Genomic DNA, 71,710 nt, shown 5'->3' with positions numbered 1-71,710 from the left:
TTCATGATAAGGCCATCACAGGCAGTGTTCAGTTTACACACACGCACACAGCAACTTCACACACACCCAAGCAGCAGAGGTGAGCGACAGCAATGGCGAGTGTGGAGGAAAAGTTGGCCTTTTCAAAGTGGAAGTACCGGCATTATTTCAATATCCTTGAGGTAAAAGGGCTGACAGACTCTATCGTTGTAGAAGCTTCAGCTTCAGGTTCTGGTCTACTCCCGTGAAGACTGATCTCTGAAGGGCAGAGGTTTTAGTTCATTTTTTCAATCTAACAAATCAAATCTGTTGTTACACGATCGTTAATGGAAGCGCATAGGTGAACGGCTGTGTTTATATCCAGTTTGTATAGTGATATCTCCCACACTTTAACGATCATGGCAGCGCTCTGCATCCGAGAAAAGGGGGGAGGCGGCAGGTCATCAGCAACTGTAACTTCATCTGCAATGTACTCGATGACGTATGAGGGAGGAAAAAACACGTAGCTCTCACAGCGGGAGGTCCGACCCGCGACTTTGTCGATGTGAAAGCGGTGTATGTCTACCAGTTGGGGTCTGAGGGGCAATAAATAAATGAATATTAAATAAAATAATAATAAAATAAATGAAAGTTCTGTGTAAGTACGTGTCTATACAATTCTACTCCATGCAACTGGCTTGTGAAACCCGCTAAGAAAAAAATCTAATTATTAGACATATTTAAACTTACACACAAAAAAAATAAATAAACAAAAATGTGTAACGCAATAGTTACTTTCCCTGGTAACTAGTTACTTTTATAGTGGAGTAATTCAGTTACTAACTCAGTTACTCTTTGGGAGAAGGGACTATAACTAATTACTTTTTAAAAGTAACCTGCCCAACACTGACTGGCTCAGTAGGTTGAGAGGTTAGTGGTTCCATCCCTGGAATGTGCAACAAACCGAAGTGTCCTTGAGCAAGACACTGAACCTCCTGTTGTTCCCAATGTGATGCACTGGTGTGTGAATGTGTGTGTGCTGCTGTGAGCGAATGGGTAGATGTGTCTGACTGGAAAGCATTTGAGAAGAAGTAGGTAGAAAGGTGCCATTTACCATTACCAGTAGACAGTAGTCTGAATTACCGAGCTAACAGACGAATGGTAACATGAAAGAACCTGACTGCAGAGTCTCAATACTAATGTAACAGAAAGGAATAATCTTCCAGTCAAACTCAGCTTCCCAAAAGTGCTGCCTCTGCAACCCAGGGAGAAAAAAGTCTGTTGGACAAAAATAGTGATGCAGTTAAATCATGTTTGGTCCAGTCAGAGCCTCCTCTGTTGCAGAGTCGAGACTTTTCACTCTGACTCCTGAACATCACTCAGTCCAGACGGACGGCATGTTCATTGGAGTCACATGATTAAAGGCAGCTTTTAGATAGGATGTTTGTCCTGTTCTCGAATACAAATAATTTTAAAACTATTCATTTGAAATAATATTTGTAAAAAAAACAAAAAACAAAAAAAACAACAAAAACAAACACGTTATTTGGGTTCAGCTCCACCCCTAGTATTAACCATCACCTCAGCCACCATGTTGTTCTGCCCAAGGCAAGGTTAGCTGTCACTGTATGCTTCAAGACACGGTCTTGCTGGAAAACAATTCTTCTCCATAGTCACATTTCAGACTGAATCAGATTGTCTGCCAGGATTTTCCTGTATTGTTATGCATTTATTTTACAAGCTGTCTAAAGCCTTCTGACGAGAAGCATCCCGACAGCATGATGCTGCCATCACCATGCTTCACAATGGGGATGTGCAGCGTTTGTTGCCAGTCAAACATATCATCTCTCTCCCGTTTTGCTGTTATCACACTACAGAACCCTTGATTCTCTGACATGTCTTTGGGTGAACTCTAGTCAAGATTTACTATGATCTTGGCAACTGTCCCATTTGACTGGTCAAGAACCTGCGCAGAGATATTGTAGAGTCCATCCAATCTGAACTGCTGAAGGTTTTAACCTTATCAGAATAGTTATAGGTGTCTTAGTGGCCTCATTGACTAGTTCCCTTATTGCACGGTCTTTGAGTTTGTGAGGAAGTCCTGCTCTTGCCACACAATTACAGGAACATGGTTCCTTCCCTTTATTATTGGTGAACATACCTGAATTTCAGACTCACAGAGACATCCAGTAGAGTAACATAGACACAATTTAAATCACACTGGTGTTTAATTGTTAAATATCACAATAACACAAGAAATCTTTAGAATAACACAATAATCAAAACAATTGCTATGGCCATCACCTCACTAATTTGACAGAAGGTCCCATAGTCCATAGAAAAAGATCAGACACTCATGTTTAAATCTACCAAACCTGACTACTTCCCACAATTTTCTATCTGTATAAAATAATATGTATTATTATGAAGCGGGTCATTCTGCGTAATACTTTAGCGTTTTGCACTTTAGTACAAATATGAGTCATCGACTATTAATATGCACCAAACATTAAGTTGCTGCCCTGTTCTATTTCCTGTCTATTAATTGTTTCACCGTTTTGCACCCCCTGGTCCACTGGAGTTGTTCCAGACAGCCCCCATGGCTTTCTTCACGGCTTCCAGTGGAGACTTCGCACCTTCAGCTGCTTGATATCCTATATGACCTCCCTGTACTCCCCCACTTCCCAACGCCTCTACAAGTGTTCGTCCTGTGGCTGTTGATGCTAAAGCTCCAACATTTAAAAGCCCTTGAAAATGGTCTAATTTAATGATCTTTGCCGCATCCAGGAAGGCTCCTAAGAGCGTACCTGCTGCAGCGCCCGCTAATCTGGTGAGTAACTCTTTAAACACAGAGGTTTTCGCTGTATTTCTAATATCTTCCTGTGACATGTTTCCTGCTGCTTCTTTAATGTGCTCTTCTTCTGTGTCTATTTGTCTCTTCACATCTTTTAGCATGTCATTGGTGTAGTACCCTCCATTGTTTGTCTCACCTATCTTGTCTATTGTTTTGAGTAGCTCTGCCACTTGGTAGCGGTTGTTCCTGTAGTCACCCTCTTTGTTATCTTTCCAGTATTTATTATCAACGACATGACATCGACCACCGCATTTCTTCACCAACTCGTCCAGATCCTTATTCTGACTCACAAATTTATCAATTGTCATTCCCTCTGGGAGCTGGTCACCATGAGTGAAGACGACCACAGCATATTTTAGAGCATCTTCAGAGAAATATTCACATATCTTTTCGATGACCTCTTTCTCCTGTTTTGTGTATTTCTCCACTTTAAGCACAATGAGAAATGCATGGGGCCCAGGAGCGCACTCTGTGATACACCTCACTATATCAGCCTTGAGTAACTCATCAGACCTGCATGTGTCTAGAACACTGCACATGTCAATTAAAGTGGTCCTCTTTCCGTTGACTTGTTTGGTTTCTGCGCATGGCTGACTTGCTTCAGACATGGAAGAGTGGCTTATGTTGAACACATCCTCTCCAAATATGGTATTACCCAGGCTACTTTTTCCAGCTCCCGTTTTTCCCAGCAGGACGATCCTCGTTGAAGTCAGCACTAGAAGAGAAGAATGGCTTGGTATAAATGAACTACATTTCACTTGTCATTTTGCTTCTTGACGTGTTTTTCATAGAGCTCAATCAGTTTAATCCACTGACTGAAACATTATTAAGTATTTAGCAGGTGTTCGCAAATCAAGGACATGATGATAACCCTGGTAAAAAAGAATGGAATAACCAAAGCACAAATTATCACGTAAATTGTATCCATCTTAGCTCTCTATCGAATATTTTTGATGCTATTTCAATCAACGCTGTGACCCAATCGCTCAACCACGTCTCAAAACAAACTGCTATTCCTAAATCCATGCCACCCATCACACTCATATGAGTTTAGATCAACCGACCATCCATGTTGTCAATTGTCACGTGAGCCCCTTCTGTTTTTCCTCCAGCTCTGTCAACACACTCTGACTGTGCTTTCGTTTTCTACCTGTTTGACTGGTTTTGTTTGGCATTAGACATATCTGCACAACACAGACCTTGACAAATATGACAAATCCTACTTTAGACGCACTTGAAACGTTAACTTTAATTACCAGTGAAATAGACTTATCTTTCTCGTGTCTCAAAATGTAAAAGGTCAAAATCAACCTCATAGTTGCATGTCTCAACCTATGAAGTACATATGTACTGGTACTATCAAGTTTTATAGTATAAAGTTAACCACACCACATAAACACAATCGCAGTTTGGAAATCAGGAAGTGATGCAGCAGTAGATGAAAGGCACGAACAAGCCTCTACAAGCAGGAACTGTCAAACAAAACCATGTTTTGAATGGCAAACTCAAAGTAGCCTTGTCCTGCCCTGCCCTGATGATTCTAATCACTGTTGATGCGAGTTGTGTTCCACCAGACTACATAGTGGAAAAAACCACTTGTTGGCGAAGCACACAGCTGATGCAGAGAGCCCTGCTCCCCTTCGCCAAACTCAGACCACCCTAGTTTACAGTACATATCTGTTTTGAGCATGCATTACCTTTGCAGTTATTCTGGAGACTACAGTAAGCGTTTATTTGTGAGGCATGAGATACCAAGAGAATGGAACAGCAGTAATATTAGCTACACACTTTAGAAAGTCTTAAGACCATTTTAACTTTAACTGACAACAGGATGCTAAAGGTTGAGGTTTACTCATTCTTCAGTTACGAAACATCTATAATTTCAAACAAGCTTCAAACTATCTATTTTGGTGCCAGGAAATAGGGTGTGAAGGATGGCACATAAAACTTAACCATGATGGTTCCGCATGCCACGTTGATATAGGAGCCAGCAAAGAAAGGTTGAGATGACTTGTTTTCTTCTTCTTTGTGTGAAACTGGGTGTGTGCTAGTTTCACATTCTCTGATAACTTGTTAGGGTGCTTTGACTTAATTAGGGAGGCATTTAACTTTTGTTTTTACTGGCTATGGAAAAGCTGACATTGATGTTTGCCATTTAACCTCATTGTGTCTTGTAAGCGTAAGCGTCTTTCAGAGGAAACATCGTTATCTGTTTTCACTGTCACTGCAGTAGTTGTCTGTTATTCTAAATAAAGGCAGAGTAGTTCTACTTTTAATATGGCAGACAGAACACAGCTCCATTGTGAAGCATGGTGGTGGGAGCATCATGCTGTGAGGATGCTTCTTGTCAGCAGATCCTGGAAGAAAAAAACTTAAGACTATAAGAACAGCCTGGAGGACAATGTGATTCAGTCTAAAAGAGAATAGACTTTAGAGAAGTCAATTGAATCCATCTGAAGTTTTGGTAAAACTTTCAAACTAAGTGAACAGGATGTTGAAGAAGTAGAAATAATGCGCTTCATATGAATATATGAATATAGCTAAAATGATCTTAGCTTGGAAATGAGAGTTGATATGACCGGATCATTTTTTTCTTCAGTAGATAATGTAAAATAATAAACAGTTTTAACTCTCAGGCTTGCTGAAAAAAGAAATACTCAGTAGTTATAACTTCTATTTTTGAGTTGAGTTTGAGTGTGTTCAGAAAAGAGATTTAAAAAAGAGGGAGATAGATGTAGCCAAAAAGCAGTTTTATTGTTGCATAACACATTTACAGTCAAGCAAAAAACATGATCAAATGATATTTAAGAGTTCCTCTGGAGCAACAGGAGAGAAAAAGTTAAGTAGTGTTTCTCATTACATGTACTATTGCTGAAGAATCCCTATAATGTTGAAAAGCACTGTTCAAGTAACTGTTCAGCAATGTTCAAATTTCAGAAACACTTTCTTATCCCCATGTTGCATATTTTCATTCGACAGGTAACATTTTTAACAAAAAAGAAACCACAGTGGGCCAGTTAATTCAGCCTGCGCAGTTTTACAGTTTACTTATTCATACGAGAGATTTATTCAAATGAATTCCAAGGATTGTATATTTTCTCATACAAATCCCAAAGCCGATCCATGATCAACACAAATGTGTTTTGTACTGCCTTCACTGGTGCTGCTGCTGGTTGTGCTATTATTTCTTTTTCAGGAATCTGAACTTTGACTCTTGCTTTTGAATTGATCCACATAGCGACTACTGCCATTAATCCTGTTGCAAGTGCCAAACCCAAAATGCCTTTACGCCATGACCACCCTCCATTTTCTAGCAGCTTCTTTAAGACAGCACTTTTAGCCAGCCTTCTAACTGTTTCAGGTGAGCTGTCTCCTGATGACAGCTTATTGAGCTCTATCTCTTTTTTTATTTCACTCTCCACCCTTTGAAGCATTTCATTGGTGTAGTAGCCTCCATTGTTGTCCATCACTATCTGCTCTATGCTGTTGAGCAGACCGTCCACCTGGAACTGGTTGCTTCTGTATTCATCCTGCTGGTTGTTCTTCCAGTATTTGCTATCGAAGACGTGGCATCTACCACCACACTTCTTCACAAGGTTGTTCAGACCCTCACTTTGCTGCACATACTTGTCAATTTTCTCCCCGTCATTGAGCTGGTCTCCATGAGTGAAGACCACGACAGCGTGTTTCAGAGCATCCTCAGTGAAATGCTCACGTATTCGTGTGACGATAGCCTTCTCTTGCTCTGTGAATTTCTCCACTTTGAGCACGATGAGAAAAGCATGAGGCCCAGGAGCACACTCTGTGATGCACCTCATCATCTCAGGCCTCATGTCTTTGTCAGACTTGCCCGGGTCAAAGAGGCCGGGAGTGTCGATCAAAGTCATGCTTCTTCCGTTGACAGATTTGGTTTTGCCTTCAGAAATACACGCCTTCAAGTCATTAAAATGGTTAATTCTGAAAACGTCCTCTCCAAATATGATATTAGCCAAGCTGCTCTTCCCGGTTCCAGTTTTTCCAAGTAGGACAACCCTCCTTGTGTCTGGCTCTAGAAGAGAACAACGATAGTAAATCTGTGTTGTTGTTTGTTTGTTTTTTTTTGTTGTTGTTTCTTTTGTACTGTACTTTTACCCCCTCGGAGCTTTGGAATGTATCTGTTGCATTTCATAAGTCTGTAAAGGTGAACAAAAACAGTTTCTGTTTCTGTTGAGTTTGGTGCGTGAGGCGCTGTGCAGTAATTCAACTAACGTCATTTCTACACAGCTTCAAACAAAGAAGACGCTTGTTGTTGCCTGTAAAGAGGGCAGGAATGATTGTTTCCCACTAAGCTGGTTGAACAGTGACTTTCACTGCTGTAGAAACTTCCTCCTCTTGCCATAGATTACCACTGGTCCTTTGGCATATTTCAGTGTGTCTGATAATCTCTTAAATAGTGCAGATCATATTAGAACACTCTATGCAAAGCAATCTGAACGGGTGGGGTTTCACTATCATGTTAACGTATGATCTGCAGAACAGAAAGTTTAATGGTTTAAATCCAACACATATATATTTGATGTGAGTTATGTAATGTATAATAACTTCCAACTGCTTTTGTTCATTTATTCATATATAATTAATAATGAAGTAGATACATACTAACGTGCTCCCAAATAGCATAGCAACACATAACACTATTGTTCAATGCAATGTCTCACTTTATCTCATCTCATCTTCTACTACCGCTTATCCACACTCGGACCACGGTGGTTGCTGGAACCTATCCCAGCTATGCAATGTGTCATTACATGATACATACAAAAATCTGAGTATACCACACAGTCCTTTTCTAGATTTGTGCCGTCATAATTTCCAAACTTTTAGACCTGAGCTGCCGAGGACCTTTGCCTGTGACTGAAGGAAATAATAAAAGATAAAAACTGCAGATTTCACCATGAAGTATTGAAAGGAAAAAGCTGTGTGGCATGCAGGGAAGCCACAGCGATTAAGGAAGTTGCAGCTTTCAAAGACTCTTTTAGATCAATGAAAATATTCAAATATTTACACATGTACGTACAGGAGCGCTGTAGAAAATAACACTGACTTACTGTCCATGTTGTCACAGTTTCAATTCACGTTCCACCGAGACGTCTCAACTCTGAGTGTGTCTTCGTTGCTCTCTGGATAGGGATTGCTTTGGTTATGGCAAGGGACTTGTCGGACTTGTTCCGTGGGAGTGATCAGCATTAAACAGTCATACGCAGCACTGCCACAAAGACACATACACACGACAACGGTTGTTATACTATCATGTACTTTCTTAGAAGAGTGATAGAGAAATATAGCTTTTGTTGCATAACACTATGCTGGTTTTACACAAAACTTATTTCATTTTTAAAATTCATACCTGTCAGATACTCTAATCTATATTTTCTTTTCACCCTTCTCACTCAGTCATGCTGTTTGATTTCTCAAATCAAACAACCACACCAGTTCAGTGGCATAATAAAGAATGATGATGATCCCCCCCACTCTCTTTTTTTTTTTTTTTTTTTTTTTGATGTTGGCTTCTAGGTGGAGTTGGGAGGATCTGCTACATGTACCTGCACATGTGGGCTGTGTCTCTAACAGGGCATAAAGGACTCTCTCAGCCAGGCTAACTGTCACACCGTGGTGAGGGCGTCTTGTCTTGGGGTTGTTTTGTCCTGTCATTTCCTGTTTTATTTTGAAAAGTAACGCTCCTCTCGTTTCAGGTCACTTGCCCTTCCTCATGTGTCACCAGTCTGATTGTCTTCCCTGATTCCTGATTATGTCCACCTGTCCCCTATTTCCCTCCATGTGTTTAAGTAGTCTGTGTTCCCCTTGTCTCGTGCCAGAGTGTTATCGTCGTCATCCTGTTCTCGTGCTTTGCTTCATGTTTTCAACCAAAGTATTTACAAGTAAGCCTGTGAATCCTCTCGGAGAGAAAGTTTTGGTTTGTTTAGTCTTTTCTTAGTTATATCCTCAGTTCTGAGGTTTTCCTCCATTCGGAGTGTTTTGTGTTAATTTTGTGATTTGTTTCTTCGTTTTGAATTTCCTCCTTTTTTTGTTTTCACTGATTAGATTAACGTCTAGGTATTTTTGTGGCCATTTGTTTGTCCCTCTGTGAGGGATCTCTGAGCAATCCAATTAAAGCCCCTTTTGTCATCTCTGCATCCTGAGTTCTGCTTTGAGTCTCGGCCTGACACTAACTGCATCCTCCTCCCGTCCGGTCACGGCTGACATCACCGTCTCTTCTGATTCACACTAATTTTCTCAGTTTCATCATTTTGATTTAAATAAACTATTCTGATGGTTATCTCTGTGTGTGGCCTCCTTCTTCGTTGCCGGCCTTGAGCTTAGTGGTAACACTCTGTAGTCTTACCCAGTTAATACAAAATGAGAACAAGAAACAAACAAATGCTCACATGTAAAACATCTTCATTGTTTCTTCATCAAGTCAGCTGGGCTTAAAATGAACTGAAATGCAGTCACAGTTGTTGCTAAATATGTCTGTGAAGGTTCTCAGTCATCCAGGTCATGGTAATCCAAATCCTCTATTCAACACCCTTTGGATCTGTGGTGCTTTATTTATGTTGGGCCATTCAGCTGAATGAATGTGATTTAGTGAAGAAGACGCTTGGATGCACGCAAAACACTTTGCTGATTCATTGTTATTTATTGTTTATTGTTATCAACAACTTAACCAAAAGACACCAAAACTTGACAAGGTACAGATTTATTGTTTTCATACATATACCCAGTATGACAGGTTCTTTAATTATATATGCACTGTAACAAATGGCTGTAAAATCAAACACAGTAAAGTTACTGTGTTTGATTTTTGCAGTTGAATGCTGTAAATTTTACAGTAAAACTTTGACCACATATTGGTATTTGGTTTACAGTTAAACACTTATTTTACAGCAACTACACAATACCTTAAATCTGTAATATGCTAGATTATTGCTGCCAGTTAGTTACTGTAAACTTAAAACAATTTTACAGTGTGAGACAAAGATCAGAGGATCAAAAAATTAAAATCATATACTTAAGCCTGATCATGAGGACCTAACTTAATTGTTAATTCTCATTTTCCAGTTACATTAGTTAATATGAAACCAAATTTTATTGCAGCATTCATAAATAATCAGTGTTCTTTAGCAATGTAGACTGTTTTCTTTACTTATGGTCAGTTGTGTCCAGTCCAGTTTACCCTCCTCTCACCTCTCATGTACCTTAGTGGTTGACTCAACAGATTGTGCTGATGCCGATGCTGCATCTGCTCCAGCTGCTATCCCTGCTGTTCCTATTGCTGCTCCTAGTGCTAGCCCTAGTACTAATGACTGGGAATCCACCAAGGAATGCTAATAACAGTTTCTCCATCCTCCACCAGCTCACTGGTGTAGCTACCGCCGTTGTTTGCCTCAATGATTTTGTCAGTGGTGTCAAGGAACTTTGCCACCTGGTTCTGGTTGCTTCTGTATTCATCCTGCAGGTTCTTCAATAGTGATACTATTCCAGGCTTTACCGCAGCTTCTTTCAGTTCTTGTTTTTTTCGGGGGGTTTCTCCCTTCAGTCTCCTCTTCACGAGGTGAACTGCATGCTCAATTGGGTTAAGGTCAGGTGACTGACTTGGCCAGTCTAAAACCTTCCACTTTTTCCCCCTGACGAAGTCATTTGTTTTGTTGGCAGTGTGATTTGGGCCATTGTCCTGTTGCATGATAAAATTCCTCCCGATTAGTTTGGATGCATTTCTCTGTAAATTGGCAGGCAAAATGTTTCACTTTGGAATTCATTCTGCTGTTACAATCATCAGTTACATCATCAGTAAATATTAATGAGCCTGTTCCAGACTGGCCATGCACGCCTAAGCCATGACATTACCTCCACCATGCTTCGCAGATGAGCTTGTACACTTCGGATCATAAGCAGTTCCTTTCTTTCTACACACTTTGGCCTTTCCATCACTTTGGTAGAGATTAATCTTGGTGTCATCAGTCCATAAGATTGTGTTCCAGAACTTTTATGGCTCATCTCTGTACTTCTTTGTTCTTAAATCTGGCCCTCTGATTGTTACTACTGATGAGTGCTTTGCATCTTTTGGTATGGCCTCTAGATTTCTGCTCTCTGGGTCTTTTTTGAACAGTGGATTGTGATACCTTCACCCCTGCACTGTGGAGTTTAAATATGTCTAATAATTTGTATTTTGTTCTTAGCAGGTTTCACAAGCCAGTTGCATATAGAATTGTATAGACACGTACTTACACAGAACTTTTAATTTTAATTTAATTTATTGCCCCTCAGACCCCAACTGGTAGACATATACCGCTTTCACATCGGCAAAGTCCCGGGTCGGAACTCCCGCTGTGAGAGCTGTGTGTCTGTTTTTCCTCCCTCATACGTCATTGCGTACATGGCAGTTAAAGTTGGAGTTTGACGATGACCTGAAGAATGGACCCGTCAAACCCGTCGTTTGTTTGATTGAAAAAAAGCAGCAACAATCTCTGCCCTTCAGAGATCAGTCTTTATGGGAGAAGATCAAAACTTGTTTTTGAGCTTCTGCAATGATACAGTCTGTCGGGCCTCTAGTCAGAATGTAACAGGCAGATATGAGTCAGAGAGAAAAACCCAGGTCGACTCGGTCGTTTTTTCCTTGTACCTCAAGGATATTGAAGTAATGCCTGAGCTTCCACTTTGAAAAGGCCAACTTTTCCTCCACATTCAGCATTTCTGCTGCTTACCTCTGCTAGTTGGATGTGGGTGTGAAGCTGTTGTGTGTGTGTGTGTGTGTGTGTGTGTGTGTGTGTGTGTGTGTGTGTGTGTGTGTGTGTGTGTGTGTGTGTGTGGTTTGTGTGTAAACTGAACACTGCCTCTGGCTTATCATGAAAGCTTACTCCACCTTAGCCAATCAAAAAAGAAAAAAAAACAAATAAACAAAAAAAAACAAATAACAGCCTTGTGGCTCCGTGGCTGAGAGACAAGTCAGATGCCGATAGACAGCTTTAGTTTGCAACCCGCCCCATTTTATTTTCAATAACAACGATGGAAATAGTAATTAGTTAAATTATCCATTACTGATAAAAATAACTCTGTTAGTAACGCTGTTTATTTTAACGCTGTTGTCCCATCATTGCTCATACTGGAAGTGATGTTCTGTAGCGGCGTCTTAATGCTCGTTAGCTCAGCTGCGGTATCCAACCATGTGCTCCTCTGAGCCCTCGTGGGTCTGTCGAGTTAAACTTCTCAAACCGTACTGCGTGAGGGTTTTCTGGATTTTCTGCACACATATTTTCTATGTCTATGATTTATCTATCGTTATATAAAGGAGGGGGTAAGGTGAGGTAACATCTTTAATTCCTTTTTAACTCATTTTTAACTCATTTAATTCATTTTTACCTCATAGTTGTCTGATGTCTTGGAGCTTGTGAGTTTTTTCAATGGTAATTTCTTTTGTTTTAGCTCAGGCTGCTCACAGCTCTTTATTACTCTCAAGCACATGACCTGGATGAAAAAAACAACCATAACAAAAAGCAGCAAGTTTTTTTCCTGCAACTTTTTTGACAGAGAGAGCGTCAGATGACACCTAGAATTAGTTTGCACAGTTTTTGGAAGACAACGAGTAATGGACTATACCATTATAGCCGGTATTGTTTCAATATTCATTCTGTCCACTGTGTAGGCCCTGACATTTCTAATATCAATATTTTATGCAGTGCAAAAAAGTTGTGATACGAATGGAACTAAACAGTCAGTTTATCTTACACCTTACAAACTTTATTGATTGATCAATGAGAGGCATGACAACTGTATTTAACGCTCTGGTACCCTTAGGGACATATATGTGTTCCCTTTAAGGGGACCTAATATGCTCATTTCAGGGACTTCTACTATGATGTTGTATATTAATGGAGAACTATAGAAAGTTTATTCTTCAACAAAAAACTCTATTGCATACGTACCCCTTTGTTCTTGAACTCATGAACTGTGCTTTGTATGCTCCATTCAGAATCTTATGAAATCTGTTTTTAGGAAATGTCGAAAATTCTCGAAGCAGACGGTGACAAGAGCATCTGAGAAATGGTGAAGTGTGATGAAATGTGTGCGTTCTTCTTAATGGCTTGTATGATGACACTGTAGTTGTCAGGGGTGAGTTCCTGGAGTGCTTAGCCAATGCTCATTAGTCGCTGAGTAAACTGGCTACATACTTTTCTAACGTTGGGGTCCACTTCAGTCCATTTGAAGTTATTGGCAAAAATGGATTGAAGAAAATGGCTTAGACCTGCTGGTTCCTTCTCCTTCTAATAAGGAGCCAGCGTAGCCATAGACCAGCAACCTACCGGCCTCCAGGTCAGCAGACAGCAGCTGATAATGGATGGTTTCTTAGTGGGTTTCTGGAGGTGCACAAACTGTTGAAAGGTGGATAAACTACAGCCTCTGCTTTGGTTCAAACTTTACTTCACCCCTTTATGTCTTTCACAATTGTCTTTGTGTGCTTTCTTTTTTTTTTTACATATTGGGTTGCGGGGGCAGCATACAACTCTTGATAAGTGGTATTTGAGATTGTTCGGTTACGTTACGTAGAATATGATCCTCTTCCTATTTCCTGGTTTATTGAGTATGTTCACTGCTCAAAGGTCTATAACAATGTTACGACTGATAATAATCGCTCTGTATGATCAAATATCCTCCACTGTCGTGGCTCCCAGGACATGTGGACCTGTTTGGTAAATGCACCCAGTGACATCAATGCATACCTTCTATTACCAAGTAATGTGTCCTACCTTCACGTGTCCATAACATCTGTCGACCTTAAAATGTATGATGTAAGGGGTCGAGGACTCTTTTGATAAATTTGTTAATAATAATAATAATAATAATAATATAATATGTGAGTCTCTACAGGGCGAGGACACCACCATTTTAAACATGTGGGACAAGGTGTGTGTCTTCCTGTGGAGCAGGGCCTGTGCACAGGGACATTTCACCTGCTTTCCTCTGGTGTATCACTTCCTCTCTAGTGAGGATGTGGACAGAGCTCCTGTCAAGTCTGTCACAGTGGAACATTTGACAAACTCGATTAAAGATTTTTATTCCTACTTTCCCGGCACGGAGGAGAAATCTGCACAGCTGGACTGGGTGAGACGCCCATTTCTTTTGTCTGAAGCAAGCAGAAGCAGGCTGCCTGTCGCTTATCAGGAGAGACTCTCGGATCTGCCATCAGGCCGCAGCCTTCAGGTGGAGTTTGCCGCATCCACTCTCACACAGTTTTGGACGCATGTGAAGCAGGAGCACCGTGACCTGGGTCAGAAGGCTTTGGGGCAGCTGCTACCCTTTGCCTGCGATCAAAACAAGAAGAAAGAAAGAGACTGTGCCTGGAGAAGAGCTCGAGCACAGCCGTTTCCTCCCTGCAACCAAGACTGATGAAGACTGTCAGTGATGCACAAGCCCAAGGGTCTCACTTAAATGTTAGTGCAAAAGCAACTAGCTGGACGCAACAGCTTTCAATGTTTCAACAGTGTTGACAGTACATCTTTAAGATGCCAATCTAATACTGAGTCTATCCCAGCTGTCATCGGGCGAGAGGCTGAGTACATCCTGAACAGGTCACCATCACAGGTCTTACACAGAGAGACAGACAACCACTCACACTTAGAATCACCAATCAAAAAAAAAAAAAAAAAATCACAGAAGGTGCATCACTGTAAACAGGTTGAGAACCACTGTGTGGTAATGTTTCACCCTGTATTTCCATATTCAGGCTTTATGTAAACTACTTGGAGAGTGTTCAGCGAGTGTTCGGTATTTGACAGTTGTTTTTGTCCACACATCGATGAGAACCATCCCAGGGAAGGGAGAAGGAATCGGAGGATGTAAGTTACTATTCTCTGTTGTTATTTATAATCATGTGATGTACGATCATGTATATTTATTGCATGTATGATGGAGCAGATAGAGCATGATCTCAGTTTTTCCCAGACTTTCTTAACAGATGTATCTGGAACGGCCTGTGTTTTGTTTTTGAAATATTAACATTATCACTTGTGGCCTCACAGCTTCTTGTTGTAGTCGGCTACACAGGGCAGAAAAATGAGCCGGTTTATTTGTTAGTTTTTGTGGAGCCGGTCGTCTGATCTGAGTTGTCCAGTATGAATTTTTCTATGCACTTCGTAATTAAATTAATCTCAGTTACTTTGTTTGATTTCACAGATATAGTAAGTAGTGCAAATCTGTGTTTTTATTATCCAGTGAATGTGTTTCTTTAAAACTAAATAGCGTGTGACCTGTGAATGGCCTTTATCAGTATGAAGCAGCATTCGTGCTAGTGGCATTAGAATTTGCATACATACACAGGATATTTGTTGATGGAAACTTGGGCGCATGGAACAGGTGTCTGTGTGTGTGTGTGTGTGTGTGTGTGTGTGTGTGTGTGTGGATGGGGAGTTGGGGGGTGATTATAATTTGTATACTTAGGACATTTGTTGATGGAAACTTGGGTGCATGGAACAGGTTTTTTTTGTGTGTGTGTGTGGGGGGGGGTTAATGTGTGTGTTAATGTGTGATTTTAATGTGTTTCTTTCAGCCACACACAGTTTATTGAGCCGTTGTCATTGGGTAACTTCAGACTGAGAATATCAGTTTCATCTAAGCAGCAATGATGCGGGGGAATCTGTTTCTGCTCATTCTGATGGGTAAGTGGATCAGGTCGTCACCTCTGGTTTGTATAATAACTCACATGACTGAATTCAGAGCCTTTGCAGACGATGACTGAATGAAGTCTGAAATCCATGCAGGTCACCAGAGAATTGATTCCTGTGTTGCTCTTTTAGACTTCGACTGTAATGAGCCACAAGGAAAAACGCCTGGTAACAGTAGCAGTAGAAAAGACAGTTTTGAAAACCACTAGTACCAAGAAAAATATGTGTTAGATAATAATAAAATGAAATGAAAGTACAGATTGCATATGTACAAATCTGCAAGAAAAAGACAATGCCCTCTATATATAGGAAGGAGAAATGATAAGGTGTAAAAATATGAAGGGAGGAGCATTCACACGAATAAGCCTTTCGGATCAGTTTGTCGATTCCACTGATTGCTGGTACTGCTCCCCCAACAAACCTCAGTAAACCACAAGGTTCTGGCAGCAGACTGGTACACAGACTCCAACAACGTGCTGAATACCTTATAAGACCTGAGCTTCCTCAGGAAGTAGAGTCTACTCAGGCCCTCCTGACCACAGCATCACTGTTGTCCCTCCAGTCCAGACTGTTGTTCATGTGGACTCCCAGGTACTTGTAGCGATCCACTACTTCCACCTCCACACCCTGGATGGTGATGGGCTCCAGCTCCTTGGTCTTGTCCACATTCAGGAGTAGGTGGTTTGCCTGGGGCCACTCCACAAAGTCTCTGATCAGTGTCCTCCTGTTCATCTCTAATACAGCCAACCGATATTTTGCAATGCTGTAAACATTTGCTGCAGATGCCCTCAGTTTTTGTTTGTTTGTTTGTAAGTCTTTCTACCGTTAATTATGTATGTTCCTGAAGTGCACCTTCCATTTGTTTCATTTGACTGAATATCCACCAGTGAAGTATACACCTGCCTCTGGGTTCTGTCACATTATCAACAAACACTGGTTCAAGCAGTGCGACTGGCAGCAGCAGCTCTGGAGGTAGAGCGGTCGTCCAATAACCGAAAGGTTGGCAGGTCGATTCTGCCCTATCTCTAGTCCGTCTGTTGTGTCCTTGGGCAAGACACTTAATCCACTTTGACCTCATGTGTAAGCTCCCTGGTGTATGATTGCGAGTGAGTGATGTTTGTGGTCAGAGAAGTTGTAGGCGTGGATTGGCGGCCACGTTTGCGTCAGCCTTCCCCAGAGCAGCTGTGACTGCTGAGGTAGTTTACCACCACCATTTCGATGCCACTGAATTTTTAATTACCTCCCCCTTAACTCTATTACTGTGCCGACGCTACACGTGTCAGTTTTTCACCTGCATGGATGGAAGTGAACCTTCAAAATGCCTAAGGAGAAACAGTCAAAAGTTTGACTGTACTTGCTTGAAGGCCCATACCACTGTTTTGTGGTTAATTTATTTCTTAGTCTTAGTTGTAATTATAATATTTGAATTAATTTTCTGTTAAACTTGTATATCACAAAATGCCCTAAAGATATAAAGACAGCGTTTTTGAATAAAGTTTGTATGTTTTCCATTCAGCACCAGTAGCAGATAAAACATCAGCGTTATCCATCCCTAGTAGAGAAGGGTCTTGTCTTTGCAATAGAAAATAATCTTGAGATCACTGACTGGTGTTGTTGTGGAACTCAGCAGTGTTTTTTTAAATTTTCATTTCATTTTACTAGTGTGTTTTGTTCCTACGGCCTAGGAGTAACCTGTTTCACTTGCACTGAGAGCTCTTTGAGCGCTCTTTCATTCACACATGGTGTCAAATCCAACCTTAACTGATGAAGATTTATCCTGTACCTGAAACAACTTCTGAGTCAAGTATTCAATTATTCAGAAAAGATTTGAGGGTCTGTCATTTAAGCCCGTAATCACTATTGTACCATGATGTTTTGATAAACAGCTTAAATATTAACAAAGTATACCTATGTCCTGACATGAATGGACCCAACTGTAACTGTATACATGATTTTTGTGTAAAGAACCATTTTTCTGTTTTTAGGTCAGTGTTCATTCGTTCTGTGTAGGCTCTACGAGTACCACTTCATTGATACGGAAAGAACCTGGGAAGAAGCCCAGAAGTACTGTAGAGACAACTATTCAGACCTGGCCTCTGTGTTTGACCAGTCAGATGTGGAGAGACTCAAAGTTCGAGGTAATGAATTCACAGAGGAAGCCTGGATTGGTCTGCAAAGCATCGCTGGAAAAGAGAAACGTATGTGGCACTGGTCTCTACCTGGGGTGGAGTTCAATGAGACAAAATGGCTTAATGGTGAGCCAAATGACAAAGGTTCAGATGGGAAGCCTGAGAACTGTGTGGCGATGGATGCCCCAGACAAATGGAAGGATTTTGCTTGTGCCGAGCTAAAACAGTTTGTCTGCTACGATGGTGAGTACGACAAAACAACAACAACGCCGTCATCATTTTTACAGAAAGGTCATTTAAGAATGTCTGATATGGTTAAAATAAAACAAGACATCTGAACAGAGGTGGTAATGATGCCCTTTGTTTATTCCACAGAAACTCAGCTGCCCAATAAAACATTCCATTTCATTGACTACAAACTGACATGGCTGGATGCTCAGAGTTATTGCAGAGAAAATTACACAGACCTGATAAGTGGAGCCGCACAACTAGAAGAGGAAGAATTAATCCACAAGATGAAGTCTAGACGTGACATTTGGATCGGCCTGTTCAGGGACAACTGGAGGTGGTCAGATGGAAACAATTTCTCCTTCAGAAACTGGGAAAGTATTAATGAGTCACCTGGTACTTTGACAAACAAGTGTGCGACGGTGAAGGAAACAGGGAAATGGGGCTCTGACACATGTAATAAGAGAAAAAAGTTCTTCTGCTATGACGGTGAGTTTCACTTCAACTTGTCTTGTTTTTGATGAGCACAGGAAACTGAATTTATAACAATTATTGATTCCGTTTGGCCTGATCGGTGTACACTCACCTGACATATCATTACATTACATTACATTAGTGACACAGGAAATATGTTTTTACCTGGAAGCAGGTTCAGAAAGGTGGTAATTCTACTGTAGCCTATCCTTATTCATGTAGCCTAGCCCATCTGGTCAAAATAATACAAAATACATGTGTCACTGCAGCACAATAGTAATAATAGTACTGCAAACCACAGGCTGCAAGATAAAAACACAGTAGAATGAGACACACAGAGCTGAAACACACAAATTCACAGTTGAATTTAGAGTCCAGTTATGATCCAGATTTTCAGTGAGATGTTTTGTGGCATTTGAACGTCTGGTGTCCAAATTCATGTAAAAGGTCTCTGTTTGTTCATATCAGATAAAGTGATCCTGATCAAAGAAAGTAAGACCTGGGAGGAAGCCTTGTATTACTGCAGAGACAACTACAATGACCTGGTCTCCATCACTAACCTTGATGAACAGAGATGGGTTCAAGAGAGAGCCAAGAACGCCTCAACTCCTTTTGTCTGGCTGGGACTGCGCTACACCTGCACTCTGGATTTCTGGTTCTGGGTCAGTGATGAGGTAGTCAGCTATAAGAACTGGGCCTCAGATGGAAGGAATGATGACTGTGACATGTCTGGAGCCATGAAAACAGGAGGAGAACATCAGTGGGTCACAAAAATCGATGACAAGAAGTTTAATTTCATCTGTTCTAAGTAACCTCGTTGGTAACATTTACTCATTGGTAACATTTACTACTCTAGAAAATGTAGAGATTAGAGGACGTAGAGGAAATGAATTGACTAAACACTAAGAGAGAGGTGAACCACAGAGGTCATACTTCAGTTACTGAAGGTATATGTGTATCTGAGTTTGCTGTGAAGTAAAAAAATATCATAAATAGAATCATTTAATCTAATTGTTATAAGTCATCAACGACTAAGTACAAAATGAAACTGATCATTTATACACTGATCAGCCACAACATTAAAACCACTGGCAGGAGAAGTAAATAACATTGATCATCTTGTGACAACACAATGTTCTGCTGTGAAACATTTGGACCTGGTATTCATTCATGTGGATGTTACTTAGACACGTAGCACCCACCCAGACCAGACCAGACACACCCCCACCCCATAGCAATGACACATCTGACATGAACGATGCAGTCTGTCATGACCAAAAAAAAAAAAACATGAAGAGCAGCACAAGGTGCCTGATAGGTGTACATTTTACACATTAATAAGTGTGAATTTTCTTTCATTTTGTTATTGTATTCTCTGTATTGCAAATTGCGTGTGTCTGTTTCTTAAACACCAGTGAGTTAATTTAACATACTTAAGTAGAAATATATACAGTTACATGTGCTAGATTTCTAAATAAGGTTTTTTTTCTGTGAGGTTATGGTTAATATCTGGGGAAAGCCCTGTGTTGTGTAAATGGATAATGAAATTCTCTCTTGTGGAAAAAAATATTTAACCAGGGAGTGGGAACAACAGTTTAAGAGATTAAATATAAAGCAGCATTGTTGTTGTGTGTACTGCATTTTTTTTATTTTTTATTTCCACATTTGTTGCAACTAAAGGAGGAGCATTTCAATCAGAGTTGGATGTCATCTTTTCTGAGGTGATTAAAGCTTTGACATTGGCTGTATAATCTGCTTTTCTCAAACATTGTAGTAAAAATATATTCATTCATTGTGTAAGCAAAAAAAAAATAAATAAAAGCTGAAAATGCTAAATGTTTTAGGTGTTATTAAAAAAGATTTTGACTAAATGTTTTAATCTGCAGGAATCTCCTCTTCCTGCAGACACACATTGGTGGAAGAAAGCTAATGTCTGCTCAGAAACCTTTTACTTTCACACGTGCACTGGGAAGTGAACATGCAAATATTTCATTTTTAATTTCAATAAATTCCATCTCTATCAGCGCATAACACGCTGTGACATGGTTATGGTGTATTTTCAGTTTGGACTTTGGACACGTCACACCAGGGGCTTCACCAAAATAAACGCCATCAAATATTAATACTTTAAACCAGGGTCTTCAGTGTTTTTCATTGAAGACCCTATACCACTATATGTGTACTTGTATTTATCTGGTCTCTAGTGGTCATATTGTGTAATTACAGTTCCTATCTGTAGCGTACTGAATTATTGCTGTGTAGAACATGGTGATCAGCTCCTTAGTAGATTAACTGACTAACCAACATTCCCGCATCAGTTAGTCTGCTGTGTAGTTTTTTAATAAAACCAACTTGATCAGTGCCTGTGCTGTGACGTCAACTGTTTCCATTAATCTGTATCTTTGAACTGTTTAAAACTACATTTCTGGGGCAGCTACAAAGCATCAAGTTGGCAAACATGATATGTTTAGTTCAAAGTCCAGCGACATGTTTAGTTTTTCCTGTTCTTCCGTCTCTCTTTTTTTCCCATCACACCATGTAAATTACATTTGTCAGTGAATCCCTTGTTTGACTCTTTAACTCTGTGTTTCCGCATTCAAATATTGACCTGACAGTGAGTACCGGGACGGCACCAGGTCCCTACTTTTTTTTTTTGTAAACATACTGTATGTTTGTTGCATACTTGTTAATTTACATATGGCGAACAACATAGAACAAGAGGGCACATACAAGAAACAACAATGAAAATAGCAATAATAATGATGAGAATGAAATTTTTAAATAAATAACTTAAAAATAACCACAAAGCCAAGTATCAGTGCACGTATAATAATCATGGTGGTAGAAAGAAAAATAAATGAAAATGAAAATGTGTATACTAAACCAAGATAAAATTAAAAGATGGATAAATCTTCAGTTCAGCTCATCATTCCAGCCATCTACTTCAATGTCATTTTTCTCGAGGAAATTACAGAAAACCTTCCGGATTTTCCAAAACTTGTCAAGCTTATTTTTTGAGGTGTAGCTTGTCGCTCTCTTCATCCAAGTAGAAAGACATCACTGTAAACCACTGTGAGGTAGTACAAGGTTTATCCCTGTTCCACAAACAGGCTATACATCTTTTAGCTTCCAGAAAACAAATGTTGAATAAGGGTTTTTCATTTTTGGAGGTCACAAAGTTTTGGTGTGTTTGATTAATTAGTTTTTGTTGGCTGAATATATATATAAACTCAAAGGAATATTAATTGAATGAGATTCTATTGAAACCCAAGCTGGGGGATGGTCCTTCACAACATGAAATATTCCTGCTCTGATTTGAGCTGCCCAATAAATACCACATAAGATTTGGTAGCTGTAATCCACCTCTATCGTATGGTAGATATAACAATGTGAGCCTGAGCCTGGGACGCCTGTTGTTCCAGATGAAGGAGGAGAAGAGCTTTTCAAGTGACCGGAAAAAAGAAAGTGGGCGAGCAAGTGGACTAGATTGAATTGGAGAAGATACAAATACTTAGGTAAAATTGATATTTTCATGTCCCCGATCATAGAAATAGGTAATTCTGTCCACCTGTTTATGAGCTCTGTAACTCTGTTAAGGTGTTGTAGTTCACTGAGATAATTTTGTCAATGGTAGGAGTGACCAGGTCCCTACTTGACATCTGACAACTTTTTTATCCACACATAAGAGAGAACTGTTCAAGTAAAGGGAAAATGAATCTGAGGATCCACAGATTTCCTTGTTTCATGTACAAGAGTTTGATGTACAGTTCACTGTATGTATGATGAAGCAGACAGAGCATTATTTTATTTCACTTTGTCCTTTTTTTTTTTGACATGCAGACATTCTTAAACTCACCTGTAACCAGTTGTGTTTTTGGCAGCCATTTTAGATTTAGTCTTAAACTGCTATTTTTCTAAGCCTTTAGTTAGCTAGATAACTAGCTAGCATAAGGCTAGCATGAGGCTTGGGTAACTTCATTTATTTGAAAAGCAATGTTGGGAATTTTTGAGATCAAGGTACACATTAATGATGGTATGACTTTATTTTTCCAATCTAAAATGTCAAAGGTCAAAGAGAGAAATCGACGACATCGACGGTTCTTCCTTTTAATCTTCTGCTCCCATAACTTTCTACATTTTTGTTCACTGGGGAGGAGGTTTCCCCATGTCCGATCCTGTGCTGCAGCCGAAGGCATATAACTTTTCTTTATATTTTAACTATTGATCCAATTTTATTCTCTGTTATTGCTTCTCTGTGGATTAATATTGGTTAGATGCAGCTAACATGCCCATTAATCACATGATCAGCTCAGTTGCATTCCCGGTTCATTCCCTAACTGGCCACTGCCGCCTAGTGGTGGACTATAGATATTAGACTTAGAAAGACTTTAATGATCCACAAGGGAAATTACTTTGTCAACGTAGCTTCGTTATACATAAAAGTAAATACAAGATAAAAAATACAAAATAAAATATATATATATATATATATATATATATATATATATACGTATATATTATCTAGTAAAATAAACAGTGTAATAAAGACAAATTTATAGAATTAGCATTATGAACAAAAGTAGTTGGCAAAACAGTGTCCAAGGTGATGGGGTTGTTTGGCCAGTTGCATAGCAACAGCGGCGTGGATCGTGCCATTGAGTGTGTCAACTCATAGAGTCTGAAGATGGGGACAGACGTACCGTGGTCCTAGTGGTCCTATGAATCAGGTCTCCAAGCATTTCTCATGACACACTCCCTCTGGGTCCCAAGCACACACAGTCCATCGATCCTGCTGCTAAAGACCTCACGTTATCCATGAGGACAGAATCACCTCCTTCTCCGCTCCTCCACCTCCAACTCCAGCCTGGCATCCCCAGCGCTTCTCCTGAGGTTCTCATGTCTCACTCCGGTCAACTCAAGGGACACGGACAGTGCTAGCAGCTGATCTCTGAAACAAACCATTGGACACAAGGGCCGCTCTGCCAAAGCTGCAGCCAACGACCAATGACACAGCCAAAAACAAAATGTCCAGAAAAAAACTAAATAAAAAACAGCACAAAAAGGCAAAAACGACCACAAACCATTTTGACTGGTTCAAGGCACAGAAAAAACAAGAACAAATCAGACAAAATACAACCATTAACACACTGAGATTAACTTAGAAAGGTTAACATCATGGAGCTACTGGCAACACGCAGCCACATGCAGCCACGTCCCAGCGTCCACAGAAAGCTTCCTTGTGGAAATACACAGATGGAAACTTGAGAGCATGGGACAGTTTTTGTGGGTTTCATTAGAAATGCAGTCATTTTTTCATTGTGTTTCCTTCAGACACAGTTTATTGAGCCATTGTCGTTGGTTGACGTCAGATTGAGGATATCAGTTTGATCTGATTCTGTTCATTCTGATGGGTGAGTGGATCACGCTTTCACCTCTGTTTTGTATAATAACACAAATGACTGCATTCAGGGCTCCATATACAGCTAGGACCACACGTGTTTAAATGCTGACTCTACCCTCTAAGTTGAGGCTACTTACGCCCAAATCGGAGGAAATGTGTTGGAATTACAACCCCTTTCATTCATTGTTTCATGGAGACTTTGTGTAATCTGACCAATGATCAATATAATGTTGATTTTCAATAGAAGATGATTGAATGATGTCTGAAACCTGTGCAGGTCACCAAAGAATGGATTCCTGTGTTCTGATTTCTCAGACCAAACTGTAGGCGACATTCATCTGTGGTGTGTCAGGATTATTTTGATTCTTGTTTAGAAGTGTGTATATCAGCATTACAAGCATTTATATAATCATAATGAAGGGTGACAAAGCATCAGTATCATTTGAGTTAACTTGTGAAGGGCTGATACATGTTGGTTAGCCAAGGCTAACTGAACAGACAAGGTCCATACACTCTTATTTCGATATTCTAAGATACATTAAATACATAGTTGAAACAGACAGCAAGAACTTGTTTTAGTTTTTTCTTCCAGATGAATTGATGAACTCGCTGGAAGCCACTACAAGGTGAATAACGTTTTGTGTATTGCTGTGTATTCCTGCCCTAGTAAAGGCAATAAGTTTATTCATGCAACGTGGAAGCAGGATCAAATTAAAAGCTGAAAAATATGAAGTCGTCTACGAACACTTTATTACCCTTTATGTATTTGAAGATGTAAAAACCAAATATTTGATGAATATTATGACATAGTTGAGCCATTTCTAGCTTTTAGTTAAAACCACTTGCATGTACAGCCTGAACAAACTTCTAACAAGACTGTGGGGTATTGAGGGTACGATAGTATGTGAAACGTAATTCTACTGATAAAATGATATATTGGTATAATCACTGTTGAAACAAGTACTGATACTCACTGTGTACTGTGTGTTCTGTCATGTTGAGGTGAAGGTGGGATGTAGAAGGTCAAAATCAAACACTGCTCTGTGTGTCCATCTAGAGCTCGTTGAAGTGTACTGCAGCATCAGAGATTTGTGTGCTTGTGTGAGAAAGTAAGTTTCTCTGTAAGAAAAAAAATCAAATATAATCAGGAGACCCCTGGTCTGAATAATATTATTTAGGTTACAGAGCTGTTAATGAATTATATATGAAATTTACAATGTGTTTTCAAAAGCCCTCACATGCACCACACGGATATGCTTTACAAATACTGACATTTATCCAAAAAAGCGTTGAATAAGGTCAGCTGGACTTGTAGAATTTCTTGAAGACGTTTCGCCACTCATCCAAGTAGCTTCTTCAGTTCTGATAAACTAGTGGGAAATTGAGGTTTAAATAGGAATAAACTCTGTGGGTACACCCACCAGAAACTTCCTTGACCAGAAACTGGGGTCACTATTTACCATAATGGCTGGTACTTACCTGTCCTTGAATGGGGGGAACCGTGTGCCTAGGCTACTTACCCTATGAATAGAGCTCTAACTAGGCCATTGTCCATGGGAACCTGGAGGCTCAATGTGTGAATGTTGTTGAAACTTCTTGGGGACAGATGTCAAAACTGAATTATAAATAGTTGGTAAATTAAATCTCAGTCCACCTCCTCTGTTTAGAGAAGGTTTTTCCACTTTGACATAGATGGCTTCCTTTACTCCTCTCTCAAACCATCTGTCCTCTCTGGCCAGGACTTTGACGTTGTTATCTTCAAAGGAGTGTCCTTTGTCCTTCAGGTGGAGGTGGACAGCTGAGTCGTTTCCTGATGAGCTGGCTCTCCTGTGTTGGGCCATGCGATTGTGGATGGGTTGTTTTGTTTCCCCAATGTACAAGTCTGTACATTCTGACATTTACGTTCAGTCTAAAATGTTTAACTGTGCCTTTACCCTTAATCAGCACATTAAACATATTTTATTTAAAACGAAGGTTTAATTCTTGTTTCGTTTGAGGCAGACATTTCATCTTGATGAGGGAGATCAGGACAAAATGTCTGCCTTGTGTGTGTGTGTGTGTGCAACAGAGAGAGAGGGATTTTTGATTTTTAAAAATACACTTTATTTACATTCTTAGCATATTTACAGTAGTGTTACAAAACGATATTTACAAAGTGTTATTTTGTATGTTTTGGCATCTTAAAAAAAATAAATTATCCAGTGAAAACTTGTGTAAATTTCAATTCATTTTCATTTACTGAACAAATTATGTTTTTATAGCATCAGCGCTGCTTAAAAGTATCCAAATCTCCAGTGTGTTTATAAAATCTATATTCGAGCCACAGTCTGGCCCTGATGTTGCAGAGCCAGACTGACCTGGCTTCCTGTCCCTCTCTGTTCTCTATGCGTTTTTTTCTGCTAACGTAAATTGCCATTTTTGCTTCTCCTGACAGAAAGTTTAGCAGCAGCCACTTTTCTCTGTGTGTCTTTTTATAGCCAGCACACATGATAAAAACTTTCTCGGAGAAAACTACACCAAAACGACTAAAAACCAATGTTAAAAGAGTGAAGAACTCTGCGAGTCTCTTACACTCAATGAAAACATGGTAGATAGTCTTGCGTACGTGGCAAAAGGGACACTTGTAACTAACAGCAGAATTAAGAACAGAATTAAAAGCGTTGGAGGCAATGGCACCATGTAAAATCCTCCACTAGAGGTCGGCAGTCCGTTTTTTAAGGGGAGGTTTGTATAAAACATTCCACTGTGGGCCGGGTCTAGTTTCCCCAGCTAGTCTTTTACTCCAGGCTGTGGTCGGTCTGTTGCTCAGTCGAATTTCTGTTGATACACTTGACACAATTGGAGTAGTAAGTTTTGAGTCAGCTCGGTGTAACGTCAGTTTATTTTTGTTGATGACGGTAAGCAAGGGGCCGGTCAAGTCTCCTAGTCCTGGGGTCAGGTAGATTCCTAGAAAGGGGTCCGTGGAGCGTATTTTGCTCAGGAGGGGTTCTAGGGAGAGTGCATAGAGCATCCCCGACAGAGCGCACCCTTGTCGGACCCCTCTACACACTCTAAAAGGAGCACACAGATCACCATTTAACTTCAGCACACTCTCAACCTCACTGTACAACATCTTGATCTTAGCTGTGAACCCTGCGCTGAACCCAAACTTCTCCAACACCCTCCAGAGGAATGCATGTTCCTGATCTAGGAAAATCAGACCAGTGTCTATATCCAATGAGCTGGAGAGCTCCAAAACATCTCGAATTAGGTAGACATTGTCTACCATGGACCTGCCGGGTACACAATAGGTCTGATCCCGATGGATTACATGCTCCATAGCCCCTCTTAGCCTGTTGGCCAAGGCCTTGGACAGAATCTTGTAATCCACACATAGCAGACACACAGGGCGCCAGTTTTTAATGTCCTGTAGGTTTCCTTTCTTGGGCAGGAGTGTGAGGACAGCCCTGCGGCAGGACACTGGCATGGAACCAGAGGCCCGACTTTCATTAAACACCTCTAACATGTCCGTTTTGAGGATGTCCCAGAAGGCTTTAAAAAAACTCCACAGTTGGGCCACATATGCCGGGAGCTCTCCGTCCCTGCATGCTTTGCAGGGCGGCTTGAAGCTCCTGCATCTGCAGCGGCTCCTCAAGGTGGGAGTTGGTGTCTGTGGAGAACTGAGGTAGTCCATTGCAGAACTCCTCAGACAATGTGGCTTCCTCCTCATACTCGGAAGAGTAGAGAGAGAAGTGAAACTCTACCGCTCGCCTTCTTATCTGGCTTGGTTCAGTGAGCTCCTGCCCTGTGTCTGCTAGCAACGAGCGGATTACCTTCCTCTGTCCGTTTTTCTTTTCTAGACTAAAGAAATAGCTAGATGGAGCATCCATTTCAGTGATGTTCTGGAATCGGGACCTGACCAGTGCACCTTGTACTTTACTGTCCAGCAGGTCGGCTAAAGCCATTTTTTTCTCTTTGAGGATTTTAATATATCCTCTTTCTCCTGTGGACTCACTCATTGTCTCTAGTTCCACGATATCACTCTCCAGGTCTTTCACAGATCTGGTGATGTCTCGGGTAACGTTGAGGGTTTGCTGCTGACAGAGAAGTTTAATCTCAGTCTTGCCATGGTCCCACCACTGCCTAAGACTACTAAAATCAGCTTTCCTCTGTCTAAAAACATGCCAAAAATAAATAAAAACCTCCCTGAACTTTTTATCAAGTGTTAAAACTGAATTAAAATGCCAATATGCACTTTTTGGTAAAATGTTCCTAATAAAAACATGACAAAAAATCAGGGAATGATCTGAGAATCCCGTGGGTACAATTCTACACAACTTAAAAGTATTAAAATGATGTTTAAAACAATAAATACGGTCAAGTCTGGCTGAGGAGATCCTACTCTCTCTGAGGTGGGACCATGTGTACTGTCTGCTGTCTGCGTGCATCCTCCTCCACACGTCCACCAGGCCATGAGAGTGGACCAGCTGCCTCAAAGCCTGCTGGGATGCTGGATGAGGCTCTGCATGGTTACGATCTAAAAGCGCATTTTCAGTACAGTTAAAATCCCCACCCACGAATAAGAAATCCTCAGAGGAACAGCTTTTTAAAACATCATTTACTTTTTGTAAAAACAGCTTCCTCTCTGCACCGTTTGTTGGAGCGTATAGGTTGATAAAAACAGCAGTAAAATGTTCAAACCGAGCTTAAGTTAAAAGTAACCTCCCCTCGATTAGGTGCTCGACCTCCAGTGGGATTGGAGAGAAACTCCTGGAGAAGAGGAAGCCCACTCCTCCACTCAGAGTGCTGCTGTGACTTAAAATGGCTTCCCCTTCCCACTCTCTCCTCCAGTCTGCTTTATTACTAGAGTCACTATGCGTTTCCTGTAGAAACATGACATCAATGCGTTTCATTCTGGTAGTTTCATGAATGAGTGCTCTTTTTTTCACCTCTCTTGCTCCATTAACATTTAAACTGCCCATTCTGAAACTATCCATGTTAAAAGAAAGAAGGAGAGCAACTTTTAAAATCAATAAATTAGTTAAAATACACATTGGAGTTTTTTAAGTCATCACTGTTCATTTGTTTTTTTCACTTTCAACACAAGTTTCTTTAGTCTAAAAAACTCCTGGTCTGTGATGCCAGACTCTCCTCTTTGGCTCATGTGGAGTCTGGCAGACGTATAGAACAATGACAAATCAGGAAAAGACTCTTCTACTTTGACACCGCGTTGGTTTTTTGTCTGTTGGAGAAAACATTTAATCTTTTCTGCAGTGTACAGCTCTCTCTGCTGACTGTTCTCAGGTTGAAACCTATCACATCACTGTTATCTGACACACACACTCCTCCTCACTCCCACTTTCATCCGTCTGCACCTGCCTCCTCCCATTGTCCACCCCCACTTTACTTGTTTTTGCCTCATTGACGGTGTTCTTTGTTTTTCTCCTACGCTTATGAGCCGGTTTTGGCTTTGCTGATGCCCCTTCTTCTTCCATCTCAGCCTCCTCCACCTGCTCATGCTTTCCGTCACTTTTCTCACCCGCCCTGTTCACCTACTCATCTGCCTTACCTGCCTGCAATTCCCCTTCCTCACCTGTTTTACCCTCCTGTGTCCCACTAACTTCACCTGTCTTGTCCATCTGTTCCTCACACACACCAGTTTCTTCCCCCGCCTCAGCACCCCCTTTATTTTCCCCTACCTCACCTACCACCACCTCACTTCCCTCATCTTTTCCGCTTACATTGTGCGTAATAGTGTCTGACCCCCCTAGAACCGGGCCGTTCACCGTGATGCCGGTCTCGATGACGCGGCTCACCTTGTCCACCTGGTCCAGGAAGATGACCACGGCATCGTTCATCCTTGCGGCCGACTTCACGCTGCCGTGTCCGACCTTCTCTCCCACCACCAGTGCAATGTCTTCCACGCTGCACGGGAAGCTGGCAGAGATTTTAATGCCATGCTTCCACGTGAGCCTGGAAAACTCTCCATTTACCATGGCGTCTGAGACGCCGGCCGGCATAGACGCCGGCAGGAGCAAAAAGAAAACAAAAAAATAACGAAAAAACCCAACCCCCCCCCCAAAAACCAACAACTAAAACTTGAAAACCTCACCCAGTAATTAATTTGTGTTAAATTAAACTACAATACATAACAAAAAATAGAAAAAAAAGTTCGAAAAAACACAACTCGCTCAGCGTCTCACTCACACGCCACAATCTCCCAGCATGCACTCGAGAGAGAGAGAGAGAGAGAGAGAGAGAGAGAGAGAGAGATGCCTGCACTATAAATAAATGGAAAAAAATAAAGGGTTATGGAAAGTTCTGGATTCTGGCTGGCTTTTAGTGTGTGTTGAGGAGGAATTTTAGCCCTGCTTTCCTCTCCTCTCCGGGTCCGTTGATGTGAGGAATAAAGAGACGAGAGAATGACGTCCAGTACGAGTATTTATTCACAGTCTGCAGAGTGTGGAGACCACAGTACATACAAAGATATGAGTCTGGATCTGAGTTGCCTTCGCGGGAGCAGTTCTTTTCTATTCCTACAGTCTAGGGTGTTTGTCTACTCCTGATTGGCTCCTCTACTTCTCCTCTTTGACACACTTTCTCTGTTAGATTGTGGTCCGGCGCGTCCTGCTCCCCCCGCGAGACATCTTCAGAAAATACATGGTGACCTTTAAGTACATGTTGTTCTCAATACAATCATATCATTCGGCCTTCAGTGTTTTCCACTTCTGCACGCAGTACATGTTCAGTGTATTCTGTTCCAGTGATTATGTCCCATATTTTGCATATTGAATCACTTCTGGTAATTAAACCTGATTATTAAGGCACTCATAAGCACGCATACATTTTACTGCTCCCACAATTCCCCCTTTTGATCTCTACAAAGAGATCAACACAAGCTAGCCCAGCGTATAAAATCAAACATTTAAACTGCGGATGAATCCCTGATATCTCCCAGCTCCATCTCCACTTCATCCTGAAGGAGGGGCATCATATAAGGCGGTGGCTGAGATTTACCTTCTATGGTAGTAGTGATAAACCTGACCATTAGAGACCGAATACAAGGCACACAACAGCAGCCACATGTAACCAGGATGGCTGTAAATACTGCAATCGACATTAATAAGGATAAAATCAAACTCTTCCACTTACCAAACGTGCTAGCAAACCACTCATCCATGGGGTTGTCGAGGCCGGAATGTTCGTGCATTGTGTTCGAGAGCGCTCTCAGGCCTTCCAGGGCTCTGGTTACAGATCCGTCTGGTGCCGTGTTGTTTGGGATAAATGTGCAACACATGTCTCCAAACATGGAACATACACCCCCTTTCTCGGCCAGAATCATGTCGAGAGCCATTCTGTTCTGTATAGCCATGAGGGAAGTTTTATACAGGCGTCAGTGGACTTACCACTCACTGATCGCCTTCCTCTATTATGCTCCTGCTGTGGCCCCCATTCATAGATGCTGAACACAATTATTACAACAGCTACGGCGACAACTCCTGCTAGGATGAGCACCTTCCAATTCCCGTATAATAACATTTCGAGTAGATTCTTATAAGAAAGCAAGCTAAACCTTCTGACGTGTACCTCTGGCTCTCACGTGACACTAATGAGGGGCTATGGATAGCTTGTGACCTCTAGTGGTGCTTTAAACCTGTGGGTGGCTCGTCATACAATTCCGCAAATGGCGTACAATTATTGTATATCAACTAGATTATTGCAGAGGAGTCTGATGACTCCACCTAAAAGGATAAAAACACGATAATTAAGAACACAATATACGTTATCAACTGGATGTTGTTCATTGATGTCGTCCGGATCTTGATCTGACCCTTGCGTTGGTAGCTTGGCACGCTACTTGTTGGGAGGAACGCGCTAATTTCACCGTTCCTCCGTTAGGGTTCAGGTTCGACTCCTTCACCCCCTTTTGCCACCTGGGGATTATTCTGCCCCTTTTGTTGAGGTGGGCTTTGCTTCAGCACTCGCCGGTGCCTTGATTGTTGCACACAGGTCCCTGTGTGTGTTCCTCAGCGATCGGGTGGGAGCCTGTGCAGCCGCACACTGACTCCAGTGGTACCAGGTATCGCCTTTGCCTTTCAGCCGGACTGCATGTGATGTCCTCTCTGTCACCTGATACGGTCCAGTCCACCGAGGTTCCGTCCACTTCCTCTTGATGACTCTTAGGAGCACCCAGTCCACGTCAGGTCCGGGGCTGTCGTGTTTTCCCGCCTGCCGGTCGCCAACCTGTTTCGCATACGCTGTAACGAGACTTTGCAGTTCATGGGTTAGCTCAGACATTTCTACTGCCCCTGCTGGTAACTGAGACTGAGGTCCTGGAAATGCTCTCCCTGTCTGCAGTTCGAATGGCGTAAAACCCGTGCTTTGGTTAATGGAGCTCCTAATGGCCATGAGTGCTAGTGGTAATGCATCGAGCCAATTCATTTTGGTCTGTGCACAGATTTTTGCCAATTTGGTTTTGACTGATTGATTCATTCGTTCCACTTTTCCCTGGGATTGTGGGTGGTACACTGTACCGAACTTGTGCTGCAGACCCAGCATCTGTTCCACCTGTTGGAGGTCTTGGTTTTTAAAGTGGGTTCCGTTGTCCGACCGGATTCTCTCCGGAAACCCATGTTGAGGTATATAGTGTTTTATTAAGAACTTAATTACCGTTTTACTGTCTTCTCTTTTTGTCGGCCACGCTTCTGGCCACCCCGTATGGGCATCCACGCACATGAGGAGATACCTATACCCCCTTACTGGATTGATCATGTCAGTGTAATCGATTATTATTTCTTTACCTGATCGAGTCTCCAGTGGGAAACGCCCGGGGTGTGGCTTCACTGTTGGTCTGGGATTGTACTGTACACACTGTTCACAACTTTGTATGTGTTCTTTACACACGTCTTTTAGGTATGGATGCCACCAGTGTCTCAGATTATGCATCATTTGTGTGACTCCCACATGTCCTACTCCATGTGCCTCCACCATTGCTCTTTCCCTTATCTGAGGTGGTATTACTGGTCTGCCATCAGGTCCTCTCCATAACCCTTTTGTCTCCGTACATCCTCGAGCCTTCCACAGTATCTTTTCCTGTGGGGAGGCTTCCTGTTGTACGCTTACCACCTTTTCTGTGTTTACCTGTCCCTCATATTCTGTGTTCATCATGACGAAGTGTGGTGTATATCCTGCTGCTTGTTTGGCTGCGGCATCTGCTGCGTCATTACCTGCTTTCGTCGCGGATTCATGTTTCTCGTGTCCTTTGCATTTTATCACTGCTACTTTCTGAGGTAATAGTAATGCTTCTGCAAGTTGTCTCATTTCCGTTTCGTGTCTGATGGGCTGACTATTAGCTGTGAGGAACCCTGCCCTGAGCCACTGTTTGAGTTCTACGTGTACTGCCCCGGCTGCATATGCAGAGTCAGTGTATATGTTTACTATCTGGTCTTTTCCCTCTTCCAGAGCTGCTATCACTGCCAGGACTTCTGCTCTTTGTGCTGATTGCTGTCCCTGGATCCTCTCTGCTCGTACTGTGTGTGTTCCTGTCTCTGTCTGTTCTACTACTGCGTAAGCTGAGACCAGTCCATCTTTGTCATGTTGGTAGCAACATCCGTCAGTGTATAAGTCACGTCCCCCTTTTATTGGTTCACTTAATAAGTCAGGTCGTACTTTTTCGTCTCGGTGCACCCTTTCGGTGCACTGGTGTGGTTCTCCGTTGCTCATTTGTTCTGCCATGTTTATGCCTTCATGCTTGAACGTGACATTTGGGGCTTCTAAGATTTTGCTCAGTCTGCGTTGTCTTAATGCCGTTAGTGTGAATGTGTGTGAGTTCACGTACGCTACCACGCTGTGTGTTGTTAGCACGTTAAGTTGGTGTTCCATCACTATGTGTGCTGTCTTTTGAATGAGTTTTGCTACTCCAGCCACGTGTTGTGTGCATGCTGGATGTCGTTTTTCCATTGCATCCAACATTACGCTTACATAAGTCAGTATTACCCTCTCTCCCCCTTTTCTCTGGTACAGAACGCCATTAGTGCATAGTTCTGAACCAGAGATCCAAGATGACTGAGATGGTTCTAATACCCCCTTTTGTAGTAGCCCGTCTATAGTGTCTTGTATGCCGTCTTCCGCCTGCTGTTTGTGGGGATATTGTCGTAACCAGATTGGATAATCGCAGTCGAGGCAGAATACTGCACCTGAGGGACGGACGTTTGCGCCCAGTCCGTCTGTTGTAAAGAACGTTTTACGATGCTACCGAGCTCTTTAGCCTCATGTTCTGGATGTAACGCTAGGGAAATGTGTGGTGCCGCTTCGTCCGCCATTTTATACCAGATTAGTTGTTCTGTGGTGAGGTTAACTCCGGCGGCTATGCCTTCTGGAGCAACGTATATGTTTTGGGAGAGGACTGTCCACTCTTTATCTTCTAATTGTTCCTGGAATTGTTCCTGATACCCCTCACATTGTGTTCGATCGTAAAACAACGTTACGTGTGGAGGGTCGGGAGGAGACAGGAGCGGCTGGAGCTGTGATATCCAGGGCCTCCACGCGAGGTAGGCCGAGAGAATGCCCCCCCCCTCGTGGTCTCAGGTCTCAGTAAGCCCCAATAGATGTCGGCCATGGGATCAACGACCGGTTGTATGAGATATTGTCCATGGTCCGAGACCTGTTGACCGCATGGCAGACGGGTTCCGTCTGGTAGATGGACTTGGAGGCCGTCAGCTGAACACAGGATTGTCGCCCCGAGTTTAATGAGCAGATCCCTGCCCAGTAGGTTAGTTGGAACAGCTGGGGAGAACACGAACGGGTGTTGTAGAACCTGGGTGCCCAATTTTGTGCGTAATGGTTTGGTGAATGGCAGAGTTATCTTTTCCCCAGAGAACCCCATTAGTGTGTTGTCGGGGTCACTCTGTGGGGTGTGTCACTCGTATTGGGGATAGTCACAGTCGTCACCCCAGGCTGGAAATTGGGTCACTCCCCCTGGCGGTGCGCTGGCGGCCCCTGGTGGCACAGGTGGCAGTGGTGCCGGAGGTCCGTAGCCACGGCCTCCCCCTCGAGGCGGTCTTCCACCTCCTCGGTGGTGTTGGGCATAGTGTGGGCAGTCTCTGGCCCAGTGCATCGTGTCTCCACACAGGAAGCAGGGACGAGGACCTCCGTAGCCCCTCCCGTAGTATCCCCTGGCACCCCAGCCCCTAGTCGCCCGTCCCCTCCTTTGGTAACTACCTCTGAAGTAGCCTCCTGGTGGACCAGATGGATAGAGCGGTGGCTGTGGCGCCCATGGAGGAACCGGGAACAAATCAGGAGTATTTGGTTGAGGTTCGGTAGACACCATTATCTTGGGCACGGTTTTTTCTTTCTTTTTGTCATTTACTTTATTTCTAGCGTCAGCTATTTGTAATTTAATCAGCTGCGCCTGCATGTCAGTTAACTCTTTGCCCTCTTTAAGTACTTGGTCTTGTGTGGCAGTGAGGTGATGGACGAGATGTTTTTCCCAGACGTGAGCGTCACACCCTTGCATGTCAGGATTGTTTTTCATCGTATTTCTAACAGATTCCGGGACCCCTTCTAGAACGGCCTGTCTAAACCACTCCCTTTGAACTGATTTCTTTCCTGGGTGACAGCCGGTGTTGCTCACCCATTGATCTTTAGCCTGCGTAAGAAACTCTCTTGGGCTCTGTTCGGGGTTCCATCTCAGTTTCGGGATTATAGCGGCGTGTGGTAGAGGATATTTGTCTCGCATGGCCTGTCCGATCGCAGTGCTTTGTCTCGTAAATGGTGCATTGTCAGGCAACCCCTTAGTGTTGGCGTCCGTCTCTATGTCACGCAGGTCACCCCCTGTCATACATCTTGCTGCAACAGCTCTAAAGTCCCCTAGAGCTAATTTCTGTCCCGCGGTCAGAGAGTCCAGTTTGTCCAACCACCTGTTGCCTCCCTCCACTACAGGGGGCAGTTTGTCTACTATAGTCTGGATGTCCCCTAACGTAAACGGTTTGTATTTGTCAGGTTGTCCGGCCGTGCTTAGTAGGGGCATAGCCAGATGTTGATGGTCCTGTCGGTCCCTGGACTCATCCCACTTTCCTCTGTCCCTCACAGATCGTCTGCGTCCCCTGGCGTCAGCCACCCAGATTTGAGTCTTTTCCATACTGGCCCTCAGTCTCTCTGATGCCTTTTCTACTTCTCTTTCTAGTTCTGCAATCTGCTCCTCCTCCTCATCAGCCTGTGGCCTGTTCTCCCATCTGCCCTTCAATTTCCATTTAACTCCGACATCCCTAGTCTGTCCCTCATACCTGCCTTTTCCTGTAAACGCTGCTGCTCCTGTCACTGGAGGCTTACACTCCTCTCCCTCGCTCAGGTCCCACATAAGATCAGTGCTATCGCGGGGCGTTGGTCCGTTTCTATCTGGTTTTCGTACTTGGTCCTGCATCAACTCTCGCTTGCCCTGGTCCTCGAATTCTCTAGACCGCTGTATGGTGGTGTCCCTCTCTCGCTTAACCTCTTCCTCCGCTTCCCTGTATGCTCTATAGTCAATGTCACCATGTTCTCGCTGTTGTCGGTCCTGGAAAGGGTCATTTGGAATGTACTCTGTTTCAGTGTCTCTGCTGGTCACTGACTGGGGTCTTGGAGGTGTTTTGTCAGGACTGGTCGGTGTCATAGGAGGTGGAGTCTTAGTCGTGCTCACCAGTGCAGGTGCTGGGCTTGCAATTTCTCCTGTGGCTACATCGTCTATCTGCAGTGTACCTTCTGTTACATGTAAAGTGGGGTAAATGCCGGATGTGGGTGTCTTAGGTGAGGCGTATGGAGGAGGACAAGTGTGGGTGTCTTGTGTGGTTACCAATTCTTTTGGACCTCCTTTGTCCTTTTTCTTGTCCGCCGAATGTAGGTGCGTAGTACTCTGCCACCAGACCGCGAGCTCCGTCCAGTCCCGTCGTTCCTTGTCCTGGGCCTCCGTTTCAGTTTTTATTTTGGATTTCTGCAACAGACCTGCCTGTTTTCCCTACTCTACCAGATCTGCTACCTTAACCTCACATTCTTTTTGCTTTTCCCACAACCATTTGCCTAAAGGCCCCTTATCTTCTAAGGTTTTCCCTTTAAACCGAACCAATTGTTTCACCTTTTCTTTAGCTTCCGCTAGTTTCTTAGTTTTATCCTTCTTATCACTAACGGCTTCTCCTGCACGGAACATATTATCTATTTGTACTCCCAAGGTCACCCACGCAGAGCGCGGACGGCCCCAACCCCCGTCGTCTATTTCTCTCTCAAACTCTCCTTCCATTATGCCTGTTCTTCTCTATTAGTTCTGAGGCCAGCCGGTGAATTTATGGAATACACCCGAACCACAAGCCTTTGGAGCGACTGTTTGAGTACGATAGCCTGAGTGATATCTAGTGACTTGTTGCCACCGTTAGGTTTCCCGTCACGCTGAGAGTTTGCGTTATCACCGCTAGGTTTCCGCTCTCAGTTTGTCATATCACTTCAGACACTATCTAGTGTACTCGCGGCGCTCCTGACACCTCAGAACTTCTCCACCCCGTATTTCACACTTATTTTATTTCACAGTCTCGTAACGAACACACAAACACAGAGACAACACGATTAGAGCTCATAGATATATATATATTACAATCCCAACCCAAGACGCACTACTCTCTTTAATTTTATTGCCAATTCTTATGTGCCGACTTCTTCGTGAGGGCTAGTCCCGTTCCACAGGAATTCCACCTTATTAGTCCGCAGACTATACTACTTTAGGGGAGATACCCCAGGGCCTCAAACCCCTCCCACCTGTAATTTCAGGTATTCTAATTTAGGGGACTATAACCCCATGGACTCAAACCAACAATCTGTAATTTCAGATATTCTACTTTAGGGGACTATAACCCCATGGACTCAAACCAACAATCTGTAATTTCAGATATTCTATATGCCTAACCCAGTTAGGTCTTTTCAGGTAATTTGAGGGTCCCCACCCCTCGGGGCCCTAACCCAGCTCACTCCGTGACCCCGTCGAGCCAACGGTGGGTCCGCCACGACCGGGATAGTCGACTGTAGCCCTGCTACAATTTAGAATGCACTTACGTCTTTTAGCGCTTTTCCTTTTTTCTTTTTCTTCTTCTTCTTCAGGAACCTTGTTACTTTGTTTCACTTCACGCACGCTTTACTCGTCTGTTCGTCTTTTACTGATGGCACATTTCCGGCTTAGAGAGACTTTTACTTTAGTGTTGCCAATAATGCAGATTCGATAAACAGGTTCTGCTTTACCTCAGTTTCGAGCGCTCTGTCTCTTTTCGCCGTTGTGTGTCGATCGTTTAAACCAAATGTCCTCGCTCCGTTCTTCCTTCACATCCCGGACGAGCCCCCAAATTGTTGAGGAGGAATTTTAGCCCTGCTTTCCTCTCCTCTCCGGGTCCGTTGATGTGAGGAATAAAGAGACGAGAGAATGACGTCCAGTACGAGTATTTATTCACAGTCTGCAGAGTGTGGAGACCACAGTACATACGAAGATATGAGTCTGGATCTGAGTTGCCTTCGCGGGAGCAGTTCTTTTCTATTCCTACAGTCTAGGGTGTTTGTCTACTCCTGATTGGCTCCTCTACTTCTCCTCTTTGACACACTTTCTCTGTTAGATTGTGGTCCGGCGCGTCCTGCTCCCCCCGCGAGACATCTTCAGAGAATACATTGTGACCTTTAAGTACATGTTGTTCTCAATACAATCATATCATTCGGCCTTCAGTGTTTTCCACTTCTGCACGCAGTACATGTTCAGTGTATTCTGTTCCAGTGATTATGTCCCATATTTTGCATATTGAATCACTTCTGGTAATTAAACCTGATTATTAAGGCACTCATAAGCACGCATACATTTTACTGCTCCCACATGTGTCTAGTCCTTTTGACCATATTTACCTTGCTGAATTGTTGAAAATACAAATGCTAACAACTCCTTAGCACTTGTTTCAGTTCATTTATTGTAAATACAGACACACTGACCAGGCATAACATTATGACCCTTCCTAATATTGCGTAGGTCTCCCTTGGGCCCACAAAACAGTAGTGACTCATCAGAGACTGGACATGGGTCTTCTGAGGGTGTCCTGTGGTGTCTGGTAACAGGATGTTTTAGGGGTCTTTGGGTCCTATGTGTTGAGGGGAGGGTCCTCTGTGGATCATCCCACAGATACTTGATCAGTTTGGGATCTAGTGAATTTGGAGGCCAGGTCAACACCTTGTGAGTTCATTTTTGTGTGTATGCCTGTGTCATGCTGCATTCTGCTGAAATAGTTTTACCTGTTAAAATGTTGTCTGTCTGTACTCCAAAGGAAAACATGGGACAAGAATGTGGTCTATAAAGAGAATATTTATTGATCCAACCTACACACAAAAAAGAGAATGAAATTAAAGCAAAGGAACTCAGTTTATGTTAGAGGGGATGGGATATTTACAAGAAAACAACAGGAATTATGTAGATATGATCATAGTCTGGATTATATTTGTTATTAGATGATATAATGAAAAGAACACATCACTCAACCCCTCTGGAGGACACACAGGGTTAACTTTTGATCAGGAAATGAAACAAGGAAACAAGACATAATGGTTCCTGGTTCACTACTTTAAGAAGAAGGAAACAGAAAGAAAATAACCAACAAATCACTCAAACATGATTAACTAACTAGTTCACATGGTTTTAAGTGGTGGGAAGTACATGGAAGTTAACAACCTTGATCTGATTAACAAAAAAATGAATCTTAATAAACAAAATAAGAAAATCATGAAATCATTTCAACATTCAAACAGTTTCTTGTATGTTTGGGAGCACTAATCAATAAAATGCAGTCCATTTATGTGGATTTTCTCAAACTGTGAGAAAAAAAATCAAATATAATCAGGAGACACCTGGTCTGAATGATATTATTTAGGTTACAGAGCTGTTAATGATTTATATATAAAGTTTACAATGTGTTTTCAAAAGGATGATTCAGGAGATTCCATTTCCACATTTCCAAGGACACATGTCATGTGTTCAACAGTAATGTCAAAAGCTACAAAAGCTCATCTGAGGTTTTCACCTTATTTAAAATGTAGCTTTGTCTTGCTATTAAATAATTCTTGTCCTTTATCAACAATATATTTGACATAATTTTTAACAGCCTCTTTTGCTGCTTCTTGTACTGTTTCTGCTCCCTCAACTGCTTTATATCCTGTGAAACCACCCATCACTGCTCCTCCTGCAGCACAAGTCCCCACAACTGCTTTCAATGCTGCTCCTGCTGCTCCAGCTCCTGCTATTGTCAGTGCCATTGACGCTGGAGATCCCATTCCAGTCGTGATAATCTTTCTAGTCAAACCAAGAAAACAATGCACCTACTCCGATACCTGTCAGTCTGATTAAAAGTTTCTTGAAGACACTGACTTTAGCCTGCTGTCTGATTTCCTCCTCCGGCGTGTCTGGTGATAATAGTCTAATGGTCTCGCTCTCTTCTTGAATTTCATTCTCTGTGTTTTGCAGCATCTCATTGGTGTAGTATACGCCTCCGTTTTTCTGCACTGCCTGCTCTATTGTGTTGAGTAGCTTCTTCACCTGGAACTGGTTGCTCCTGTATTCATTCGCTGGCTTTCCATTCCAGTATTTATTATCCACAATGTGCCACCGGCCTCCACACTTTTCCACTAGAGCCCTCACAAAATCATTCTGGAGGACATACCTCTCAATGGTTTGTCCTTCTGGAAGCTGGTCACCGTGAGTAAAGACTACTGAATATTTTAACACTTCCTCAGAGAAATATTTTTTTATTTTCTTTATAACAGCTTTCTCGTGCTCTGTTATTCTCTCCAATTTAAGTACAATGAGAAAAGCATGAGGCCCAGGAGCGCACTCTGTGATACACCTCACGATCTCAGCTTCAAGCTCCTCCTCAGGCAAGCCTGTATCGAAGAAACCAGGAGTGTCGATCAAAGTGATGTTTCTTCCGTTGACAGATTTGGTTTCAGCTTTACATTCCTTTGTTCCTGAGCTGAAGGTGTGGTGGACAGGGAACTTTTTCTCATCAAATATGGTGTTTCCCAGGTGGCTTTTACCAGCTCCAGTTTTTCCAAGCAGAACAATCCTCCTTGTAGAGGACTCTAGAAGAGAATAATGTATCAGACTCACTAAAATACATGTGTGTTTTGTTAGTTTTCTCATACAAAGTCTGTTTCAGTGAGAAATTTGTCCCTGTTTGTGGTTCTGGGTGAAATGTTAAAATGTCCAATGTGCCACAGTTGCAGGAGCACATTGATTTTAGTCCAACTACCCATTAATAATAATAATTAATAATAATAATAATAATAATAATAATAATAATAATACTAAGGATGCAGCCAAACATGGACACGTATCATCTGAAGCTTGGTTTTTGTTTCCAGGTTCTCACGTTTACTCTGACTTATCTGTCATCTCCACTTGTAAAGTATTTGTTTTATAATCCAAACCACACCCAGATGTTTGTGTTGTGACTAATGAGACTTTGCACCTGGTTAATCCCGTTCCTGGTTTGGATCCAACTTCTTGGCCCCATTTGCGTCAGTGAGGGCTGAGTCACACAGCTGAAGCATCTCAGTAGATCACAGCACACTTTAACAAAGCTTCCAAACTGGCCATACGCTTAAATCAACAGCTTTCTAACTGTAAACTGCCGAACTAGCGTATCTCAACGCAGGGATGAGGCATGTGACTTAACAAAGAGCAGTAGATTTCATACTCCTCCACTGGAAAGGATTCACCCTGCAAATAATTCACTTCCTGAGTAAGCACCTGAGTGCTGCACTTTCGCCTGTGGTGGTGATGTATTTCTTTCTGTATTTTAGTGACAAGGAAGACGAAAGGAGACTGTTGATGTGGTCTGGTTGTTATGGATGTTTAATAAAAGGCTTTGAGAGCAAATACTGAAAGGCAGATGGGCTCAAAGGTTAAAACAGGAGATGTTCTGCCTAAAAAAAATCCCACATCCCTGCTATCCTCTCATCATAGTGAGTGAAAACGGCCAGAGACAAAACACGAGACTACTTTAAGGAAAGAGAGAGCTGTGTGAAATAAGAGCAATCTTTTTAACTGCACTGAGACTTTACAATAAGACTTTGCAACTCATCTAGCTCTGTCAGAGCCACCATCACAGAACTGCACCTGTCACCTTTGCACTGTGTATCCTCTACAGCACTCCACTCCCAATACTGCAACATGTGATATGTGTTCATATTAACCATTCTGATAATATATATCATATTTATACAATATTCTGTGTTTATGACCATTCTGTTTACATTTACATATTCTTATATTCACAGTATATTATCTTTTGTATGTATACCTTGTAAAGTTGAGTCCTTATATGCATATATTACAGGTATATATATATATATATACATGTGTACATATTATATATTTGCAGTTATGTACGTATGCTCACCTTGCACATGACACATTTCTGTGTTTTTGTTTTTGCTGTCATTTTTCTACCTCGGTATTTTATTCTATTGTATTTTATTGTATTCAAATACCGGACTGCTATGACGACCTAATTTCCCTTCGGGGATGAATAAAGTAATCAATCAATCAATCAATCAATCAATCAATCAATCAATCAATCAATCAGTCAGTCAGTCAATCAATCAATCAATCAATCAATCAATCAGTCAAACAGTCAGTCGGTCAGTCTGTCTGTCAGTACAAGAGTAAATCTGAAATTCCCCATCAGTTAACGAAATACTACCCTTCCAGAGAGAAACATGTCATATACAAAACATACATATAAAAGTCTGGATTTATATAAATAAATCCAGACAGTTCATGTAACATGTATTAACCATAGACTGTATAAGATGGACGGTGAAACAGCTCCTCAAAAGTGGAGCCAAAGCAAGTGGAGCTCCCCCTGGTGACTGGCTGCAGTATAGGTCATAAGCTCCATCTCCTCCATGTTAGTGGATGGGACTTGAGTCAAACTAAAACACTAAAATACACGTTAAAAATATATTGTTATCAAGGATTGTCATTTTAAGTAGGTATTATAGTGCAGATGCACACACATGTACAGAGACAAACACACCACTGGTGAACATCCAGGCTAAAAGACTAAAGACTAGACTGGGCTGACCATGCAGGGTCACTTTATAAGTATACCTGCTAAGTATACTGAGGTCCTACAGAGTGCCAGGAGCACTACTGAAGACCATGTATGACACTGTGGTGGCATCAAACATGTACTACAGTGGTCCGCTGGATGGCAGCATCTCAGCAGCAGATAAAAAGAGCCTGAACATTCTGGTGAAGGAGGCTGGCTCTGTTCTGGCTGCCCTCTTGAGCCTGCAGAGGTGGTGAGTGACTGGAGGATGGAAGCAAAGCTGTCACCGCTGATGGTAAACCAGTCCCACCACCTCCATGGTGCTATAACAGCACTGGGCAGCGTCTTCAGCAACCAACTGAAATATTCACACACTGAGAAATAACAGACACTTAACCACAGATTCTGATTAAGTCTGATATGGAAGTAATATACTTCAGACTGCCTGAAGAAGTGAAGATCAAAAACAATAGGCTGTGCAGATGCATTTATTAAGTAGTTTCCAGATATCTCCTCCAGATATATCACAATAAACACAGAGATGTCAGCAGCAAACATACATGGTCCAACTTGAAGAACTGAAAACAAACAAGCAAAATATCTACTGTTGCCTGACATTGAGTGTCATGTTCTTTGAGTAGCCATTTTATGTAAATAAGTATTCAAAAAAAAAAAAAAATGATTGAAATCAAGAGTTAATTATTTCGCCATCTCGTGATGGTACTGAGTTAAATTATCTTGTCACTACTCATTTTACTAGAAAAATATGCTCAGTTGTCCTGATAAAGGAACAATTACCTCATGTTCTCCAGTTAACATCGTAAAAAAAGAAAGAAACAATAGCAACAACACCCACATTTTCTCCTTTCGTACCTCCTAGGCCATTACCCCAGTCTTATTTTAAACATGGCTCAACACTAATAATCAGTGACCTAAAAGAGAGTGAATAGCGGACTCTAAAGGAAGGATGTGTTACTACATGCAAACAGGTTCACTAAATCACTCCACATGCTACCTCCCAGTTCTAGCATTGAAAACATTGAAGTGAAGCAGCTGGAAAAGGAGTTGTGACTCAGGAGAGAATGGACACGGGTCTTCTCAGGGTGTCCTGAGGTGTCTGGTAACACAGTGTGGTTAGTGGGGTAACTTTGGGTCCTGTGGATTGAAGGGAGGGGCCTCTGTGGATCATCCCACAGATACTTGATACGTTAAAGATCTAGTCAATTTGGAGGCCAGGTCTACACCGTTTGATGTTGATGCTTATTGAGTTGTTCCTAAAGTTTTGTGTGTGTGTCAGGCTGCATCCTGCTGGGGATGGCCACTGCACATCAAGGTGTGTCATTGCTATGGAGTGGGGGTGTCCAGTCTGGTCTAGGTGGGTGGTCCATGTCTTAATGTTGTATCTGATGGGCGTACATACCGAAAGGCCAAGCGTCGCCTATTCAGCAGTGGTTCACAATCTACTATAACTTCATCATTTCTGCGTAGTATTTACTGTCTACAAAACTCCCACCTTTCTTGAACCCAAGGCCGGGGTAGAGAGGCTGAGTGAAGGTGGTGTGTTCATTGTGGAGCAGAGTCATTGTGTCGGAGACGCTATAAAAAGACAGCGTACCTGCCCTGTGATCTACGTACACTCCGATTGTGGAGGACTGAGGGCCTGACACTGTTGTTACTTCTGAGTCGTGCCAGAAGTCGTAATCAGTCGGGGAGCACTGTAAACTCCACGACTCGTCGTTCTTTCCGAACTCAGATGATCTGCCGATGCTTTTGTAAGACACTGCCACTGACCAAGTACAACCACTGAAACTGACCTCCCAGTAACATCGATCTGACAAACCTTGTTCGCACAGCACCTGCCTGACATTTTTAAACCTGCCTGAATGAGCAACATAAGAGGTTCCACATGAACTGTACGTCACCTGCCGGTTTTCTTTCGAGAGGGAAAAATATGTGTTGACCGAGTTACGATCCAGTGTTGGAGAACAGCGATCTGATGGAAAAGCAAAGCAGTAAGAAAAGACAACATTAAAATCTGGTATTCAGATGATTATTGATGCATTTGTATAATATGTTAAACATTTTACTCACAGCGTAAAAACTCCTCTCTGGTTTTTGGGACCGGTGGCAGTACCACATCTAAAGAAGAGACTAAAGGAATACAAGAATAAATAAATACCGCAAGAAAATCGCTTGAAACAAAATATAAAACACCATCACCTTAAGGTTTCAAATTTCTGTCATGTACCTGTGGTAGAAATCCTAGTCCATGTGCCCGTGAGGAGGTCCTCTATGTCGTCTCTCATCTCAGACACACAGTCAGTCACAGTTTTGACTGAAAGCTGGGGCAGAACAACTGCATTTGGGGGCAAGTCTGGAGATTCACAGGAGGTGGAGAGAGACTGGAAAGTCTGGAGGAGATAAGACCAGTCAGATACCAGGAAAATAACTTCATTTAATTCATCAGTTACAAGGAAATGTTGTACTTCATTGTTCCCAACTCTCATGCTTTATGAAGTGGTTGTCATGGCAACTTGAAGCGTTCATGACATCACATCCTGTTTGTATAGCATCAAATAACAAACCAAAACGAAAACTTCTCAGAAAAATAGACACTAGAGTTTGCATCAGTATTATACAAACTACCGAAAACGTCAGAAACCATCCTTGAACACTTTCATGTTTTAATTTGGCCCAAGTCCATAGCTTATGACCTGTACTGCGGCCAGACACCAGAGGGAGCTCTACTTGCTTTGGCTCCACTTTTGGGGAGCTCTTCCTTCATTCATCTCCATTCAGCCTATGCTGGAAACAAACGCAGCACATTTCCAGGCGGCCTTTACATGACTCTGCATAACTTCACTATTATCCCAACTCTTCCTTCTTACAGACATTCTTACAGTGACGCTACACTAAAAAATATATATGACGAATGAAGTTTGCTCCGTACAGTTTCACGCTGACAAATGACGTACCTGAATAAAATGAATGTGGTCGTCCGTATGAGAAAGCTCCTCTAGTTCCATGTCTCTTCTCTTCAGCTTTGCAATCTCCTCTTCCAGCTGCAGCTGCAGCTCCTCCGCCTTTGCAACGGCAGTTTTTTCCTGGTCTTCGATCTGCTGCTTCATCATGGAGCGTTTTGTTTTTAGGGAGGAGATCAGCTCATCGAAGATAATCTCGCTGGACTTCACCGCAGTCTGGCTATCGCTCTGTGCACAAAAAAGAAAAATATCATCTTCTGACTGAAATCCATTTGAATGTTTTTTTATATGGTATTATTTTATAATAAATCCATTGGAGTCATGTTTCTAATGAATTAAATGAAAGAAAAAGAAAAAAATGCACTGTCACACTGATCTTAGAGTTAAACAACTATGCTACCTTACCTTATAATTCTAAGAACGCTTTTGTGACGCATCCCTTATGTTCGTTAACACAACAAAAGAATGGATCGATGAGCTGCTAGATACCAAAACATGTGTGAGATGTTCTAAACTAAAGTTCCACACCTTGAAATCCTTCAGAGCTCCGACCAGCTCATTCAGCTCCTTTTCTCTCTCCTGGACTCTCTCCCTGATGTCTGTTTGGCAGATTGCCAGTTTTTTCTGAAAGAATTTTTCATACACATTGGAATCATAAAAAAAAAAAGTAAAATAATAAGTGTAGTAACCATACTTTCAGAAATGTTCTCCCATTGTGTTCTACTTCTACCTGTTCACTTTTCCTCTCTGCTGCAGCTGACACCATGTTGTGCTCACTATGCTCATCCAAGGTGCACAGATAGCAGATGCACCTGCCCTCATTCCGACAGTAGACCTCCATCAGCTTGTTGTGCTTTGTGCACATCTTGTCCTGCAGCGGGATCGTAGTGGAGACCAGCTGGTGTACCTTCAGCACGGGGACGGCGTGGTGAGGCTCGAGGTGAGCAGGGCAGTACGACGCCAGGCACGTCAGGCAAGACATGGTGGCTTTGTTTCGTCTGGGCCCACAGCAGAAGTCACAGGCGACGTCTCCCGGACCGGCACAAGCCAGGGGATCGGAGGGGGACGCCTGCTGGGTCCTCTTCAGCTTCTCTACAACTTGGGGGTGACAAAAACAAAGAGAGGGGTAGGAATTACTGTAGAGTGTAGGAAACGGTGATTTGTCCAGTGGATCCATCCATGTCATCATGAGGCAGATGTTAACCAGCCTGTAGCGGCAACCACAGCAGAGACGGTTTTGAATATTCTGCCACGCATTTGCATATCTAACCCTAAAGATCCAGCAATGCACGATACACTCATAAGAATCCCTGTGGTAGACATGGTCAGAGTACCCGCTGATTTTTTTGTGTCGTTAATAAGATGCACTGGCAACAATGTGACAGTGGCTCAGGTGGAGGAGCAGTTGTCCACTAATCGCTGGTCGCTGGTCCAATTAAGGTGAACTGTTGCATGATAACTTGAGTTACACTGCAAAGCTCTGTATAAGGGCAGTGCAGACCATTCCTTTATCCTCATCTCCTTTATGAGGTGTGTCAAGAGAGAGAAAATAACCCCTCTAAATGCGACTGGTAAACAATGTAAAATCAATGGCATTCAGACGAGGCAATCAGATTTTTGCAAGGGCGTAATCAGTTCTCTGTCTCTTACCTTTACTGACCTTCATATCTTTAAGGGTTGTTTTGCGCTTATTGTTCCTACTTTATCTTCTCATTTAAATGCAAATTATTTCCTTTTCTTTTCTTTTTTTTTTTTTTTTTTTTTTACAGTAGTTTGACATTAAAGCAGCCCTAAAGCCCTAATTGCCCCTGCTGATCAGCACTTTTTATGAGTGGGTAAACTTTAGGCTGGCGTCCAGTGCTGCAAAAATTTCAAACCAGTAACATGAGGACAAAGCTGATGTCAGGTCCCACTCAGGTTGGAGCTATGTTTGTTAGTTTAGTTGAAAAAGCTTGGGCCACTTGATCGTTATGACGACCACAATTATTGCCTCATGGAGATATTTGAGTTTTGTACAGAGATATTTATGCCCTTGCAATAGACTGGTGACCTGTCCAGGGTGTACCCTGCCGGTTGCCCTGAGATAGGCTCCAGCAACAGCTCTAATATTGCAGCGTGCGCCTGGGGTTTCCCCCAGGGGACAGAGTAGACTCTCGGCCAATTTCAGGGAACCTGACAGAGTCAGCGTGTAATATGCGGCCTCGTGATTGGCTCAGCAGTGATGGGGGCGGGGCCTACTGTGTGCAGGAAGCTTTGATCGACAGGTCTAGTGGCTCTGTGTGAAACAGTGCACTGTTGAGACAGCTCCTGTATCACTGAATGAGTGAAGTACTGACTGAAAGAGAAAGGACGTCTTCTGCCTCCATTTATCCCTTTACTGAAACATGTTGGATTCATGTAAATGTGCATTTAAATAATTTTTAATTTGTGGGGAAGAAAAGAAAATTGTATATATATATATGGGGGATAATATATATATATATATATATATATATATATATATATATATATATATATATGTATAGGAAGATCAACCGCCCTGCAGTACCTCCGCGGGCCCCTAGGGGTCGCCGAACCCCTGTTGAAAACCTATGATATTCTAGACCAGGCATGTCAAACTCAGTTTGGCTCTGGGGCCAGATCCAGACTTTCTGTTCTCAGGTGGGCCGGATCAGTAAAAGAATGTCAACTCCAAAAATTTATCTTTGTTTTTCAGTACTATGCTTTATCATTCAGCCTACATTTGTAGCCTACCCTACATATTATAATCACGGATGACAAGGGATCTTTTCTAAGCACAACACATTTATTCAAAACCAATGGGAAAAAAATGATTTTTCATGTTTGGCCGTGAATGTGTTAACAACTGGTTTATTTTAACAGTTGAGTGAATGCAGTTTTACACCTGAACCAACTCACCACACTAAACAAACTCAAGTGGGAGCTATAAAAAAAATATTTTCGCCTTAATTGTCATACTGCTTTGAAATAAATGAAAAAAGAAATACAAAATAAAATAAAATAAATAAATAAATAAATAAGTTATAGCAGTGCATGGGCAATAGGATTAGACTACATCAGATCAAACTACTAGGCTGGGCCTACTGAAGTTGAGAATATACTGCAGAATATTAATTGTCTTTAATATGACATACTTGTCTTTATGATGAGTGGCGCCGAATATTAAACTCTTTGAACACTGCAACTTGCTGATTACATACCAAGCACACTGGTTTTGCATTCACTTCTGTGAATAAATACGTCTCGGTCCATTTCTCCTGGAAAACTCTGCACTCCGTGTCCACTCTTCTTTTTTTTGACAGTGCCATTTTGGGAAGGGTGTGTTGACCGATAACTTGTTTAGTAGTGGTGAATGGTGAAGCAAGATTGCCGGTTTATTTTTACTTGGACACATCACGTTGCGAATGTTTATTTCCTGTGACTAACTCGTGTCAGTGCCGCATGCTTGACGTGAGCGCTTTTACACATTTACTGCCCTCTAGCGGCCGGAGGGAGCATTTGGTTTGTATTTATTTTAAAAAATCACAACTTTTAATAGAAATTAGCTAGAGACTCGCTTCTTTTTTGACATACTCAGAAATTTATGCCGGGCCGGATTAAATGAAACAACGGGCCGGGTCCGGCCCGCGGGCCGTATGTTTGACATGCCTGTCCTAGACGTACCAATTAGTGAACACCAAGACAGCACACAGTTGCAACAACATGGAAACCGTGGACATCGGTTACATTAAAATCTAATGGCATGTTCACAAATCTATCATTTGATGAAAGGTGAAAATAAAATAAATGAAACATAGTAAATTAGTTTGAAAAGAAATGGCAGAACAGTGAGATATGGATTGAAAATATAGCCAATGTGTCACCTCTGCCAGCATGTTGTTCCTCCTCAGAACAGGCCGTGAGCTGAAGCTCTCCCTGCACTGAGGGCAGCTGACCTCGACCTTCTCATCTCCCTGGTCCCAGTAACCCTCGATGCAGCCTCTGCAGTAGCTGTGTCCACATGGGATGGTGACGGGCTCCTTCAGCAGGTCCAGACACACTGAGCAGCAGAACTGACTGTGATCCAACACGACGCCCTGATCAGGCTGCTCCTCAGCCATCTTCACCGATGCTCACTGAGAGGGGGGACGAGTCTTAAGTTTCGTTTCTTTAAATGTGAGAGAAGGAGGGCAGCATGCCAACCCTGTCCGCGTCATCATGATTCATTTTTCACCTTTGTCCAACAGGGGGCAGACTATCATTGAGTTAGAACTTCTTTAGAGGCACAAGGGAGATATATACAATATTGGGATAGGAAAGCGGTCATAATGTTATGCCTGATCGGTGTATTGTAATTTATCTGTGAAGTAGGTGACATAAAACATTTAATTAAAACTTCTTAAAGCAGGACATTAGCAGAAGTAGATACTATTTGGGTACTCATGCATATGTTAGTAAAGACAATGTTGATATTAAGAAAAAGTTGAGATCATTGATATTTTAAGATGGTTACATGCTGGAGTTTAATGTAGCCCAAATAGTGAGTCAGACACATTTAATACTCCTCTACTTTTTAATTGTTAAATATCCCCACATACAAGATTTTTTTTAAAGAAGTGTAAAATAAAGTGGTATACATAGCACAAATGAATAAAAGTAACAGCGTTTAAAGGATGCTACAATGGTGTGAATGCCTTTCGTCCTTCCAAGACAGAGTTCATGTATAAAAGTACATTTAATGAAAGCATTTAATGAATCTCATCTTAATTGCTCATCTCAGAATCACGTCAACAAGGAAATATAAAAATAGAATAAGAAAAACATCATTCTTCACAATCTCATATGTGAATTGACATTAATAATCCTTCAATAATTAGATAATAATGGTAATATGACAAAAACATCAAGCTCTGCTATATTTCTTGTTTTGCTGTTTGCACCACTTGGTCTGACAAAGACAGAACATAGCTTCAGCTGTTTTAAATCCCTTCATTCTCCCACTTCCAGCAGCCAAGACAACTGCTGCTGTTCCTCCACCTGTTGATGGTGGTGGTACTGACTCTGAAAGCCTCTAGACACGTCTCGACATTACCATCCCTGCAACACTCAGGAAGGCTCCTAACAGCACACCTGATGAAACACCACTGTATCTGGTCAGCAAATCCTTAAACACACTGGTTTTAGCTGTCTTTGTAATCTCTTTCACATTTCACATCCAGCTGACTGTCTAATGTTCTCTTCTGCTATCTGTAGTTGTCTCTTCACCTTTTCAAGCATGTCATTAGTGTAGTACCCTCCATTGTTTTCTTCACCTATCTTGTCTATTGTCTTGAGTAGTTCTGCCACTCAGGGGTGGATTGGCCGTAGGGAGTACTGGGACTTTTCCGGGTGGGCCGGTCAATAATGGGCCGGTGGCTGCCGTTTTTATTTTTTATTTTTTTTATTTGTTTATTTAGTTTTGCTGCGCGTTGCCATGGTTACTCTACCGGCCCATGCAGAGACATGCACCGGCCCACAGAACTCCGCTGCAGCCTGCAGACACATTAGAGGCCCATTGGCTTGTCTGTCTAAAAAATACCTGGCCCAGTGGCCCTATGATAGGCTACAGAGGCCCAGGAGTCCCACCCACGCTGGTTCTTGACCGCCCCCCTCGTCCAATCACCTTTGATGACAAGCTGAGATAGAACAGATTAGAGATAGTGAGAGATGCTACAACACAAAATGGACAATGCGGCTAAAGAGCGAAAAGGTGGAGCGGAAAAACAAAGAGATAAAAAAAAAGAAAAGCTCTAGCATCCGACGCTACCACGAGCAAAAAAAAAAAAAAAAAAAAATCAGAAATGTTCGCTGCGTGGCCGGAGCGGCTTCAGGAGTGTGTCCCTCTCAGCAGCAGGTGTCGGACAGTGAGTCAAGTGAGGCTCCCGCTGCCTTGGTGGTGCACAATCACGGGCTGACAGGCTCAGTGAGCCACTGCAGTCACGCCATCTGCGCTTCGGCGAGGCACGGTCGCGCTATCTACACTTGAAAATCGAGTGCCCGTCTACATCGCATCGGACGGTAAAGCGTTTGAGCGGCTTTATGGTGCATTCAAGTGCATCCCGTAAACTCGGAAGTCTATATTTTTCTTCTTATTTTCATTTGTTGAAATACATATATCAGTCATTACTTTGTTGTTATTTTACTACATTCTATTTAATGATTAAAACTAAGTGACAGAACATAATTATTGAAGCATATTCAGAATCCAACTCATTTCTGCATAGTCAGATTTGAAAACTTAATTAAGAAAAGAATCAAATTGTTTTCCGCATACTCTACAGCTACCACTGTGGTGATTTTCAATTTATTTCACTGCATCACTTTCTTAAAATGTGATGTTGAATTCTTATCCAATGAATGATGTATATGGGCAGATTAAAAAAATAATTAAAAAAACAAAACAAATTGTTTTCTGCAAACTCCACCAGATTCTTGTTCTACACATCCCCAGCTATCACTGTGGTGATTTTCAACTTAATTCACTGCATAATTTTCAAGTAAACTTGTGTTGAAAGTATGCTCCATGAATGATGTATATGAGCAGATTAAAAAAATAATTAAAAAAAACTAATCAAATTGTTTTCTGCAAACTCCACCAGATTCTTCTTCTACATGTCCCCAGCTACCACTGTAGTGATTTTCAACATATTTCACTGCATCATTTTCAGATAAACTCGTGTTGAATTTGGCTCAATGAATGATGCACATGGGCAGATTAAAAAAAATTATTAAAAAAACAAAACAAATTGTTTTCTGCAAACTCCACCAGATTCTTGTTCTACACATCCCCAGCTACCACTGTGGTGATTTTCAACTTAATTCACTGCATCATTTTCAAATAAACTCGTGTTGAAATCATACCCAATGAATGATGTATATGGGCAGATTAAAAAAATTATTAAAAAAACAAAACAAATTGTTTTCTCGAAACTCCACCAGATTCTTGTTCTACATGTCCCCAGCTACCACTGTAGTGATTTTCAACTTAATTCACTGCATCATTTTCAAATAATCGGATGATGAAATCATACCCAATGAATGATGTATATGGGCAGATTAAAAAAATAATTAAAAAAAAACAAAACAAATCGTTTTCTGCAAACTCCACCAGATTCGTGTTCTACATGCCCCCAGCTACCACTGTGGTGATTTTCAACTCCATCATTCATGGAGCCTATTTCAACACAAGTTTATTTGAAAATGATGCAGTGAATTAAGTTGAAAATCACTACAGTGGTAGCTGGGGACATGTAGAACACGAATCTGGTTGAGTTTGCAGAAAACAATTAGTTTATTTTTTTGAGCAGTCCAGGACAGAAAGGATAAGGACAGGAGGCCGGGAGGGGCAAGGAGACCCCAGGGGAAGGTCCACCGGGTGCGGCCCCACAGGGACCCGAGACCTCCTTTGATTTTTCCAGTGAGTAATGTTCATGTTGTGTTTGGACTTCCAGTTCATGAGGATAGTTTTCTTGGCGATGGTTAGGGCCACTAGTAGAAGTTTATTGCTTGGGTTTGTCAGGGTTAACCTTTATTTTTAACAGGGAGGTCGATCGATTGAAAGCAAGCTGTCTTTTCAGTTCTCTCTGTCATTGCTGTCATTGTCATTTATTTTATTTTATTTTATTTTATTTTTTCAAATATATATTTTTGAGACATTACATAAAACTTTATTCTAATATCAGCAGCCTTTTGAAAGAGCGAGGGGTTGGCGGGGACACGCAGCTCTCACAGCCGGAGGTCCGACCCGGGACTGTTGCCGATGTGAAAGCGATAAAGGCGAGTCGACCCGGGATTTTCGATGTAAAAGCGGTATATAGCCCTGGCTGTATACCGTATATATTGTCAGCCAGGGATATTATTTAACGAACGACAATGTGGTCATTGCTAATTATTTATGAAATTTACATCATTGTTTATCGGGGTCGGAGGTGCAAATTAATAAAATTATATGTGTTTAAGTACGTGTCTATGCAATTCTACTACAACTTCCTTGTGAAACCTGCTAAAAAAAATCCAAATTATTAGACATATTTAAACTTAAAGAAAAAAAAAAGAAAAGAAAAGTAGCGCAATAGTTACTATCCCTGGTAACTAGTTACTGTTATAATAGAGTAATTCAGTTACTAATTCAGTTACTTTTTAAGAGAAGTAACTAGTAACTATAACTAATTGCTTTTTAAAAGTAACGTGCCCAACACTGATAAGCGTAAATCTGTAACTGTTTTGGTTTCTTTTGGTTCAGTTTTTGTGATTATTCTCTGTGTTACAGAATTAATAATTCTACAATAAATCTCCAAAGTGTTACATGTGCATCTAAGTGTCTTTTCTCCACTATACCATTTTCATTCAGCTGAATGACCTGACATAAATAAAGCACCGGACATATTTAGTAACAGCTGCAGTTGCATTTCAGTTTATTTTGAGCTCAGCTGATTCTAGTAAGTCCACATTGCATTTCTACATATTTCCTGTTTGTTTCTTGTTCGCTCCTCTCATTTTGCATAAACGAAAGAAGAGTACAGAGACAGTCTTGCTTTTAGCATTGTTAATTATGTCACCAAACCAGATTGTCTTACTTCCTGAGAAATGAAACACAATGACATTAAATGAACGGAAAAAAAAAAATCTGGCAAGAATTAAAAGCAGACTTCAACTACACCTTTTTTACAGCACACAAATTACATAAGTTTCATGCAAAACCTGTATTACCTTTTACAAAGTAAAATGTGAAACTAAAATGAACTAAATAAATCAACTTGCAAACAGACGCTTTTACTTTTGTCTTATAAAAGGACATTGCAATAGAACATTGTTGTAATTTGCGTCTTTGTGGCAGTACTGTGTATGATTGTTTAATGCATCTATTGTGTTTATCCTTACTGCCTAACAAGTCCAACAGGTGCATTAAACAAAGTAGGTGGCAAACCCTAATGAGAGAGCGACAAGGACACACTCACAGTTGAGACGTCTTGGTGAAACGTGAATTGAATCTGTGACAACATGGACAGTAAGTCAATGTTATTTTCTTTGGTGTTCGATGTGTACATTGCAAATATCTGAATAATATTTTTGAACCTTTTCATGATGCTAAAAGAAAGTTGTAACTTCCACAATCACTGTGGCTTCTCTGCATGGCATGCAGCTTTTTCCTATCAATACTTTTACACTGAAGTTTTTATTTTTGTTCTCTTCAATTGCATTGAATAGGCAGGTGCCTGTGGTCTAAAAGTGAATTCAGTGCTAACACAATAGAAACTGTAATATGCTCAACATCAGCTTTTTATATACATGTTTACTGAGACATTTTATTAATCAATAGTTCAATCTGCTTTTTCACCCTAGCCAAGCATCTTTGGATGTATCTGTACTACTCAGTGTTGGGCACATTACTTTTAAAAAGTAATTACTTATAATTACTAGTTACTTCTCCCAAAAAGTAACTGCGTTACTAACTGAATTACTCCACTATAAAAGTAATTAGTTACCAGGGAAAGTAACTATTGCGTTACTCGTCTTTTTTTCTTTTCTTTTTCTTTAAGTTTAAATATGTCTAATAATTTGAAGTTTTTCTTAGCAGGTTTCACAAGGAAGTTGCACAGAGTAGAATTGTATAGACACATACTGACACAGAACTTTTAATATTTATTGCACCTCAGACCCCAACTGGTAGACATATACCGCTTTCACATCGACAAAAGTCCCGGGTCGGACCTCCCGCTGTGAGAGCTACGTGCCTGTTTTTTCCTCCCACATATGTCATCGCGTACATTGCAGATAAAGTTACAGTTGTTGATGACCTGAAGAATTCAAAAGGCTGCTGATATTAGAATAAATCACTGTGTCCTGTACAGAGCCTGATAAACTCCGCCAAATCCCCCTTTTCTCGGATGCAGAGCGCTGCCATGATCGTTGAAGTGGGAGATATCGCTATACAAGGTGGATATAAACACAGCCGTTCACCTATGCGCTTCTTTTAACGATCGTGTAACACATTTGATTTGTTTGATTGTAGAAAAAAAAGAAAGAAAAAAAAGAAAAGGAACAACAATCTCTGCCCTTCAGAGATCAGTCGTTATGGGAGTAGATCGAAACTTGTTTTTGAGCTGAAGCTTCTACAATGATCAGGCCTCTAGTCAGAATGTAACAGGCAGATACAACAACATCTGACCGAAAAACCCGGGTTGACGCAGGTTTTTTGCACGATGCAAAAGGGGCTATACTGTATTTTCTTCATCACAAAAATGTACACTTCACATATACGTTTTTTTGCTTTTACCTCAAGGATATTGAAGTAATGCCTGTATGTCCACTTTGAAAAGTCCATCTTTTCCTCCACACTCACCATTGCTTCCGCTTATATCTAAATATACAACGGTGTTATAACGATGGAAATAGTAACTAGTTAGATTACCCGTTACTGAAAAAAATAAATAAAATAACACTGATAGTATATTTTCCCACTGATAGGGAAAATATATTGGCACTGGGGATGATAGACTAATGCATTGCAATTCAATGATAACACTTACCATACAATAAGTGTTATCACCCAACATACTATTTAAATTGTATAACTCACATAAAATTCATGTACATTGAAATTTGTATTTTAGGACTTTACTATTCTTCTTATTGAGAGCAGCTAAATTATTGGTTTATATATCACTGAATATCAGACATGTTCTTGACTAGATGTCTCTCCGTGGAAAAGTATGACTAATACGTTCAGATATTTCAGATCCGCTAAGTGCTGTAGAAATGTCTTGGGGAACAAAAAATAAAACCAAACAGGTTAATCGTGACGTGAAACCCCATGCAGTCAGATTGCTTTGTAGAACCTGTTCTACTATGATCTGTACTATCTAAGAGATTATCAACCAGACTGAAATACGACAAAAGACCAGCAGTAATTCATGTCAAGAGGAGGAGGATTCTGCAGTAGTGAAAACCACTGTTGGAAGACTGGAATATGTGATTTGACACTGGCTAAACAGCATATGAAATATTATATATATACATTTGATAAATAAGATAAGATAAGATAAGATAAGATAAAATAAGACTGATAAGATAAAATAATCCTTTATTTATCCCACATCACACTGTATGGACGTTTGCTTAATGTGTCTAGTGTGTTGATCATTTTACCAGTCTGCAGAGGTGTAATAAACTCATCAGGATTAAAATCATAGTGAAATCATACAAAAGGCCAGCATTGCTCAGTGGAACATGTCTTAACGCTAATTAACTCTATTAAGAGACATAAGGACGATGTGTCTAAAACAGTGACACTCATCAATCATTTCAACCTTTCTGCATTGACTTGCTGCCAAGTCAGGGTGGCATGCAAAAAAAACAACAAGCTGAACTTCAAGTTCAACGAGCTTAGTGGGAAATAGTCTTTCACATGCTCTTTACTTGTATTAACAAAAGCGCCTTCTTTGTTTGAAGCTTTGTAGCATTGACGTTAACAGTTGAATTACTACTCAATCAATGGCAGCAGTAGTCGAGCAGATAGCAGAGATGACCCCAGCCGTGTCTTCACAACTGGTAGACATAGTCGAGCAGATAGCTGAAATAGCAACAGGAGAGGCCGATAAGGGAGCAATCACATCAATGGAGGCAGGCATGTGGATCATGGATCACCTTATGTGTTTGTATGAGAGAACTTACAATCCTTGGAATCCATTTGAATAGACACCACGATCAAATAATAAAGCTCTTGTAAAAATGGACAAACAGTAAAACTGTGCAGGTTGAATTAGCTGACCCATCGTGGCTTCTTATGACTTCTTTGTTGTTATAATTGTTGTATCAAATGAAAATTACAGATACATGGGTGCTTTTCAACATTGAAGGGGTTCTCCACCAATTGTGCATGTAATCAGAAACACTGTTTAACTTTTTCCTTGATGTCTCCTATTGCTCCAGAGGAACTCTTCAATTATATCTGATTATGTTTTTGCTTGACTATAAATATGTCATGCAACAATAAAACTGATTGTTGGCTACATGTATTTTCTCTCTTTTATGAACATAGTTGTTTTATTGAAGTAAAATAATGATGATATTCTATTTAGGCTCCACTTACACATACTGTGGGTTCTAAATCAACTAAATAATCTAATCTGTATATTAATATAACAAATGCGAGCAGACAAAGCACAGACAAATTACTAAAAAAAAAAAATCTTCATCAGTTTGACAACACATGCTGGAAATGCTTGCTTCTTGATCCTAAATTGAACGTAGGTGTGAGTGTGAATGGTTGTTTGTCTCTGTGTTAGTCCTGTGATAGACTGGAGACCTGTCCAGGGTGTCCTCCACCTCTGACCTGATGACAGCTGGGACAGGCTCCAGCAACCCCTGTGACCCTCGAGTCCAGGCATCACCAAATGGTGGACGGACCCAGTGACGGTTCTGGCCTGACCCGTTAAAATTCTAATATTAACTCTTTAAGACCTGAACATCCGTGTGCGCACAAAAGGAAGCTTGCGGTATTTGAATTACTGTACATCACCGATGGAATTCAAAATGTGGTTGAACACTGGGAAATTGCACTTTCTGTAAAAAAGCTGCCATTACGGTAATGATGACACACTGCTGCTGTCGGTTGAGGTTGAGGTTGAGGAGCAACACATGATCACGGAGCCCCAGGAAGAGTTGTTTGGAGGAATGTGTTGGTAGTTGTACCCTTGAGATGTCACGAAGGTCCTCCAGACAAAAGCACAACTTCCCAGTGTTCAGCCACACTGAATATTGCAATTCGAAATCGGCGTGCTTTGATGGATCGCCAGGGATCCGTTCAGTCTTCAAATGTTAATAAAAAGATGAATCATTCCTGCATGCACCGCTAATCTTGTTAATACGTCAGGAGCGTCATCAATGGCCAAGCCAATCAAACCGATGTAGTTCTATAAGTTCAGACCTATACAATCAATGGTTCAGACTTATTGGTATGTTAAAAGTATAGGCTATTACTTTGAAAACAGCTGACATGACCTTTGCTGGGAGGAAATTTTTGTAACTGGACCTGATCTAGAGTCTAGATGACTCTCAGAGATCATAGTCTAAAAGATGGTTTGATTTGATTAAGTTATCAAATATTGTAAACACGAATATTTATATCCTTACAAAACACACACAAATGTCCGTTCATATATGCAGACCTACATGCAGACGGGAGAGTAATCTAAATACTGATAGATCAGTAAGAATTACCCGGTTTTACTTATATAGTTGTACCCTGGTTTCTATAAAGGCATGGACAGCTGCTGGGTTCCTTCCATTTCAGCTACATTTCTAACTATGTATTTCCTGCACCTTCAGAACCAACCTGAGTGTTATGTCTGTTACTGACACACAGTCTTTATTATCTTACAGAGCTTACAAGAAGAATTGTGGTTTTGGGAAAAACAGGAACTGGGAAAAGCAGCCTTGGCAACACCTTGTTTGGAAAGACTGTGTTTGAGATAAACCATTCTCCCAAATCTGGAACAACTAAATGTCAGGCAAAGGTCTCATCCGTAAATGGAAGAAACATAAAATGGATTGACACACCTGGATTTTTTGACACGCAAAGACCAGAACAGGAGATGAGGCAGGAGATAGTGAGATGTATCAAGGAATGCGCTCCTGGTCCTCATGTGTTTCTTATTGTGCTGAAGGTGGAAAAATTCACAAAGCAAGAGGAGGCTGTCATAGAGAAACTGATTGAATATTTCTCTGAGGAAACTCTAAAATATGCCATTGTGCTCTTTACCCATGGTGACCGGCTACCTGAGGGAATGAAAATAGAGGAGTTTGTTAATGGAAGTGAAGGTCTGAGAAAGCTGGTCATGAAGTGTGGAAAAAGGTGCCACGTCATTGACAATAGGTACTGGAAGAAGCCGCAGGATGAATACAGAAGTAACCAGACCCAGGTGGCAAAGTTGCTCAACACCATTGACAAGATCATTGAGGCAAACAACGGCGGTTGGTACACCAATAAGATGCCGGAGGAAGTGAACAGAAATATACAAGAGCAAGAGGACATTCAACAGTCATCTCCAAACCTGTCACCAGATGCAATTAGACAGGAAACAGAAACTCAAGAGAACGGGAGGAGAAAGAAACTGATTAAATACACATGCATAACAGCAGGGGCAGTGTTAGGAGCATTCCTTGGTGGAGCAATGAAGCTGATGAACAACGAAGGACAGAGAGTAGCTTTGGTAGTGGGGGTAGCAATAGGAACAGTAGCAGGAATAGCAGCTGGAGCAGATGTGGCATCGTCATTAACACAATCTACTGAGTCAACTACTGTGGTATATCAGGAGTAATAAGAGGGTAAACTGGACAGGGCACAACTGACAGAGCCAAGAGATGAGCATAATAAACAGTCTACATTGCTAAGGGACACTGATGTCTAATAACGCAAGCGCTAAGGGCTAAATAGCAGATTTCTAAAACCACAACATGTTCAGTTTAGTTATGGACCTATAAATATTCATATTTGGTTTCATATTTACTAATATAATGTCCACAAGTCGACTTAAGATCAGACTTAAGTGTATGATTTTCTTTTAGGATCTTGAGTATATGTGATAACATGAGTATCTGTATAATAATAATGAATCTGTAACTGTCAAGCTTTGGTTTCTTTCAGTTCAAGTTGTTTGTCATTATCCTCTGTCTTACATAATCAATAATTCAACAATAAATCTGTCAGTATTATGTGTGCATCCTCTTTGCATTTGTAATTTTTTTCTTGTTTTATGTTATCTGTTACTGTCAAGTTTCAAATCATTTGTTCAGAAAAGGATTTTTTTTGATTTTCTTTTAAAAAAAATGAAATTGAAATTCAAAATAGCTGATTTTCATTGATTGTTTTTAAAAACAAAGAATACAATTAAAAGACAGAAACAAAAAAGTGCAGTTTTTTGATATTGTACGACTGGAAGTGAATTTTTAAAAGTCACTTAATTTTATCACATTTACTAAATGTTGAATCTAAACGTTAGAATTAAATATAAATATAAATATTACATCTAAATGTTAAATATAAATGTTACATGTTAAATATAAATATTAAATATAAATCTCATCTCATCTTCCATACCACTTAATCCTCACTAGGGTTGTGTGGGTTGCTGGAGCCTATCCCAGCTGGCATCGGGTGAGAGGCGAGGTACACTCTGGACAGGTCGCCAGCCTATCAGAGCGGTAACACAGAGACAAACAGTCATTCACACTCACGTGCACACCTATGGTCAATTTAGAATTACCAATCAGCCTAGCAAGCATTTCTTTGGAGGTGGGAGGAAACCGAAGTACCCGGAGAAAACACAGACACAGGGAGAACATGCAAACTTCACCCAGAAAGGCCCGACTCGAACCTGGACCTTCTTGCTGGGAGGCATCAGCGCTAACCACCGAACCACTGTGCCACCCTTATTAAATATAAATATTAAATATAAATGTTAAATATAAATGTTAAATGTAGCGCTTGACGAAAGTACATCTCACCCAAAAATTAAAAGCAGTTAGTTGAGTTTGTTGAGCATGATGTCCCATAGAGACAGTGGATGTCACTGGCTCCTTTGCAGTGCCATGTTCAGAACTGGTGGAACCTTGAGGATACATTTCTGACATCTCTCAAAACAAATGCGCTTTGCACGGAGCACTGATCGCTAACTAATCTGTCAAAAAGCCGACTACATCTGCTGCTAGTTTTAACTAGATAGTTGTACCTCCACACTACACATGCTAAGCTAGTTGGAGGACAAACTTACTGGTGTTGTCGGTGTTCGGAACTGGAAGTAATCGCCGTGAAGATGCATTGATGAAAGTCTGAATGTCAAAAATTGCTCTTCCAATGCTTTCCAACAAATTGGGGACACGCAGTCAGTCAGTGAAGGGCAGCAAGGAGAGGGAGACTTCGGTCAGAGGCGCAGTCCCATCACAATACTATATTTTGGTACTTCCGCTGAATGGCAGTCAATCAGCATATTTGCTTACTAGTATTTAAACACCAGTATTTATAAACAATGTTTTATGGTTCTCTTGTAATGTATGGTTAAGTGTGTGTGCATTTCCATGAATTTCCAGGTTCTGGTGGGTCTGAAAAATGATGTGTTCAATTATTATTATTTTTTATCTTTCAGGCACACCAAATGGATGCACAAGATGTACAGTGTGGCAAAAAAGTATTTGGTCAGCCACCAATTGTGAAAGTTCCCCCTCGTAAAAAGATGAGAGAGGCCTGTAATTTTCATCATAGTTACACTTCAACTATGAGAGACAAAATGGGAGGAAAGAATCCAGGAAATTGTAGAATTTTTAATAAATTAATTGGTAAATTCCTCGGTAAAATAAGTATTTGGTCACCTACAAACAAGCAAGATTTCTGACTCTCACAGACCTGTAACTTCTTCTTTAAGAGTCCTCCACTCGTTACCTGTACTAATGGTACCTGTTTGAACTCGTTATCAGTATAAAAGACACCTGTCCACAACAGTCACACTCTAAACTCCACTGTGGCCAAGACCAAAGAGCTGTCAAAGGACACCAGAAACAAAATTGTAGACCTGCACCAGGCAGGGAAGACTGAATCTACAATAGGTAAGTATCTTGTGAAGAAATCAACCGTCGGAGCAATTGTTAGTAAATGGAAGACATACAAGTCCACCATTAATCTCCCTCGATCTGGGGCTCCATGCAAGATCTCACCTTGTGGGGTCAAAATGATCACAAGAAAAGTGAGCAAAAATCCCAGAACCACATGGGGGGACCTAGTGAATGACCTGCAGAGAGCTGCTACAAAGGCTACCATCAGTAACACACTACGCCGCCAGGGACTCAAATCCTGCAGTGCCAGACGTTTGAGTTAAAACCTCCTTTCATCAGCAAGGGCATTGAAGATGAAACATGGCTGGGTCTTTCAGTATGACAATGATCCCAAACACACCGCCTGGGCAACGAAGGAGTGGCTTTGTAAGAAGCATTTCAAGGTCCTGGAGTGGCCTAGCCAGTCTCCAGATCTCAACCCCACAGTAAACCTTGGGAGGGAGTTGAAAGTCCTTGTTGCCCAGTGACAGCCCCAAAACGTCACTGCTCTAGAGGAGATTTGCATGGAGGAATGGGCCAAAATACCAGCAACAGTGTATAAAAACCTTGTGAAGACTTACAGAAAATATTTGACCTCTGTCATTGCCAACAAAGGGTATATAACAAAGTATTGAGATGAACTTTTGTTATTGACCAAATACTTATTTTCCACCATAATTTGCAAAAAAATTCTTTAAAAATCAGACAATGTGATTTTCTGGATTTCTTTTTTTTCTCATTTTGTCTCTCATAGTTGAAGTGTACCTATGATGAAAATTACAGGTCTCTCTCATCTTTTTAAGTGGGATAACTTGCACAATTGGTGGCTGACTAAATACTTTTTTGCCCTACTGTACATCTTCCACTTGCCAAATGGAGGATGTGCAGCGTTCTAAACTGAAGACTGCTTTTGAAATGTAAATTATAGCATTTCAATAAGATAATCATGAACTCTGACCTATTAAATCCAGTCTTTATCATTCATGAAATTAATTGTCATGTTTATATCTCAAACATAAGAATATAATAGTGTGACCACATTTCCAATATAAAATCCATCAATCACACAATATGATGTTGACACAGCCATCTAGTCATATGCTCTATATTTCTATGACATGTCGTTTCTATATCTGATGATTATTATAGTGCTGCTCTCATGTGGCTGCCACAGTTGTTTTTAATGTGTGAAAATAATCAGACACCAACTTTATATATCATGTGACAGAACATGCTTTATTTCCAGAATACTCATTGGGTTTCAGTTCATAAAAACGGGTGTGTAACCAAGGCTGCAGTTGTTCAAGTCTCTGTTGAAACACTCAGTCCTTTTGTTGTACACATAATAACACAGTCATTGCTCATGTTCTCAAGAGGCATTGATAGACACATGAAATTTGGACACAATGTATTTGTTTAACTGTAGCTGTTCTTCTCCTGGACAACGCACCTGCTGAGTCCATCCTTCAAAGTCACGGTCTTACATGATGAAACACGGTCTCTGAAGCCCAGATAACTTCTCCAATACTGGGATGGTCAGTTTTGTTGTTGACGAGTTAATATAAAAATAAAACACCAACACAGTAAGTTTATATAAAGTAATATATTAATATAAAAAGTATAACGACAGTGAGCTCTTACATGCTTTTTAAATTGCTTGGCCCAGATGTGAGGGCTGACACCTGAGCGGGAAGTCCCGCCCATCTAGGTAAGGGAGGAGCTTCCCCCTTTATAAGCTCAGGGGTGGACAGTTACTGCCTCTTTGTTTGTGTGGGAATAAGTGAAGCTGCTGTCTGGTGAAACAACTCCTGTTTAAATGAGTTTGTAACCCCTCTCTTTGTTTGGGGCCTCTGGATGTCAGGCAGAGGAAGGACCTGCGGGGAGTATGCGTGGGATACACACACACATTGCATGCATGGTGGTAGGTTTGCAGTGCAGTGGTCACTTTATTGGCGTCTAGATCTGCCCTTTCTGTTACAGTGTGCAGTTTGCAGTGGTTTGCAGTACTCACGGTTATAGTCCAATTAAGGCAATAATTCGTTTTTTTATGTGCATGTAAACGCACTTGGTGACTGTGCTAGCTCCTGTTCGAGTGTACGATCCTGATTGCATATGTAACAAAGGAGACTGTACTGGTTCCTGTGTAGGTGTAAAATCCAGAGCCCACCAATAGATCACAGGGCAATTTGAAGTCCCCTGGAGGTGTCACCTGAGAGCTAGCATCCACCCCATAAAGGTGGACCTTGCCAGAAGCTCAGGGTCTTTATTCACAATCACCACTCGTGTGTAGACTGACCTTTCTTTATCAACAGATAACTTGTTATACTCAGCTCTCAGAAGTAGCAAGTCTCTGTGTTTCCTTGGATCATCCCTTACATTCAGATTTATCTCTAAGTATTTAATTAGTTTTTCGAATGTTTCCATCGTTACCCTTTGCTGTTTGGCCTTGGAGCTTGTGTAACTGTTGATTTCTCCTCTAATGTATGCTTTAAATGCTTCCCATCTCGTGCTAGCGCTGGTTTGATTTGTATTTAACTCAAAATAACTGTCTATTTTAGTTCCCACATGTTTAAAAAAGTCTGGGTCCTGTACCCATCTTACTTGCAATCGCCAATTAGGGGGGTTATGAACAAATCTCTCTATATGCATATCTAATGAAATAGCAGCATGATCACTTATTACTATGCTGTCATACCAACATCTTTTAATCTTTGACAAGAAACACCTTGAGACAAGAAAGTAATCAATACGGGAATGAGATTTATGCATGCTTGAGTGACAAGAATATTCTATTTTACCCGGATTCTGCCCTCGCCAAATTTATGTCCACTATACATTGCTTTAGTAACTTTCTAGTCTGTACCTTATAAGTATCACAACCTGTAGAGCGATCCATTTCTGGGTTTAAAGTACAATTAAAGTCCCCTCCAATAATATAAAAGCCCCTTAAAGTGGACATAGTAAGGAAAATATTTTCAAAAAATTTATGGTTATCTTCATTTGGACCATATATATTAACTAAATTTAATGTGAGGGAGACGATGTTACCATGCGTAATGGCGAATCTCCCAGCTGGGTCCTGGATTGTTTTTATAGGTTGGAATGGTATGCTATTATGAATTAAAATAGTACACCTCTAGCATAATTATTATATGATATTATATGATTATATGATGTATCACTCTACCGGGCCATCTATTCTGTATTGGTTTAATATTAGAAACTGTCAGATGTGTTTCTTGGAGAAAAATTATTTTTGACTTGAGCTGTTTGATCCTGTTTATAACCTGCTTCACTTTGGTCAACTTCCTTAGCCAGTAACATTCCAGCTCGTAACCTTTATATCAGAGATATTCTGGGTGACTATGTGTTTCATATACAATATGGTACATGTCAGTTATACAGGGAAAAGGAGTAAGAAATGTTTCTGCTGTGTTGAGTGCACGACATACAGAAAGAAACACACAGACACAGACACACACACACACACACACTCAGAACAGAACCTGGAGGGCTTATGGCGATCCAATCTATAGAGAAGCAGCTAAACTACACAAACTAGTTCCATAGGTGACCAGAGGAGTCCGCCAATCACACACCTTATGTTCCAACAATATATAGTCAACTTACATTGTAAAATAATAATTAAAAAAAAAGTAAAAAAAAAAATATAAGTAAATAAATAAATAATAAACCTACATTAAAATAAAATAAAATTAAATAGAAAAAAATAGATAAATAAAGTAGACACTGAGTATGTATGTCAGTGTTGCCAGTTATAAATCCAGGCCCATACATTTCGAAAAAATCCATAACATAATATTAATATAGCTTGTTTCCCTCATGCGTGATGTCACGTTGTTTAACGGAGCGAAAAACAAACTCCCAGTCTTGAAATTTCAGGAACTGAATGAGAACCGCTCTATCCCGGTTTGATTTCGGTGGTGCTAGGGTTCGGTGAGCTCTCTCTAGGGTGAAGCTTCTGTCAGTGTCCAGTTCCAGCCAGCGAGGCAACATGTTCTGTATGAAATCCAGTAGCGTTTGGTTGGCTTCAGCGTCCTCCCGTAGGCCCAACAGCCGCAGGTTATTCCTTCGACTCCGATTTTCAAGGTCCTTGGTCTTGGTTTCCAGGTGGGCAATTTCGTTTCATATCGTTGGTCAAGTCAGTGGTATTTTTTTCCAGGTGTTCCTCAGCCAACATTATTCGATGTTCAGCTTCTTCCATTCAGGTGGTGTTAGCAGCTACATTTCGCTTCACTTCTGTGAAGGAGGATCTTTTCCTCTCCTTCAGCCCAGGATCTTCATACCGTTTGGAAAGGATAGTTCACCTACGCACAAATCACGCGACAATTTCTCACGTTTTGGATATTTATTTGGTACACAGAGAATAGATATTGATTTCAACACTGAGGCGTCGGTCAGTTCACCTTAGGGGTAAAAAGAACCAAAAGCCCCACTTCAGGGACGTACAGTGATCTTATTCTACCTAGACCCCGCCCGTAAGACAATGGGGAGGAGTACTGCCTCTCATGTTTCAGTGAGTTTCTATGTGTAGCCAATTAGCTTCATCTGGTCTCCACCAAGTGAGGTATTAGGGTGTGATGTGTCGTAGTCTGTGAGCAAGCTGTAGCAAAGCCAAAGACAACTCCTGATATGGTGAGATAGCGTAAGTAACATTCTTCCTGATTCTTCCCAAGGCTATACACAGGCTGAAGGCCTTATTAACCCCTTTAAACCCAACAAATCCACCTGTTGGTGTGCCTTAAGGGCATGCCACCCCTAAATCATCATGTAATGTAAAAACCCTGTATGAAATGGGTGTATGGATGCAATCTAAACTATATTTGTAACCTGGGTCTACTTCCAGCGGTCACATGAACGTGCCCCCACAAACACGTTGCCATCTCTCCGGTAGGCTGAGGTTGTGTGTGCAACATCTTTGGAAAATGAACTAACATTCACTATGTGTGTATAAAATGGATCTATGCATATATATCAAAATCCAAAGCCTAGAAGCAAGCCACAAAGCAAAATGCTATTCTGACATCGTGAGATCAGTTATTGTAGACCCTGAGCTCACTACATCATCCAGGTCAGGCTCGTTGTCAGAGTCCCCATCTAAATGTTGGAATGGCCTCTCCTTGAGATTCATCTGATATGCAGGGGGCACTCCCTTGGATTCCACATTCCCCAATGTCTTGTCGATACACTGCACGATGAGAGCCCTAATACATGGGATGCAACAACAACCACACAGAGCAAACACCACAAATGCAATAGCCAGTGAGGTAGCTACGCTAGCTACCAACTTTCCCCATTTACCGAAGAATTTGTCAAACAGGCCAGATAAGGGGCCTGTGACCCCGAAATGTTCTTTTAGTTTGTGTGAGAGGGCTCTAAGGCCTCTCAAGGTTTTGGTCAGGGATCCATCAGGGGCAGTATTATTGGGGATGAATGTACAGCACAGTTCTCCAAACATGCTACAGACATCTCCCTTTTCAGTCACGATCCGAGCAATAGCAAGTCTATTCTGGTGGGCAGTAAGAGACCCATCTCTTGTATAGTTTGCCAGTCTCTAGATATTATAATGTAAATAATTTATTCCATCCACATTTTTGTTAGGGGTGATCCAGAGTAATGTGGATCCCCACCTGACTGCGATCTGATCAGCTAATTTATACTTATCTGGTACCCCGTTCATAATAAAGCTCAAGCCTTCATACTTCTGTATATATTGATTTTGGTAAGTTTCTCGTCATGTTCAAATTTTAGGTCCCCCTGTTGGAATAATTATTTTGTGGGGGAAATTTACAGCATCCGTTTCCTTAATCTGTAATCTCTCCTCTACATTCATGATAACGGTGGGATCACTATCAGACTTACCACTGCCAAACAGGCCATTATAAGCCATGACCTGTAGGTCAACATTTTATTCTCTCTCTGTCTCTTCGCCTATGTCCCTTTTTGTCCATATACCCATTCTGTATATTGGGTCAAGTCACGTGGATACGGCATGTATGTTCGTGATGTCCTACTTCACTGTCTGATTCTGATTCAGAGTGTTCTGAGTCTGCTCTTTCTCTGTAATTGTTTCTTTCTGTAATGGTATGTTTGGGACACGGTGTTCTCTTAACTGTTTTGCAGTCCATGTTCTAATCTTTCCAATGCCTCAATCTGTTTTGCGGTGTTCTCTCCCAACTGTTTCAGGACCTTTGTTAGTTGTTCAGTATCATGTGGTTTTGTTGTTTGTTCTTCCAGATATCTTATCACATCCCTGTCATCCACTTTCTTAACCCCCATGCTCTATCTCCCTCACTCCCTTCGTCACTCCCTCCTGTGTCTCCATACTCTGACCTTGACTCCACTTCACTGGCTTTAACAGTTATTTTGGTTGTTTCTTTTTTTTTAATTCATTCAACGTATTTTTCATTTCTTTTAACTGCTCCTCTTTTACCTCTTCTTTATATGCTTGCTCAACAGCCTCCCCCGGCGTGGGTTTGTAAATCACATGTAAGCATGCCCTTGGTTACAATTATTTGTGGCATCTGTACAAACAAATGATTTGGGCTATACTGTTCATTAGAGTTCTCCTGCCCTGCTCTCTCCATCATATCCTAGTGCCAATAAACAAATTATAAATATTATTTTTTATTTATTTTTTTGATTTTGGCGCATTAGCCTGCAATTCCCGTGGTGTGTGTGGAAGGGTTATCTCACCAGTTGTTGCCGCAGTTGTCCTTGTTAGTACGTCCTTATCTTCCTGCTTTTCTCCTGTCTGGGCCGCTTGCACTGGAATGTTATTGTGGCTAGAAAAGCAACTGCTAAAAATGCATGCTTGTAAATTTTATATGATCTTCAATCTTTACCTTTTGTTTTTCTTTCTTTCCCTTTGATAACGTTCCTGATTTTTCAAATTGTGTCATCTCCTGAATCAATTGTTTTTGTTGGTTTTTATATTTTAGAGAGTTCCTGTATAGAGTGGTTGTCGGTGGAGGAGCCCCCCAAGGCTCCGAACAGACCATCTGTTGTTACGTCTCTGCACCATTTTTCAAAATCTTTAAGCTCTCTTTTTGCTCTCTTCCCCAGGAAAGATCGTTTTATTTTGTCCCTCCTTTCCTTTGTATGGGCTCCTTAAGTCCCTGGTTCAGTTGTGTGTGAATCACACATACTGTGTTCTCATTCACACACTCTGGCCAGCTGAGAGGTATGGCTATGTCCCGAGTTCTCAGCCCAAGTGACTGTTCACGTAAGGTCATGACACCAGAACTTATTTAGACCCTTGAACAGCTTACTTCAACAGACAGTGGACTTATGCTATCACCGTTAGGTTTCCGTCCACCCACTGCTTCGGCATGCTCTGCAGATCTCACTCACAACAGTAAAAACACCTTATTAATACCTACATTAACCTCCTAGGCTCTTTTATCTTTCTCTATTTCTGCTATTTTATAATGATTTCTTATTTTTTATTTTATTACCTCAGAGGATGTCTTTTACATTCAGACAATCAGGCAATATCGGGCCTGAATTGTCTGATCGAGAGACCTCTAAACTCTTCTCTTGTACTACTAAGACATTTGGAGTGGTAGCTTTTATTCTCTGAATACACAGGCGATGTACAAGCCTAAATATTGAGACAAAGGGGACCTTCTAAACCCTGAACTCCTAGACTGTGGGGTTTTGGGGGCTGATCAGACCCCTCCGGCCTTTAAACCGTGCTAGTCGGCCCTTTTTCTTCTCTTCTCTATTCTTCTTTTTCACTTCTCTTACACTCAGAGGGCAGCTTTTACATCCAGATAATCAGGCAATATCCGGCCTAACTATCTCGATGAGTGGACCTTCTAAACCTTTCTCTGGTCTTTTATGCGACTAATCCGTATGTATTCTCTCTGTTTTATTCTTACAAACGGTACTACTGTTGAATCATACTCTCACAGCCACGAAATGTCTCATAAGACATGCAGAAATTTGGTTAAGAGGTTTTCTGCTCACCTTTTACTTAGTCGCGTCCGCTGACTGTAAGAGATGCTCCTCCGGTGTAACTACATTCCTTTCCTGGTATCCCGGATGAACCCCCAATTTGTCAAAGGAGGATATTTTCCTCTCCTTCAGCCCAGGATCTTCATACCGTTTGGAAAGGGTAGTTCACCTATGCACAAATCGCGCGACAATTTCTCACGTTTTGGATATTTATTTGGTACACAGAGAATAGATATTGATTTCAGTGCTGAGGTTTCGGTCAGTTCACCTTAGGGGTAAAAAGAACCAAAAGCCCCACTTGGAAAAGGGGAAAGAATGTCCTCACAGTTGTCTCACTCAAGACTGCCTTGAAAAGGGCTCCTGCATGTGTCTCGGGACGAGGCTAAAAGCTGGTGGCATAAATGGACGGAGATTGTAAAAGTGAAGACAGGGTCACAAGATCTCGCTTTGTTTAAGGGTCCTCAATGAAAATTTCCTACCAATACACAAGCAAACAAGGCGTTCCATTTACACCCTTCTCATGCTTTTCATCTGTGTCCTGTAAAAAAAACTCTGAATAACATAAGGAGAACATTACACATACTAGACCAGACAAACATATACAAAACTAAATCATTGATAGTGGGATTAGACGCTGAGAAAGCCTTGGATTCAGTTCGATGGGCATTTCTGTATAAAGTGATGGAAAAGTTTGTCTTTCAAGATAAATTTATTAGAACAATTCAGTCCCTATATAATAAAACCACGGCTCGAATAAAGATTAATGGGGATCTCTCTGACTCCTTTGTCTTGGAGAGGGGAATGAGACAGGGATGTCCCATCTTCCTTCTACTTTTCGCTTTATTTATCGAACCCCTGGGCCAATTGATAAGACAAAGTGGAGTTGTCAAAGGTATTACCAAAGCAGGGACTGAACAGAGAGTAGCGATGTTCGCAGATGATGTTTTAGTGTTCTTGGAGGAGCCTGAGGAATTATTTATAGGATTGATGACACTACTGGAAGATTTGGGGAAATTATCAGGTCATAAACTTAAAATCTTAAAAACACAGGTCATGACTTTAAATTGTAGTGTCCCAAGAAATTTACAGGATAAATTTAATCTCAAATGGGAAGCCAATTCAATAAGATATTTAGGCATTAATTTGACTAAGGATCTCTCAAAACTATCACAGGCAAAAAAACAAAATCAGATTTGTACAGATGGAACCTCATCCCCTTTCTCAGTTTGAATTCAAGAGTAAGTGCAGTCAAAATGAATATCCTCCCCCGCCTATTATACATCTTTAGGACTCTACCAGTAGAGGTAAATG

General features: G+C 41.3%; 5 protein-coding genes across 6 annotated transcripts; 2 read left to right on the top strand and 3 right to left on the bottom strand.

Annotated features, from left to right (window-relative positions):
• Positions 1-2,173: 2,173 nt before the first annotated feature.
• LOC125005758 (GTPase IMAP family member 7-like) lies at positions 2,174-7,974 on the bottom strand. 2 transcript variants are annotated; one of them, XM_047581317.1, is made up of 2 exons: positions 7,900-7,974; positions 2,174-3,527 (listed from the first exon to the last, which is right to left on the bottom strand). In XM_047581317.1, exons 1-2 carry the CDS (start codon positions 7,904-7,906, stop codon positions 2,509-2,511), a joined length of 1,026 nt encoding a protein of 341 aa, XP_047437273.1. In that variant the 5' UTR covers positions 7,907-7,974; the 3' UTR covers positions 2,174-2,508. The 2 variants fall into 2 exon arrangements, with proteins under 2 accessions (XP_047437273.1, XP_047437282.1); XM_047581326.1 differs by lacking the exon at positions 2,174-3,527 and adding an exon at positions 5,579-6,860.
• A 7,454-nt stretch (positions 7,975-15,428) lies between these two features.
• Positions 15,429-19,150, top strand: LOC125013181 (C-type mannose receptor 2-like). Its single transcript, XM_047593636.1, has 3 exons — positions 15,429-15,501; positions 17,493-17,879; positions 18,807-19,150. The coding sequence occupies exons 1-3, from the start codon at positions 15,465-15,467 to the stop codon at positions 19,148-19,150; spliced, it is 768 nt and encodes a 255-aa protein (XP_047449592.1). The 5' UTR covers positions 15,429-15,464.
• A 19,959-nt stretch (positions 19,151-39,109) lies between these two features.
• Positions 39,110-40,910, bottom strand: LOC125005776 (GTPase IMAP family member 7-like). The gene has a single exon (XM_047581350.1). The coding sequence runs from the start codon at positions 40,895-40,897 to the stop codon at positions 40,052-40,054; it is 846 nt and encodes a 281-aa protein (XP_047437306.1). The 5' UTR covers positions 40,898-40,910; the 3' UTR covers positions 39,110-40,051.
• A 2,374-nt stretch (positions 40,911-43,284) lies between these two features.
• On the bottom strand, positions 43,285-49,924 carry LOC125005679 (E3 ubiquitin-protein ligase TRIM16-like). The gene is made up of 7 exons (XM_047581202.1): positions 49,678-49,924; positions 46,524-46,892; positions 46,322-46,417; positions 45,788-46,021; positions 45,061-45,223; positions 44,904-44,963; positions 43,285-44,805 (listed from the first exon to the last, which is right to left on the bottom strand). Exons 1-7 carry the CDS (start codon positions 49,912-49,914, stop codon positions 44,276-44,278), a joined length of 1,689 nt encoding a protein of 562 aa, XP_047437158.1. The 5' UTR covers positions 49,915-49,924; the 3' UTR covers positions 43,285-44,275.
• A 4,057-nt stretch (positions 49,925-53,981) lies between these two features.
• LOC125005770 (GTPase IMAP family member 7-like) lies at positions 53,982-60,551 on the top strand. The gene is made up of 2 exons (XM_047581340.1): positions 53,982-54,839; positions 59,216-60,551. The coding sequence occupies exons 1-2, from the start codon at positions 54,833-54,835 to the stop codon at positions 60,151-60,153; spliced, it is 945 nt and encodes a 314-aa protein (XP_047437296.1). The 5' UTR covers positions 53,982-54,832; the 3' UTR covers positions 60,154-60,551.
• The last annotated feature ends 11,159 nt before the right edge of the window (positions 60,552-71,710 follow it).

The sequence above is a fragment of the Mugil cephalus genome, chromosome 1, assembly GCF_022458985.1.
Source record: "Mugil cephalus isolate CIBA_MC_2020 chromosome 1, CIBA_Mcephalus_1.1, whole genome shotgun sequence".
NCBI lineage: Eukaryota > Metazoa > Chordata > Actinopteri > Mugiliformes > Mugilidae > Mugil > Mugil cephalus.
Note: the sequence above shows the minus strand (reverse complement) of the source record. Positions and strands in the feature narration are given on the sequence as shown.

Coding starts and splice junctions, on each gene's coding strand:
- LOC125013181 (XM_047593636.1), top strand. CDS start 15,465: ATGATGCGGGGGAATCTGTTTCTGCTCATTCTGATGG. Junction 15,502..17,492: donor GTTTCTGCTCATTCTGATGG/GTAAGTGGATCA, acceptor TTCTGTTTTTAG/GTCAGTGTTCATTCGTTCTG. Junction 17,880..18,806: donor ACAGTTTGTCTGCTACGATG/GTGAGTACGACA, acceptor TGTTCATATCAG/ATAAAGTGATCCTGATCAAA.
- LOC125005776 (XM_047581350.1), bottom strand. CDS start 40,897: ATGAGAAAACTAACAAAACACACATGTATTTTAGTGAGTCTGATACAT.
- LOC125005679 (XM_047581202.1), bottom strand. CDS start 49,914: ATGGCTGAGGAGCAGCCTGATCAGGGCGTCGTGTTGGATCACAGTCAG. Junction 46,893..49,677: donor GGAACAACATGCTGGCAGAG/GTGACACATTGG, acceptor TGTCACCCCCAA/GTTGTAGAGAAGCTGAAGAG. Junction 46,418..46,523: donor CAGAGAGGAAAAGTGAACAG/GTAGAAGTAGAA, acceptor AAATTCTTTCAG/AAAAAACTGGCAATCTGCCA.